The 72,089-nt window shown below is 42.2% G+C and overlaps 1 protein-coding gene across 2 annotated transcripts; it reads right to left on the bottom strand.

Moving 5' to 3' along the window:
* Positions 1 to 15,895: 15,895 nt before the first annotated feature.
* SLC38A2 (solute carrier family 38 member 2) lies at positions 15,896 to 30,091 on the bottom strand. 2 transcript variants are annotated; one of them, XM_082742313.1, is made up of 16 exons: positions 29,721 to 30,091; positions 28,356 to 28,554; positions 27,938 to 28,019; positions 27,675 to 27,790; positions 24,731 to 24,804; positions 24,546 to 24,638; positions 24,336 to 24,417; positions 22,843 to 22,925; positions 22,324 to 22,382; positions 22,065 to 22,232; positions 21,582 to 21,661; positions 21,366 to 21,466; positions 20,693 to 20,817; positions 20,165 to 20,309; positions 19,954 to 20,051; positions 15,896 to 18,908 (listed from the first exon to the last, which is right to left on the bottom strand). In XM_082742313.1, the coding sequence occupies exons 2-16, from the start codon at positions 28,469 to 28,471 to the stop codon at positions 18,810 to 18,812; spliced, it is 1,521 nt and encodes a 506-aa protein (XP_082598439.1). In that variant the 5' UTR covers positions 28,472 to 28,554; positions 29,721 to 30,091; the 3' UTR covers positions 15,896 to 18,809. The 2 variants fall into 2 exon arrangements, with proteins under 2 accessions (XP_082598439.1, XP_082598440.1); XM_082742314.1 differs by lacking the exon at positions 27,675 to 27,790 and having other exon boundaries at positions 29,721 to 30,061.
* Between the last annotated feature and the right edge of the window lie 41,998 nt (positions 30,092 to 72,089).

Below are 72,089 nucleotides of genomic sequence, written 5' to 3' on the forward strand. Positions count from 1 at the left end.
TGATACAAGGCCCGAGGCCCAACACCAGTGAGAGGCGAGGCGTGTTAACACTCCACTGAGAAGAAGCTCCAACAGGACGGGGGTAGGATTCTCTTGCTCATGCTGTATGGTGATGAGTGACTACTCAGCATGGTATAGCCGGCTCACGTTACAATGTGGAGGGGATCATTGCTTTATTATGAGATGATAACAATATGGGGATTTGTAGTGGATTTTCTAAATGAAAGAATGAGTTTTCAATTAAATTGAGAAAATAGGCAAGCAGAAAAAAACTCATTTCACATGAACTTATCCTGTAATCACGAACTGGGCCTGAGTGAGCATATGGCCTCTTAGAACAAGGGTAAAATAGTCTTTCGAGACTTCGTTATATGCATTGGTTTCCCAAAAAGACCTAAAGATCAGATATTCAAAAGGGATACTTTAAAAATAACATTAATATTTAAATTGGAAAGCCTTTTTCTCACTTTTTATTTGCCTTTTGGATGAAGCCTTTACCTGTGTGCAGACACATGTATTCGTGTGTGTGTGTGTGTGTGTGTGTGTGTGTGTGTGTGTATTCTTAGTTTGCCTACTTATATTTTTTTTCCATAGGAAAAAAAAAAGAAAATGCAATTGCCAGATAACCTTAGTGAATGTACCCCTTCATTTTTAATCAGGGAATGGGTGTTTTGGGGGGTCCATGTCACCCTCCCTTTTACCTCTACTCTCTTCTTTACTCAGGCTTCTAGAGAATGTGAGGGCATAACTGATGGTAAAGTGTCTTTCTCTCAGAAGGCATGCTGAAAACAAAAGCACATGTCAATAAGCTGTGCAAATGTATACTGAGATTGAAAACATATGTCCAAAGACTTGTATGTGAGTATTCATAGCAGCATTGTTCGTAACAGCCAAAATGTTGACACAACCCAAATGTCAATCCCTTGATGAAGAGACAGAATGTGGTGTATCCATACAATAGAATCTGTGTGTGTGTGTGTGTGTGTGTGTGTGTATTTAGTTTATTCAACTCTGTTGTATTCACTGAGTTGTGTACTTTAAAAGGGTCCATTTTATAGTATGTAGATTGTATCTCAATAGAGCTCTTTATTTTTTAATTTTTTTAATGCTATACATTCTTATCTTATTTTATTTATTTATTGTTTTAAGTAGGCTCCACACCCAGTGTGGAGCTTGAACTTACAACCCTGAGATCAAGATCAGAGCTGAAGTCAAGAGTTGGATGCTTAACCAACTAAGCCACCCAGGCTCGCCCTTTTTAAAGTTGTTTAAATAAAAAGGAAAGAAAGGCATAACTCGATTGTCACAGACGTGTTGTGACACCTATGTATAACTTCACTATAGCAGAATTATAGCATTTTTCATAAATAACCTTAAGGTTATTTACATAAAGCCAATTTATTCTGGGAAAAAAAAAGTCAGAATTTTCCAGGAAAAGCAGGCAACATTAATAGTATATTTGCTCCAACCCACTTGGAGGATTATGGAAATATTCACATTCATCAGCTGAAGCTTTTGAGGCAATGTTTGTTTTCTGAACGTTTCCTGCTTCCTGGAGAGGTGAAAGAATTCTTCTTAAGAGTAATGCCAAAACAGCCTTATGCATTTGACGTGAAGAATTAAAGAGAATGACTAATGAAGTTCTAGGTGAAGCCTTTGCCTTCTACTTCTACTTTTGTTCTCTACTAGTATGTGTGAGTCTTGTTTTCCTATACCCCGTTTATTTATGCAATGAATTTCTTCCAGAAATGGAAAACCCAGCAAGCAATGATAAAGTCCCCTCCAAAAACAAAGTGGAGTTTTTGATTGCTTTTCTATTTGATCTTCTTTAAGGATTAAAATGAACAATGTCATCAGTATGCTAAAGTAAGGAAGTACATTCAAGTAAAATTACAGGCTTTAAATTACGCTATGTTTTTAATCTGATAGGTAAGATAACTGATATTTTGGGGCTAGGGATCGTTCCTTAATTATTAACAAAAAAATTAACAGAAAAAAAGTACATCATGTGATTAGATACAGAGCTTATTTGGATCATGCATTTAATTACGCTTTTCGAAAAAAATAAGTTCTAATCTATAAAACAGATTAGAAATAAAAGCACAAATGCTCTTAGCCTACCAACCAGTTTTATTGTTAGTTATTATCAGAAATTATCTATAATATTCAGTGAGTCAATCCACGGCTGGCTCCTTTAAGAACATAGTCTTCAAAATAAAGCCAAAATAAATTAAATGAGAAATAGAGACCCAATGAGTCATTCGCAACCTCCTTAAAATCAAATGAGATGTTTCTTCTCTGGACCCAAACAGCTTTCTTTTCAGCTGATGTCACTCAAGAATTCCACACCCAGCAGTGCCTGAGGGCTGTAGTGGAAGTGCAGTGATACCCTGGTTTCCAGGACAGCTTCCTGTACTAGAGACGTCTGAACCCAGGACTGCCCCCCTAATGAGTCTTTATGACATGTTTTTAAACTTCTGAAGTTACTTCTCATGGCCCTACTCTTGATATGACCCATCCAATGACCAGACCCCCATGACATCCCGTCAGGAACTAGGGACCACTGCACTCACTTCTGATACCCTGGGACTCATGGCATAACCCTTAATTTTTCTCCAGGGCCTCTCCTATCTCTTGCATTTGCCCAAGATTATCTTCCACTTTGTTTCTCAACACATCTATGCTTGTTAGTCTCCATTGGCTCCACCCTCAACTTCAATCCATTATCTGTTTTTTTCCACCCCGAACCGTGCTTCTCTAGAGGTTGACCTTCACTGAAGCAGCACGTGGGCTTTTGGCTTTTTGGAGTCTGGTTGGGCTTGGCCAATGGGAGGCACCAGAAGTCAGATTGGAGGGTGAAGGTAGAGAGACTGAGATATTTATTCTTATGGTCTTTCTCCTCAACTCTTATCCCTTGCCTCTTTGTGATCCTGGCAATAGCTTCATCCCTCTACATTCTGAACCCCCCTTCCACCTCTGCAGCTCTCACAAGACTACCTTTCCCTCCCTCTGCCTTCTCAGACCAAGTGGCGATAATGGTTTCCTGCCAGTACTTGTCCCAGATGCTTCATCTTCCCTCGTTCGTTCCTTTAATCCTGCCTGCTTCTGTTTCTCATTGGGACAGTGGCTGATATCCTATCTCTTTCCCTGAGTATCTTCCTGATTTCTAACTCTGAGGCTTCTTGCTGCAACTCCTGCTAACCACTTCTGAACACACTCCTTATTCTCTAGGAATAACCACAGTGACGACGGGGAGTGGAGAAGGATGGCATACTTACAGTTCCTTTCCTTCTGTTTTATTCTCCAGATAGTATTGACAGATGACAGCTACCTGTGACACAGTACAAGGCTTTCCTCCAGAGTATTAGTCTTAGAGGGACCGAGACAGAAAGAGGCTCAGCGGGCAGTCTGGCTATGCCCCAGTGACATTTTTAGAGACAGCCTGGGACCCAAGTCACCCTGAACCATTTAGGACTTTGGCTATTATTATTTCTAAACCCCATAGCTTTTGAGTGAGGGTTTGTGTTATACAGACCAGCTAGCTTGATTTTTCCAGGAAAGGAACAATCTTCAGAAAGCTAAGATAGTTTTTAGGGTCAAGGCAGGGTCTGACAAGAAGCTTTAATTATTTCATTATATAAAATACAGATCTTTCACTGCCAAAAGTTTGTAATGAGTTGAATGTCTTCTCTTAGCTCAATAAGCTACAAACCACTAAAAAAAACCGTTTATTAGGCAAAATCAGATGTATTGACCCATTGCTGTGGGGGAGACCACACACTAGAGAAACTGCCGGGTATCTCACCCAACAAGGGGAAAGATAGAGTTAGGACTGATAGAATTCTGGAAGAGTAGAGTTTAGGTAAAAAAAAAAAAAAAAAAAAAAAAAATTTAAGATTTTATTTATTTATTTGACAGGCAGAGATCACAAGTAGGCAGAGAGGCAGGCAGAGAGAGAGAGAGGAGGAAGCAGACTCCCTGGGGAGCAGAGAGCCCAATGCGGGGCTCAACCCCAGGACCCTGAGATCATGACCCAAGCCAAAGGCAGAGGCTTTATCCACTGAGCCACCCAGGTGCCCCGAGTTTAAGTAAAATTTAAATAAATCAGTGTTTTGATAGGTTCCAAGCAAAGCCAAGCTGGGTGGAGTGGTTAACATCATATCTGGATTGCAAAGGAGACTGAGGGCCTTGTTTCCTTGGGGTGGCAGGGGGTGGGCGGGGGGAGGACCCAACAAGATAGATGTGGAATGTGTATGCTCAAATCCCTTATCTGAAGGTCTGCACCTGGGCTGTAAATCCAGATTGCTTTTCTGTGTCCAAGGAATTTACCTCCCAGGCAAGTGGGTGGCTTCATTCTTACTGACATCATTTCATACAATTTAAATCAAAGTATTTCAAATTTTGATAGTCTCTGATTTTAGACAATGGATTCTCAGTGAGTGAGAAAGCAGTAGTCACTTAAGCAGCCGTGGGGTGGGGGGTGGATGACAGTTTACAGCTGCAGGGTGTCCTTGGGGGAAATATTGTTTCCTGTTAACTCTGCAGCTGTCTTTATCTGTGCCTTTTATTCCAATCTGATGAATGGCAGGATGGATTTTTACCGTCCGAGCTATTTTTACTTTCTCATTGCCTTGATGAACTGCGTTGGACATGTAGCATAAGCAAGAAATAAACTTTTGCAAGATTAAGCTGCCGACATTCTGAAATTTTAGTTTAGTGTAGTTTAGTTTAGTTTTGTTGTACCAGAGCATAACCTAGCCTATTCTGGATGTCAGAGACATTTCTATTTTAATTACATTTCCATAAAATGAGGTATTGGCTTAGGGGCTGGTAGCAGGTGGTAGAAAACTATTACTGGAAGATGAAAGGATGTATATCCATATTCTGCAGGAGTAAAACATTTGGTACAGCTGTCATCTAAAGTAATTTGTGTGGCACATCGAATTTTTAATAATCTTTGGTTTAAGAAGAAGAGGTTGGAAAATAGGATGTTTATATCCTGTGTTGCTTGCTGATGATGAAATTTCCCATGGTATTAGAAGAAATAGATAAGCTTGGGAAAGAATTGGTCCATTTGCACGCAGGAAAGGGAATAGAGCGTTCACAAATTTGGGAATTTATAAGGTTGCAAAAGGCAACCGTTTCTGAACCTCAGACCATAAAAGGTAGCATTGAGAATTGCTTGGTTAAGGGGTGCTTGGGTGGCTCAGTCAGTTAAACATTTGCCTTTGGCTCAGGTCTTGATCTCAGGGGCCTGGGACTGAGTCCCGCCTTGGGTTGCTGGCTCAGCAGAGAGTCTGCTTGTCCCTTTGCCTCTGCCTCTCCCCCTGCTTGGACTCTCTTCTCTCTCTTTGTCTCTCTCAAATAAATGAATAAAATCTTTTTTAAAAATGACAGAGAAAAATGCTCGGTTAACAAAGTCTGATTAAAACTCAAACCTGTAGCAAGGATCAAATCAATTACAGCCATTGGACATATTGTTAAAATCTCCGTATTGGTTAGGGCGGCACTTGCTCTATCTTTTCAGTTGGACAGACTATCTCAGGGTAAATGTGGCTGTCCCACCAAAGACAGGCCCAAGGAAACTGCAACTGAGAGAAAGAGACAACAAGAGAAGGGGGCAGGGCACAATAAAGCAAAGAAATGTAGAAAATTCAAGAAGTATGATGAAAGAGACATGAAAACATACGCCTTGTTCAAAACTTGCAAGCAAGTGTTTATAGCAGTATTATTCATAAGATCCCAAATGTGGAAACGACCCCAAAGTGTATCATTTCATGGATGAATCAACTGTAGTATATTCACACAAAGACTATTATCCATCAATGAGAAGAAACCAAGTACAGATATACGTTACAACATGGATGAACCTTGAAAGTGTTATGCTAAGGGGAAGAAGCCAGTCACGGTAACCAATGGTCCACTTCTCTGTTACCCTCACCAGTGTGAGTTCTTTAAGGACACTGTGTATCTTTACACTGTGTATTCCCAGCTCCTACAAACAGTAACTAATCAATAAAGGGTGATGACAGCAACTGTAACTTACCGAAGGTTTACCGTATCTCTGTGCTAGGGTAAAGTCATTACCCACCGTATTTCATTCAATCCTGACAAGTCATGTGTAGGTCTCTTTAACACACTTATTGGGAGAATGAGTCTCCCCAAGTCTTCCAGGTGTCTGGGATCTTTGTCTCTTCAGCATGTCGGTCAATATAGTGGGAGCCCTTATCAGAAACACCTTCCCCGAGATTTCTGCATGTTTCTCAGGGCTTGGTTTTTTTTCATAGTCTCTTCTTGCTTTTATGTTTTTATTCCTCTTGAATTCCTGATCTCACTTGGATCTTTTCTACTGCCCGTGTCATCTCTCATCTTCCTACCAAACATGGACCGTGCGTCACCACACTCATTAGCATGATGTAGTTGGGGGAAGCAGATTGTTTCCCGAAGTCTTTTTTTTTAAAAGATTTATTTGTGTATTTATCTGACACAGAAAGAGAGATCACAAGTAGGCAGAGAGGCAGGCAGAGAGAGAGGGGGGAAGCAGGCTCCCCACTGAGTGGAGAGCCCGATGCTGGGCTCGATCCTAGGACCCGGAGACCATGACCTGAGCCGAAGGCAGAGACTTAACCCACTGAACCACCCAGGCGCCCCAAGTTCCCCAAAGTCTTGAGAAAAACCAAGTAGCATGTTGCACTGCGGCCCAGCATACACTCTATCGATGCCAGATATCTCTGAAAGATTACACAAGAAACTGCTAATTGTAGATGCCTAAGGAGAAGGGAAGCAGAGGGTTGGGGGCTCAGGAGTGAAAGATGGGCTTTTCATACCACAGGCTTATGCCATCTTTTCAAGAAAACAAACCCAAAAAATGCAATTTATAAAATTGTTTTTTAAATCATTACTTGTCTCTTTAAAGTCCCTTGGCCATTCTCGTCCTCAAAACACAACTCTTGACTGCTTCTTGTAGTACCTCAGCCTTCTCCTTCTTCCCTATTCCCCATACTCTCAAACCTTATTCTCTGCTTTCCCACCTCTTTTTCGGTTCTCCATTAACTGGACCCTTTTTTCAGTTTTCCAGACTAGGCCCAGAAGGAGAAAAAAGGGAGAGTTTTATCTTTCGTGACCAAAGAGGCTATCTGTGTTTCCCTTGCGTCACGCGTCTAGGATAGGAAGCTGCCCTCTGTTCTTATTGTAAGTCACACCGACTAAGATGGCTATGCTTTTTTCAAAATGAAAAAAGCAAATGTTGCTGAAGATGAGAGAAATGGGAACCCTCGGGCATTGCTCATTGGAATGTAAAATGGTGCAGCCCCTGTGCAAAACAGTTTGGCAGCTTCTCAAAAAGTTAAACATAGCATTATCATATAACCCAGCAAAAGAACTGAAAGCAGGAACTTGAACAAATATTTTTATGTCCATGTTCATAGCACAATAGCCAAAAATGTGGAAACAACCAGTGTTCATCAGCAAATGAATGAAAAAGCCCAATGTGGTAAATACATACAATAGAATATTATTTAACCATAAAAAGGAATGAAATATTGTTCTATGCTGTAACATAGATGGACCTAGAAACATTAGGCTTAGCAAAATGAACCAGGCACAGAGGGACAAATATTATATGCTCCTGTTATATGCGGTACTTAGAATTCACAGACTTATAGAAACAGAAAGTGGAAGAATACAGATTACTGGGGGCTGAGGGGAGGGGCTAGGGAGAGTTGTTTATTGGGTATGGAGTTTTTCTTGGGGATAATGGAGAAGTTTTTGGGTATGGACAGGAGTGATGGTCATGTGTTCAGTGCCACTGAATTGCATGCTTATGAATAGTTAAAATGGTAAATATTAGATTACATGGATTTTACCATAATAACCTCCCTTCTCATTACCATTCTTTCTCTACCTGCTATGTACTGTTTCCCCCATCACAGAGATGCAAACTCAGGCTGAAGAAAATAGCATTCTCAAGGTCACACATCTAGGAAGCACGGGTTTGGGATTCAGATCCATGTATGCATTCAAGCCTTCTCTTAATTGTATACTGCACTAAACCATTCTGTTATTTACTGTCCCACTTTATCATAACAATATTAAATTGCAATTAACTGTTAGTCTGTTCCTCTGGTTTGATTGTGAACTTCTTTTTTTTTTTTTTTAAGATTTTATTTATTTATTTGACAGAGATCACGAATAGGCAGAGAGGCAGGCAGAGAGAGAGAGAGAGGAAGCAGGCTCCCTGCTGAGCCGAGAGCCTGACTCGGGGCTTGATCTCAAAACCCTGAGATCACGACCTGAGCTGAAGGCAGAAGCTTAACCCACTGAGCCACCCAGGCACCCTAATTGTAAACTTCTTAAAGGAAGGAAAAAGTTTCTCCGTCTTTGAATGCTTAATGATTATCTCGGGGCCTGACACATGGAGTCTTCTGGAAGCTGAAGGCATTGCCAACAGTTAGACCCAGCTAGGTCTTGGTCTGACATGGGCCTGTAATGGATTCCAACTCCGCAACTATTAATGTAGCACTTATTCTGAGTACTGTTAGATGCTGGGGTGTAGGGACAAGGAGCACAGTCTCCCACTTCAGGGAACTTCAGTCTAGTGGGCCAGGTGTAGACAGTGAGACAGTTTCAGAGAACCATTAGACACTTGCTCAGAGAGTGCCCACGGTACCACGGAGGAGATGGTGCTTGATCTGAGTCTTGATGAAAAGAGGAAACGAGCAGGAAACGGGCAGAAGACAAAGCCTATATGAAGGCGTGGAGTGTATAAGGGTGGGTGGGTTCTGGGAATGATTCTTTGTGGTTGGGATATGGAGGGAGGGGCAGGCGCTATGCTCTGATACAAAGCTGGGGAGGTGGGAGAAGTCCCGAGTCGTGAAGGGCCACAAAGATTTGGGGCTTCATGCTGATGGATTATTTTCAAAAGACAAATGATATGATCACATCTGTGCTGTGGAAAAAGTCTGAGTGCAGTGTGGGGAATGGGTTGGAGAGAGGCAATGCTGGAGTCCCAGGGCAGATTCCAGAAATGCCAATGGCTTGAAGCCATCTGAGAAGGGTTGCAAGCCAGGGGTTATAGGAAGGGCCCTGTCACTCAAGGGATGTAGCACAGATGCCAGAAACAGGGACTGACAGCCAAGCCTGGAAGTGTAAGGAAGCTGCCGTCAGAGAAGGCAGAAGTCAAAGACGGAGTCCAGGAAGCAGGTTGAGTCAGGAAGCAGAAAGTGAGTGCCAGCCTGGGGCATGGGTTCCAAAACTGGGATCTCAGGGAACCGGAGGATCCTTCAACATCCCAGAGGAAACGTCAAAGCCACAATGCATGTCCCCTTTTTATGAAAGGCAGGATGAAAGGAGCCAAGCATCTGGGGCCCGAGAGCTATTCTTATGTATGTCTCTCTGCCCAGTCCCCTCTCCCTACTCTGTGCACGGTGTAATCTTTTTCTCCTCACATTAAACTACATTGAGACTTTGAACAATCATGATTTCAATGATTATTCAGCATTCCAGATGAACTTGTCACTTTGATAGAGCCCTTGGGACACAGAGACCAAAAATTGGTAGTGGGGTGGAAACTGCTATCGTCCTTGTAGCCTGGGTTGAGAGACACTGAGGAAGCCAGGCTGCTGTGGACTGTGTAGGCCTCTCATCATATCCAGCAAGCTCAAGAAAGGATAAATGGGGAAAACAAACAAACAAACAAACACCAAAACATCAATATTTATTGATTACTAATTTGTTTAAAACATGACATTTCCAGGGGCACCTAGGTGGCTCAGTGGGTTAAGCCTCTACCTTTGGCTCAAGTCATGATCTCAGGATCCTGGGATCAAGTCCCACATCAGGCTCTCTGCTCAGCAAGGAGCCTACTTTCCCCCGCCTCAGCCTCAATGACTACTTGTGATCTCTCTCTCTGTGTCAAATAAATAAATAAAATCTTTTAAAGCAAACAAACAAACAAACAAACAAAACATGAAATTTCCATTTGCCAGAGCAGAACATTGAGGAAAAAGTTGGCAATTTCATGTGGTTCGGACTGTGTAAAAGTCCCCTTGTGGGCCTCTGAGGTACATAACTGACTTAATCAGTCACATTCACCATTGGTCCAAGGAGGCCCCTTTTGGTTTGTCAGTTTTCCCACGCTCCCCCGAAACACCAGAGAACTAGAGCCCTGATGAGCTTCCATGAAACCTGCGTGTTTTCCCCTCCCTCCCTTTTCAAAACCCTCCCGCAGCAACTGCTGTCTTGAATGTTGTGTATGTCCTTCCTTTGCTTCTTTCTCTCATTGTATCCAGCATAGAAGTATGAAATCGGGATACTCCAGTTGTCGTTGTTTTGAAGTTTATGAAAAGCACATAAGGCTCTAAGTATGTGATATTCTGAGACTTGCTTTTTTCTTCAAGGTATTACTAAAATGAACTGTAGTTCACCAATTCTCAGTGTTTATAGTATTCCATTGTCTGATATACAGTGAAAAACACTTTCTGGGTTACTTCACTCCATCTCCAAAACAACCCCCAAATGGGCAGTTCTTATTCATCCTTACTTTGAGAGTAAGTTAATTAATGGTAAGACATCAAGACTGAGGCTTGAGTCTCAACTCCATCACTTTCTGGGCAAGTCGCTTAACCTTGAAAGGTTGAGATTGATCTACAAGCCTCAGTTTCCTCTTCAATAAAATTTGGATTAAAAAAAAAGCTCCTGCCTTAGGGTACTATAATGATTATCCTTAGTGTGACCCGGCAGGTGGTAAGCACGAAATGATGTGAGTTATGTTAGGTTTTATTACAAAGCGTACCCACTGGGGCATAGGCAGATTGAGGAACTTGCCAGCGATCAGATAGCTAGTAATGGCAAACCAGAACTCGAACCTGTCTTTGCACAACACAATGACAAGATCATGTTTTTCCCCAAGACCTTATCAGTGTATTATGAGGTGTGTGTGTGTGTGTGTGTGTGTTGTGCTTGTTTAAAATGCAATTCACTAGGCTTTCTGTCACAAGCAAGAAGAAATTTCTCTTGCTTCATTGCCTTCAATACAGGCAGTAAGTACTAAACATTTCTTTTTGGAACAGTTTATGAGAGAAGAATGTTTTCAAATTTATGAGGCTCTCATGCAGTTAGAGAAGAGATTTTCATATTCCACATATTTCCTTCTTTGGATCTTTCTATTTAGGGATCAGTTTAAAAATACAATCCCTCTATCTGGAGCAAAAGGGTTGTGAACTCTGAGTTCCACATCTCTTGAGACTTTCAGTCACTTTCAAGGAGAAATACAAAGAAAATGAAAGGAAATAAAAAAGAAATATAGCTTATTTTTGGCTTGGAAAACAGCATGATTCTGTGTTAGGCTGCAGTCCGTTGGAGACACTGGAAGAAAATCTGTCATTTACCAAAACTTCAGGGGTGCTTTTCCTCTCAAGAAAATAAACAGTTGCTTACTGGAATTGCATCCTTAAAATAGACATCTTCAATATACTTGGTTTCTTTTACTGCCTGTTGACCAGATGCCTCACTTTTAAAAATTGTATCAATGTGGGATTTTGCCACATTTCCAGGAAGAATGTGTATAACTTTGGAAGTTTAAAGCTATACACCGAGGACCTGGGAATAATTCCAGAAACCCCTGAGAAACAACAGATGATTCACGGGATTCATTTGTGATCACTTGTCCTTTTAAAGCTAAAGACCACCGGAACTAGATCTAACCAGAGTTGAATTTTTCTTCAAGATTTCCTCCCCTCCATCTTTGAAAAGACGATGGCTTCTTTCAGCAAACTGAAGTCACTTGTTGGCAATGGTATCATCTTTGACTGGGGGCAGGAAACAGATTATTCAATATCTATACCGATTCTCTACTTAGATTGCTTTACCTACTTTACCTTAGGAATAGATGCCTGGAAGGACCTGAATATTTCCTCGGCCACATATTCATAGTCATGGAGACTTGACCTCTTTGTGACTCTAGTGTCAATCTGAAGGTTGTTGGGTTGTACTGAGGTCAAGATGATTGGGTTACAGGGGTGTCTGGGTAGCTCATTCCTTAAGCACCTGCCTTCTGCTGAGGTCATGATCTCAGAGTCCTGGGATCAAGCCCCGTATCGGGCTCCTTGCTCAGTGGGCAGCCTGCTTCTCCTTCTCCCACTCCTCCTGCTTCTGTTCCCTCTCTTGCTGTGGCTCTCTCTGTCAAATAAGTAAATAAAATACTTTTTAAAAAAAAAAAAGATGATTGGGTTACAGACAGGATGCTAGGACACCACCACCTTATCAATAAGGAGAAAAAGAGACTGTTTGAAAAAGGTGACTCAGCAGCTGATCTTCAGGCTGGCAGGATTCTTGGCATCTTGGGGTCTCAATCTCCTGAAAGAATTGAGAGCCATGTTTTCATGCCATGTTCCATAGGTCTCTAGATTATGGTAGGACCTCACGGGCCATTGTGGAGAGATGAATCAAGTGGAAGGAGGTTGGAAGCTGGATCTCTTAGTCTGTAGACCTCACCCCTCCCCATTTCAGCCAGCATAGATTTGCTTTTATTCTCATTTATAGAATGGACTCTACATCAGATATTTTTAATATAATCAGATGAGAAAGTTGAACTTGCCATAACTCCTTTCAGGGAAATTAAGTAGTCAAGAAGAATACTAAGGTAAGTCCAGTAAATTTGTGTTCAGTAAAATGCTATCTCAGGAAAGTGAGTCCTGATGACTTAAGAACTTCTGTTTATCTGGGAAAGATAGACCGGTTTGAACACAGAGTAGAATTACCCATGGGAATGGAAAACAGGCTGTGTATGTTGTGGGAGGAAGGGCAGATAGAATCTCTAGTTCACAGGCATAGCCAGAGGGACTTGGTAGAAGAAATATGTCAAATCAGGTTTTACAAAGTGGTGCACAGTGGGATGCGTAAGGTAAAAAAAAAAAAATTTTCTTTTCTTTGGTACCTAACCCTCTCAACACCCCATGCCCCAAACAATATTTTGTAAAACTTGTTCAGTAAGGCTTCGAGGCTTTCATGGTGGATAGATTCTTCCTGGAGAAGGCAAGAGATACCAATGTTTGCAAACTGATGGTGTAGAGAAAATACAGATACCATGCACATGTTTCGTTTGGTGATTTCATCAGAAGGGCTCCCAAGACTCAAAAGCAGATGATACTCACTTGCTCAGATTTATTACAGCAAGGGATACAGAGCAAAAGGGAGAGGGAAAAGACGCAGCAGAGGAATCCGGCGAGGTCCGGCACAGGGTTCCAAGAACTTCCTTGACCGAGGCCACACAGGAATTAGTGCTCTTTCTCTAACAGTGAACTATAGGGATGCGTGGGGAATGTCTCTGCCCGGGGAAACCAAAATGAGTTCCAAGTCCAAGGCTTTGGTGGGGGACTGGTTACGAAGGCACATTCTGCTTGGCAACCGGTCTTGGCAACCAAAACTCAGGACCCCAACAACGAAACCAGGTGCACATCATTAATCTTGGCATCTGTGTGGAACAACCTGAAAAGCCAGTATAGCATGGGCCGTTGCTTCGAGTGTATGCAAGAAAACCATCAATCACTAACGTAAGAACAACCTTCTGAGGCCCACATTCCCAGGAATTGGCCAAGGAACATTCATGGTTACCTTGAGGACATAAGGAGTAAGCAACCAGAATAACTAGACCCGGGGCGTGAATGTTCCCCCTTAGGGTACCTGGAGCACAACCAGGTCTGGCCAGCATTTCAAATGGATTTTACCGCCGCTGCTGCAGCAGCACCGCTTATATGGAGTAGAGGTTAAGGATGGCTTCTGCCACCTGGAGGCAGATCCCAGGCTAGGCAAGGAAGCCTTGCTGTCGGACAGAGGCTTCCGGTTGAATCTGAATAAACTCTCTTTTAAGTCAGAGTGTTGAATTTCATGGTACTCGCTGTATTTATTTTACAAGCATTTAGTAAATTTTTTCTTAAAAGTTTAATTCTCACCCCAGCTATGCTATAAGAAATACAGGGGATATTTATTTACTCAACAATTATTTGGAGTACTTAATGTGCTGTTTGCTGGACTGTTGTGAATGTTGGAGATGAATTAATAAAATGACAGTTGTCTGCTCTTATGAAGCTTACAACTCACGTGGGGAAAATCAGAAATGTAATTGAAGGAAGATCTAATCCACTGACTTGGGGCAAAGTTATAAAAGAAGACAGATGTTCTACCTACAAGTCTAGAAAAAGGAAATCCAGAGGAAATGAGTTTATTGGTATCACGAGGCTGTTTTATCAGACAGCTTTCTGCATGTCTTTCTAACTAGGGTTAGGGTTACCAACCCTCCCGGTTTGCATGGATTAAGGGGTTCCCCAGGTTGCAGTACTCCCAGTAGCTAAAGCTACGACCGTTGGTGACCCTATTTCCGGCTCATGACCATGTCACTCCTCCTCTGAGAACTCTTCTCCCCACCACGGGGCTGGGTCTTGGCAGCTATGAATTTTTGTGCTGTGTCATCCTGCCCACTGGGCTGTATTGGAGATCAGGACCCATTATTAGCCAATGCGTGTCTTGAGAAGTTGGCTGAAGAAATTGCTCATTATCTAACTGCCGAGCTCTATAGTAGGTTTCTGTCCGTAATTCTGGCTTGTAGGTTTCTGTCCTTAAGGTCTCTTGGACAAATCCAGCATTTGACCCTTGGGAAGGCTGTTTATCTTCTAATTCTCTGAGGAACCTGATCTCCTGCTAAGTTCTCTTTTCCCCTGCACCATTTTTGCTTAAGCTAATTTAAATAGATTTTCTTTACTCTCACCAGAAGCTTATCTAAGCCAATTGTCCAGGAAAAGAGTATTCTCCAAGTCAGGACAGACTACTCTAGTTCTTCAGTTAGAACATTCCTAGAATATTCCTCAGGTTTACTGGAAATATCTTTTGGTATTTCCCTGGTTAGAGAACTGCATTTTCACCCCTTGATATAGATATATTTGAAATAAATATATTTATTTCAGATTAATCGGCATTCTGCTTCATTTTGATATCATTTCTTTAGAGTGGCTAATTCAAAGTGTATGGATTCTGTTACAACTGGAGTCTGACACAGAACCCCACCCTCTTTTCCTTGGGCATGTTAATTGTATGCAGTAGGCATTCAATTAAAACTTCTCAGAGGAGCAACAACCCGCTAAGCCTTTTCTTCTTCAGTTCAGGTGTGTCACAAATTCTGCTCTATTTTCTAACCACAAATAACTGTCTTGACCATTGCTACCGGATTATTCTCTTGCAGAAAATTTCACTTGCCTTTGCAACCACTCCCAATCATACCTGCTACTCTGAGGTATCTTCCTTTTTGTTTCAGCCCTAGATCTCTCACTGCATATGCCCTTAAGCTTCCAAGGCTCAGTAGGCCATTCCCGACCACTACCCTGTGTGTCTTAGCAAGCCCCCTCATAGCTAGCTTTATCTAGTACCCAGTCAGATAAACCTCAGCTTGCCTACGATGGCTCTGCAACAAGGCTTCCTCTTCTTCTCTGGACTGGAGCACCTCAGCTGAATTCCCCAGACTTCTAGACCTTTCTCAGTGCCCTTTACTTTCACCTGTGCCTCTGCATCACCTGGGTAGGACTTCGGTGAGGGGGAAATAAAACTCTGGGCTGCCTTCCAGACCAGTGGAATTAAGACTACCACAGGCACATGTTCCAGAAAGCTCCATTTTTAAATAGCTCCCGGATGATTCTGATGCACTACTGGCACACCTACGGTAGGCCCAACCCTAGGTCCTTGAGGTGCCCTTTACCGTTTTCTTTGTATTCCTTCTCACATGTTGCAAACTTTAGGAAAACTTTTTTCTCACCATGCCCTTCATTAGAATTTCCCTCATAGGGGGCCTAATAAGCTCTGATGTGTCACCAGACACATTATCCCCCGACCTCAAAGAAAACACTGCTACTCAGGATTAAGCATGGATTTATTTTAGTTCAGTTAAAACATACATTGTTTCATTGAAACGGTGTAGCACTCTTTGCCAACAAGTCCTATTGGAACCGCTGGCCTCTAACAGTACGGTGGGGGTATTTACACTATATACAGAAAGCTAACACACCCAGGTTTCTCTTTCATTACATTAGATCACATTTGATTTCATTACACTAGATCACATTTTGAAACTACTGCATTTTGAAAATTAGACCTTATTTAAATTTTAAATAAGAGATCTGAATTTGCACCAAGTTTTCATGAAAAAATGTGATGTTCATCCAGTCTGTTTATTGCAAATACAATTTAAACAATATTTTAAATTCTTAGTGTTTACATAATTTGTCAATTTGTTTATATTGAAATCTCTGTACAGGTACTTTTTGGGACAATTCTTATAGATACATGTGAGTTCATCAAAATGCAGTTAAGAAACTTACAGGAATATATACACTTGAACCCAAGACCCAAACCTGACATTATATACATTATATATTACAAATACATATGGACAGACAATGTATGTACAGATTATCATAAATATTGAAAAATAGGTTAGCTTTAATGGATTAATGCTGTTCTATAAATAACATTACAGTCATAACTGAAACATCCACGGAAGACAGTAATGCAAAATGAGGTGACAAGACAGTGGTTTTAATACTGAAGACTGCTCATTAATGGGAATTCACTGTTTTAGGAACCTCAAGGCAGACAAGATAGCTCCAAGAAAACCATGCAATGGAATTTACCCTAGGCAGTTTGTTTTGAAACTCCAACAGCCAAAAGAGGATTGAACGAGCCTCCCCACGTCAATTTGCTGTGAGAAGAAAATTCCTTTTTTCTGTTCCTTCCTGGTTGCCACGGTAGTTTCTCCCACATGAAAAGGATGTAAACTGTAGAAAACAATTCTACTTGGTACTTCCTGGCAGGTCTCAGATACAAAATCAGCAATTCTTCCAGGAACTCAAGCAGAAGTACCAATTCTTGGTCTGAACTAGAGGTGAGGTTCTGGATCTGAAGGGAGTGAGTGCTAAAACCCAATTAAATGAAAGCAGCGCCATAGAATCCATCTTCTCACTGCCTTTCTGGATGGTCCCCAATCATGTTATTTTTGTAGGAACACAAATGGACCATTGGTTTCACCCAATGTAGCACTACAAGACGTCTTCCAGTTCCACAAGGGTCTTCACAGACATATCCTGTCTGTAATTTAGTCACATATAATACAAGAATGTGTAACAAAAACCATGTCTGCCATGTTTCTGGCCCCTACCTACAACTAAAAATGCTGAGTTTAAGAGGAAACCTTAGAGCCAGAGGCCAATTGATGATTCCATTATTTGCTTCCCTCAACCACTAATGGAATTATGTGTATTAGATATTAGACATGATGCCTGATGAGCAAAGTACCACATTATTTAATATATTCACCATACACCATAACGTACAATAAATGTGCTCTTAAAGCCACGTGATTTTTTCACTTCTAACTGGCAATGAAATGGAAAGATGAACATGCAGTTGGACCAACTACTTACACTCAGGATGCACTGTTTTCCCTAGCTAACCATCTGTTGGATGTAAACAAATAATTCTGTGTTGTACAAGAATGAGATGACAATCCAGTGCAAAGGAGTTTTAAAACTTACTGCATGAGATAACCCAGTGGCCTGTCTGAAAAGAACTTATACCAAATACCGGTGTAACCTGTGAATTAGACCTCTACTGTAGACAAAACAAGAACACAACTAAGCCATACATTATCAAGTAATTCCCACTTCCAGCAGTAGATGAACATTGCAAAAAGTTGTACTCTCTGGATAGAATAGTTTTGGCCTATAGCCATCAAATGCCCATTTCCCACTGCTGGAAGCAATGTCAAAAAAAGGGCTGGCCCAAAACAAAAACAAAAACAAAAAACCCCCCCAGAGCTGTCAATACAGCTCTGGAGACAGATGCAACTGAATAAACCCTGTTTTACCCAATTGCACTATTTGGTACCTCAAAATTAGTTATTTTACTTCCCACTGCTTTGTATCTTCCATTCTAATAGATTGAAGCCATAAGTGTATTTCAGTCTGAATGAAATAAATTAATTGGGGCCAGAGAAGAAAAGTGATGAACGAGTTCATCTGATTTGGTATAGCAATATAATCCATCAGTTATTCTTTAATGGTGAAGTCTGAATGGAAAAAACTACGCTCCTATTCATGGTACAATTTGTCATTACATCATTTTCTCTAAAAATTTTTTTGGGTTAAAAAAAGTATTTGGCTTATTATGCCTACAATAAGGCAAATCATTTTACCATACTAATATTTGTTTTTAAACACCAATGGTTTTTTCTTATGGAATTTGTTGACAATTGTTTTTGGATAAAGTTTAAAAAGAAAGCAACTTTTTTTAAAAGTAAAATAGTGCTTCTGAGGTCTTAAAATATTTTTGGTACAAAAAAATAATAGTGTTTTTCTCAATGGTTATTTCAATACTTTGCTGTAAATTAATAAGAATTGTTTCTCACATCGAATGGTTCCATTAGGCACATTCAAGTAAAATCATAAAATATCCAAGTTAAACAATGACACAGCCAACCATGTGGCTTGATAAAGTTAAAGAGTTCGTCCATTCTCTGGAATGGAATAAAATTGTCACTTCCATTAACCCGAGACTCGTGGTTTGGTTGTTCATATCCATTTCTATCATACAGAATAGTTTCTTTAAAAAGAAAAAAAAAAAGTTCACTTATTCTGCACTCAGAAGAACCAGCGAGGAATCTGCACTTCAAAAGGAAGTGAAACTGAAAACATTAGGTGAAATTTCATAGTAAGTTGAGAGTTGACTCAACACTGGCATCAAGTGGACTAGCGGGGTTTCAGCGGCACCAGTTAATGGCCACCTCCGTGGGCATCGTGTACCCAATCCAGAACAATCAAGGCCATGCTTCCGGTCATCACGACTATGCCACTTAACAGGAAGAACACAGCCTGCAACAAGCATAAAGAGAAACTCATCAGCCAGCAGAAGACATACCCGTGAACATTCCTTCCTACTTTTAAAAATGGGCTTGAAATCACTGAAATGATGTATTTACAGGGCTACACTTTTACCTTGCTCAGATAACTGTCTTAAGTTATCAAGAGCTTACCTACAGTACAAAATAACTCGGTTTTTGAAATCTTCCCCAAATTTGCTTTCTCATTCCTTTGTTTCAGACAGAAATGTAAATACTTTTCTTTACGGAATGAACTACTTCACGTCGTAAGCAGAACGGGACTAGTTTTTTGTTTGCTTCTCACATTTCTTAAAACTTCAAAAATTTTAAGTCACAATATCAAACCGAAGTCATCCTAAAACACAGCCTGGTGAAAGCCAGAGTTTTTCTAAGAGACATGAGTAAGTTTACTCCTCATTCTACCCCCTTCAGTTACTGCCACTATGTATTCTGAATAAAACAAGAATACAGCTGAATTATATAGAATTATAAACAATTCTAGTGTTTTAATCAGACTAGAACTGTAGCAGGGTGAGGACTGAAAGGCAGTCTTTTTGCTAAATAACCTCCCCCCCCCCCGGACCTTCTGTAGTTAACATGATCATGTTCTTTGTAAAATCAGCTGTATTACACTTTAAAGTTCATTTTATTATTTTAAAGTATAGGTATAGCCCTCCTCCCCCTGGCTCCTTGCTTTGAAGACAGTTTGAAGGCCCATGTAAGTGTCGAAGTGGGCAGCGAGACAAATACCAGCTCCACTAATGCGGGACGCTGACTGAGCACCTCCACACTGCACATACACTCTTTATCTGTGCTCCTACCTCTGAAATATCTCAACTGCTTTCTTGTAATTAACTTAGGCCTATATTCGAAGGCAAACTGTCTTCCACCTTTCCTGCCCCAACCTTCCATCTGTGAAGATCACCATTAAAGAAATATACACTAGAAACTTAGAAGTAGAACCAAGGGACTAAAATCAGGTAATTCTAGTTTTAGAAGATCACGACTGTTTCTGTAAGTCTGAACAGCTCACTCACCCCAATCTTTTGTACAGATTTCATAGGTTCTTTCTTCACTAACTTGATATAAAAGGCAGATGGCAGAATAAAGATCAACATAGCAGCTGCAGATGCCCCTGAAAAAGAACACAGACCACTTCTTGAGAATTCAGTGAATCACTGGTCATTCCTTTTTTAAACTTTAAAATCGCTGATGTGATAAAGGACTCTGACACTTTCTAAAACTTACCGATGAAACCAAAGATATCTCTAATTGTTGGGACAAAGATGACAAGCAAATTGGTAAATGCCAGGATAGACACGGTTATGATACTATGACGCCACCAACTGAAATCTTTTGCTGCACACAGCAGGTGAGTTACAGAACTCCGGATCTGCAAAAGCAAACAAAGAGAGAGATGAAAATTCCAGCTTTAAATTAATGGGGGAAAAAAAATCCCCAAATAACAGGGGCTGTATCTTTAAAAAAAACTTAAAAACCCCAACTTTCTAAATACTTAAATTGTGCCCCTTCTTCTACTGCTGTTTCCTTAACATCTGAACATTAAAAGATCACTTTAGGTCTTCAATTACGGAAAATATACTCAGAATGTTTTAAAAACCTACAAAGTATTTTAAATAATCCCTTCAAAACCACCATCAACTTGGTATTGCTCTAAAAGCGTTTCCCTTCTTACAGAAGAAGAAAATCTCACAAGTCTTTACATGTTTAAAACCTCATTCCTGGTGAGTGGAAGGAGGGCAGGTGACCACTTACTGGGAAGATGACTACTGGTACCGTCAGGGTGACAGCCACTAGCACAGCCAAACGAACAATGAGAAGAAGAATATCAGTTCCCATGACTGTAGAGTAGGTATGAAGCAATTCTGATTCAACATGTTCTATGGGGAAAGACAAAGGAAAAAAAGCTTCAAGTGAGCGGTTTCCTCTAGAGATTAGGTGGGAAATCTAACTTACAGCAAATACGCAGCAAAGTTATTAGCTACTCACAAAACGGGTATAAACTATGAGGCTAAGAAGATTAATTTGGAATTAGGATTAATGCAATTAAAATAACATTGAAGGAAAATTTTCCTAAATACCAAGTAGAGATTTAGCCACATGACCCCCATCAAAAACAACAGGAGCTACATAGCTAAATCCCATGGTCTGGCTTACAGTTTGTGTTGTAGAATGTGAAGATGACTGGAAAAGGAGATAGCATAAACCCAGATGGAAGCGTACCGTAAGAATGCCACCAAATGGCTAAGATATGACCCTGGGCTTTAGAAATTACTGATTAAAGACTATAGGAAATTCTCAGCTCTAAATTCAGTTTCTCATTCCAAGTAGGAAATACACCGAAACATGGAATTTAAGTGATAGATTATACATGTGCAAGTATCAATTTTACTTCATGAAGTGTTTCTGAAAGCTAAACATTATTTACCATAAAATGTCAGGTATCCAAAGAGGGCAGCAAGCAGGTACATAAGAAACATGGCGAAAAATGAAATCTTGGACACATTCATCATTCTTCTACGGCTGCGGCTATGTAAATTCAAAGAAAAATACAGATATATACTTGAGCAGTAGTTATAAGCAGTAATCAAATGTTCTTCTAACTTTCCCAATGAATTTACATAAAAAGAGGAAGAGCACTCACCCTTTGAGTTCTTCGTAAATGGGAAGGATAGCAGGATGACAGACAAATGAAAAGGTCAAAATTGGAACCGCATAGACAGTCTGTAAAAAACGTGAAACATTTACTTAAAATCCTCATGTAACACATTTGGGTCATCACAGGTCTGCAGTTTGTATTTTTAGAGTAATGAATTTTAGCATCAAACCCTTAAAGTTTTCCTTCTTCTAATCTCTCACTAAGTGTGATCAATATCCTAACCTCAGAAGGTGTCAATTATTAACATCATAGGATTATTTCATTTCAGTTCTCCATCCATTTTAAGATATAATCTAACATTTTCTTCTCAGTCTTTAATAATTCAGTAACCAGCTACTCATGTTTTCTAAAGAGTAGCTATACTACCCCTCCTCCTTTTGCCTTGGGAGTTATTTTTAAATTTCCAGGGGCTAGTATCCCTCTCTTCTTCCCTAAAATCTTAAGAAAAGAAAAACTACATTTAGTCACCTGTGAGTTGAAGATAAAATAACGTGGTCTGCAAGAATCATCGTCCGTCATATTAAATACCATCTCAGGTGTAAAAGCCGTCGGCTGGGTTAAGGTGCTGTTTAGGGTCTCATTAATTATCAAGCCAACTTCCACAGGGCAAGGAATCTGAAATTTCTTGCAAATCACCTGAAAACGAATTATTTTTGCATTTGTTAAACTGAATAACCTGACTGGGCTCATAAACCAATCTCTAGCTTTAAAAAAGAGATATACCTACCACAATCAGGAAGAACATCATACACAATAAGGAAAGGCCACTGGTATATCCCAAATATCCTGTAGGACACAGAAATTATTGCTTCAATATAACACATTTCAGGCAAAAAGATTTTCTCAACTTTTAGGCAGTAACTCAATTCTGTCTGAAAGTCTTTAGTAATGAATACAATATTAAATTTCTAATTCTTAGGTACTAAGGTATAGAATTACTTAACAAAGCTTGCTAATAACTAAAATAATAGAAACTTTCATTTTATGTTATTACTATTTATAAAGCACAAATATTATCAAGTGTCAAAATATCCCAGCCCATCCTGGTAGCCACTGTTAGGATTTTGAAAAGGCCCAGCCCATCTGGTAGCCACTGTTAGGATTTTGAAAAGGCCTACACATGTGTACGTGGCAGCTCCCAAAGTCCTGTTTTGGGGAGCTTTTTAGCTTTCAGTTTCTATTAAGAGATAGCCAACTAGCTAGTGATAGGCTCATTTCAGTTCTCTTTAGAGATGGGTTTACTCACCTAAATTTCTCAGCAGGGACAAAGGAAGAATGAGCACCAGCGACACCAGCAAAACCAAATAGTCACCGTTCAGATACCACAATCTGAATTAAAGAAAAGAAACACAAGGTGAAAACCAATCATGAAAATTCCCAAGATACTATACACCTCTTCTTACTGGACTCATTTCATAGAGACACTATAAAAATAAACACAAAAAACGGCAGGTCTGGAAAAAGCACTGCTTATTCACAAAAAGCCTACAGAGGCATAAACTTCTAGCTGTGTGCTAGCTCAATATTCACTCAGGTTAGAAATGGGGTATGAACAGTGTAACTTTTGTCCCACTGTTTGCTCTGGGAAGGCTGCCAGCTGATTCATAACATAAAATGCTTCTTAAAGGCTTGATACTAATGTAGGGAACAAAGCAGCATTGTTAAGTCAGTAATCTTATCTTTCAGCATTTTTAGAAGAATTGTATACCAACTCGGTTATAGCTTTGGCTTACAATTTTTAATGCGAGAAACAAGGAAATTTAAAACAAGTTTCTTTTAGACACTTATTAGCAAGTGGAATTATTAAACACTTCAACAAGGAAATCTTCTCATACTTAGGTAGAACACATAGGCAAAGACAAACAACAAAACCCAATCCCCCCAAACCAGAATTTATTCCAGATAGTCAAGAGTTATGTTGTGACACCTTGACCCACCTTGACTCCAAAAACAGTCAAAAGGTCTCTTCTGAACTTAGAGAAAATATTACCCATGTCTCCTATAAGAGTTTTAACAATGTCTTTTCCTTCCTAATTAATCAACCATACCCTCTCTTAAATCACTATTTTCAAATTCTAATTGTCCTGTGAATTCCACTACACTTACTTACTTCAGCAACAAAGACCCCACAGAAAACTAATGTTTAAAGATCAGCTTATTAAATTTCTAAAGCCAAAGAGATAACCACACTTCTCTATTTTGAGATAACCGGCTGTAAGTAAGTGGGGAAGTAAATTGCCCTTCCCCATGTTTACTCTAGATAAAAACCTGTTAGTCCACTGGGAGGAATAACTGTGCTACAAGGATAAGGTTTCTACAACGTGGCCATACATTTTCTGGTCTTATGCATTTGAACAGATTAAGTTTTAAGAATTTCAAATTTATGAAAAATCAGACAGGACTGATTTGTAATGTAATTCAAAGCTTCAACCTGACTTAGGTTAGATTTTGTGTTTCTCTGCTACAATTTCTTAGAGAACAAATACCAAAAGAAAGTTAAGAAAACCTGCTTTCACACACAGGTTAGAGAAATTATTATCCAGAATTACAGCATGAGCTTCAGTCTTTGGTCTTTCATTCTTACGACTTCAAATCAGTCTATGAGGGACTTCTTGGTCAATTTTAAGAGGAACATTTACAAAAAATAATTGCTAAGTATTTTGTATTCAACTTTGATAAAATGTATCTAATCATGTTAGACTATAATTTTTCTTATGAGTAACCTTACTTAGCACCTACCCAGTTGTATCTTCAATGTTCATTAATGCCTGGATCACCAAAGGTAACTCATATTTCACTATGAAGAGGTAGCTTGACATAGCTGGAGGAAAACAAAATTATACCATTACAAGTGCAAAATGTGGCATGTGACACCAAAAGTAACGTGTCACCACTCTGCTACACAAAGAGTAAAAAGTCTACCCAAATGACCTTTTAAAAAATTCTCACCTCCAATGTTCTGCATTGTAATTGATCCAGAGGCTGCAAGCTTTCCAACTAATCCAAATGCTTTATGTCCCAACTGTTCGTATAATAAAGACCCTAAAATAGAAGAACACAGAAGCATGAAGGAACGAACGAAGAAAATCCTAACAGGCATAACTGTTTTAGAAGTATCAAGAGTGCTACCATACCTCCTTCATTGGCAGTCTTCAGAAGGAGATGAACAGAATACAGGGAAAATATTGACACAAATGTCAGGAGGATTCTGATGAGAGAAGGAAAAGGCACAGGGTTATACATAAGCACAGCTATATGTAAAGGCAATTCTTATGCTTGTTATCAAAACATTATGTCCTAATATTTCTGTGCTAGATAGATAGATAGAAAGCCCCTAAGAACTGGTGCTCACCATCCTGGCTAGTGTCAACATTTTCCCTTAACCTGGTATTAAAAACCTGCATCGTGTCTCAGGTGTTAGCTCCAAGGTACTGGTTAAGAGCAAGGGTTTACCCGCTGCACCAAGCATGTCGGGAAACCCAGGAAAGCTGAACTTTAAGGTGGTGGAGTTATGAGACCTAGAATTTGGTTCTGGCACCAAAATATTTAACTGTATTCTTGCCACTTCTCTGCATTTTAAGGTTCCTTTTATCTGTAAAATGATGCCTGTCAGTAAAAATGTAGCACATGAGGCACTTGTGAAATCCAACTGAGACAGGTTCAGGAAAGACCCTGAGACCACTTGGACTATGTAAATAAGAAGAGGAATGGGACTAGGAAGGGAGTGAGATACCAACATTGGAAGCATCGGGCACAGCTTTAGAACAATTAGGCAAAAGTTAAAGAAGTAAGCACTGGGATGATGTACTGTATTGCACGCCATGGTGTGGAATACAGGCCCAGTATTATGATGAAATTAAACAATGCCTGTGCTAGAACAAGTAGCCCATCAGTCTGACTGGGGTTGCTCTTGGCTCCACTGGGTGGAACAACAACAAAAAAAAGACTAGGGGAAACTAGAGGTTCCCCAGTGTCACTTAGTGTTCCTTTAAAGATACAAGTTCTCTCTCATTGCAGATTTACTTTCCTCCCCTCCTGGGAAAGCTAAGGAAAATGTGGATTTTTTTTCTATTAAAAACAACAACAACAACAACAAAAAAACCTCAGGAAAACCCATTGAAAACTTTGCAAACAAGACCATTACTTTTCCTGAAGTCTGTAAAGGAAAACCAAATCCGGTACCATATAAGATCTGGCAAAGAAATTGAGGTCTGTTAGTTATAACACAGGTGGTGGCATTGAACTGCCATTCCAATGTCAAAAGCTTTACGGGGCCTAGTGAGAGGTGGAAAAATGACACCATTGGCCTTACCAAAAACAATGTTTGAAGTATGCAGACAAATTCAGTCTTCCTTTCTTACACTGAAATTACAATGAGGGATGAATGGACTTTATAACCTTTGAGAGGTCACTTTCAAGCTTAAGGCTGAGTCTGCCTAATAAGGTTAGCTAGAGTTGTTTAACCACACTGTGATAGCCACATGGCTTCTGGCCCATTTACCTCTACATCCTCTAAATGCACATTATAAAATACTGATGGGATTAAAAACTCACTTGTTTAACCATTTATTAAAAGGGTTAATCAAACACATAGACCTTATTAAAGTATAATTTCAAAGGCACAAGGGTAACATCAGAATTTTGTTTTCACTTATGAAACAGGTGCCATTTTCTCTCATGTTAACTAGAACCACACTAGCAGCATTAAAGATCGCCCAGTTTTTACAGTTAAGAGTCAGGAAGGATTTTGGAGTATTTAACAATGAGGCCATTCAAGTTCTCCAATAAAAAATTCAACACTCTCTGGTCCTTCCTATGTAAATTCCTTCACCTTAGTAGGAGGTCTCAAAAAGCTTCATGCTAATGAAGCAAGCTGCTAGCTTCCAATGCTCAAATGCCAGGCTTAACTTCGGTACAGGAAGTAGAACTTTGCAAAGGTCTTTTCTTTTCATGAGCATTCTATTCTGTTGGAGAAAATAACTTGAGTAGATGGCACCCATGTGTCACGAGGGGACAATTCCCTGCTCCCTGTAAGATGTGGTTTCTTCATCAGCACAATAAATCACACTATCTTCCACAGAAATTGCCTTAGCAGGAGCCCAAGGGTACTTAAAGTTAACAGCTATGATACAAATATCATGGAAGATGTACATTCATATCTGCATGTGTTTTTGTTGTGTACCTTCTTCTCCCTGGAAAACAGGGTTTCTACTTTTCTTATTAAATTATGAGAATCATGACCCCACACCAGTTAAGAACCACTGCACTAAAGTGTTCTACTGCTCCAAAATCCTATTCTAGGCATTTATGCTAGAGAGCACAGGAATAAATCATTTTAACGGGGCAACTAGGGAAAAGAACATTTAAAAGCAAGTACTTATTAAAATATTTATTTTTTTGCTATGGCATGTGGCAATCACACAGACCTGGAAGAAATAAATATTAGAATAAAACAGAACCAAAAAAAAAAACAAAAAACAAAAAAACAAAAAACAAAAAAAAAAAACACAACAAAACAAAACAAAACAAAAACAAACCCAACATATGGGTTTCTTTTTAGTGTCCAGAAAATTATGACTCACTTTTCTTAGAACAAGCATGTTCCAGGTTAAGCAAATACCACCACACCCTATATATTCTAAAAAGTCTGTCTGCCTTATGAAAAGGTTCTTGGGAAGACTATGTCAATTTATAAACTGAGTTGGAAGTACCATGCTTATTAGTATTTTTTTGCTAAACATTCTGCCAGAACAAAATTTCTAACAACTATGGATTTATCAATGGTTCTTTTTAGATATACAAACCCTGTTACCACTTAAACTATTCCCACTGACTTAATGACTTTTGATTTAATTACTAGTTTCCAGTGTTGTCCTATTTCTTCCTAACTGGCTTTCTGGAGATCATGCAGTTTACATATTACAACAAGGAGGCTTTTGGGTTTCTCATCTTAAATTTCACACAAATGATTTTAAAGTTAAGTATTTCAACTGTAAATTCTGTCTCTGGAGCCGAGAGTTTTATGTTTTATCATATTAACTGCCCTGCATGGCAGACTCACTACTTACACATACTTACATAAAAAGAGCAATTCCAGTATTAGCCATGGCATAAGAAAGCCCAAGGATTCCACTGCCCACAATCGCATTGCTCAGATTAAATACTGACATTCCAAAGGAAGTAGTACCTGGATGCTACATAGAGGGAAAACGATAACCAAACATATAACAATAATTAAATGGAGAAAACCAGCTTTGGGCAAGTTAGATTGAAATCTAAAAGTACAACTATTCTTTCACTCCATAAAGCCAAAGACACACAAATTATTATGTTCAACTTACAAAGTCTGTTTCATACTTCTTCTTCCCCAGATTTGATTCAAGTAAAAAGTTCTGGTTTTCAGGATCTACATCTGCATAATGGCTGTGAGAAGGGGGGGGGAAAGGAATTCTCAGTCTTTTCGAAACAGACAACGGAATGCTTTAACACAAACAGCCCTTTAGTTGTCACGCACCTTCCCGCACCTTCCCTGAAATGCGTAAGCGTTAAGTAGGAGTCGACTTTCACCAGAGATACTGTCAATGCGACAATCGATGCTCGTTTCAGAGACTATACTTGCTCCAGATGCTACGGTAAGTTACAGCAACCGAAGCAGAATTCCAGGTCAAGAACCCTTAAGCCCCGCAAGCCGATCAAAAAACAAAACAAAACAAACAAAAAACCCCACAACAACCCCAAAACACACACAACTTCTCCCACCTTTTCAGAGCAGCTTGCTTGGTGGGGTAGGAGTAGTTGAAATCGCTGTTGGAACTGTAGCTGCTGCTGTCCTCATCCGGGGAAATATTGAACCTTCCCATTTCGGTTTTCTTCATGCTGGCACCGGGAGGAAGAGAGGGTGCAGCGGTGAACACTGGGCTCCTTTTGTCCTTGGCGGTGCACCGGCCCGCGCGGCTGCCTGCGAAGAAGGTAGAGGCGGCGCGTCAGGACTGCAGCGCTCGCCCGCCCGCCCGCCAGCCCGCCGTGGTCACGTGACGCCGCCGGGAGGCGCAGCGCGGCTGATTCATCCCCGGCCAGGCGAGTGGAAAAGTACCAGCCGAGCGCGAGGGGCGGGGGCGCGCCGAGGGGCGGAAAAGTACAGACAGCGGAGCCGCGGAGAACAAAGATGGTCCCACCGCGGCGATGCGCCCGCCACGGCCCGCGCCCTCCGGACCCCAAAGCCCCTCTCCAGAGGACTTTAGTACTGCACGCTCTCAATTATCCCAAATCGGAGGGGAGGGGTGCACGGGGGCTCTGCTTCGGCTTTTCTCCAGCCTCTCTGGTCGTGCACAGGCATGCAGGGCACACATCCCACCCAGACATTGGTTAGGTGTGCGTGCAGCCCAGGCGCACGGCTCCCAGTTTCTAGCATTTGCAACAACAATGCGCGTAATCCATCTTTTCATGCCCGGAGTCCCAAGATGGGGAAATGCCTCTGCAGCAGAGAGCGAACTCAAACGGGGCAGAAAGAGCTGACATGGGTCCTCTCCCGAGAACAGGAGAAAGCCCGTTCCCCGGCGACAAGAGGCGCCGGGGGTTTGTTTACACGCGCACGCCCGTGCCCTCGAGCACACTCGTCTACAGGCATTTGGCTCGCGAGCGCTTTCGCCCGGCCGGCCCCTCCTATGCCCGGAAAAGAAACTGATGCAATATCGATCTCCGATTATCAAATCTTCCGGGGCCGTCTTCCCCAATCGTGGCCTGTGTATACGAGAAGCCCGAACCTTCCTCCGCTGCCCCCATATACCAGATCCCCCTCGATCTCATTTTTTTATTAATGCAAATCAGTCACAAGACTTGCCGCAGCGGAGCCGCGGGCCGGGGTGGTTCCCCTCCCCCTAACGGGAGGATGCAGCTCAGCTCCCGGAGGGCACGCGGCCCCCGCGCCGCGCCCCTCCCCCGCCCGAGAAAGGCGGCGACCCTCGTACCGGCCGGGACCGAAGGCGGGTCCCGCCGACCCGACACGCCAGCGCCGGAGGAAACAGACCCCGCAGCTACCTTCCCGCCGCGGCCCCTCCCGAGAGCCCCTCCCCCACTCCCGCCCGGGCCCCGCGCCCTCCGCACAGACGCCCCCGCCCGCGTTACCTCGGTGGTCTCCGCTCCTGTATCCCGGAAACGTCACGCAAACGCCTTCGGTGGTTTTTTCTCCGCTAAACAAAAATCGTAAAACAAAAATAAAAACAAAAAACCAGCAATAGGCAGGAAAAATAATTTTAATAAAAAAAGGAAATGGCAAGTCGCTGCCGCCCCAATCGTCCGGCGTCCGCCGTCTCGAGGGAAAGGCGCGAGGCTGCGGGAACGCGTGGTCCGGCTGCGGGCGGTGCTGTCGAGAAAGCTCTCCGGGACGGCGGCGCCGCGCTGCTCTGGTGCTGCCTGCCCGGCAGCGGGTTATAGCGGCCGCCCAGGAGAACGCGTCAGGGGGCGGGGCCACGGCCTCCCGGGTGCCTTCTCTTTGTGTATCAACACTACCTGGGCTCCGCCCCCGGCCCGCCCGGGCCCGCAGACTCCGCCCCCTGTCCCCCTCCCCCCTTTTCCCTCCCTCCCGCGGCCCACTCGGGCGGCCGGCCCCGCCCGCTGGCGCCCCCACCCTTCGGAAGAGCCAAACCCCGCTCTCTCCTGCCTCGGTCAGCCCCGAAAGACCCCCGTGCTTCCCTTGGCCAGTTCATTTCAACCTCGATAGGTGCCCAACACATGCGGTTGTCCTTACGGAGCCTTCTCCTCAATCCCTTCCGTCCGAGTTACCAGCAGTCTTTGCTGTCTCCTCAAGGCTTTTTGGGGACACATCCCGCCCACCCAACCCTTTCCTGCCTGTTATTTTTGTGATTTACTTGGGGTTTTTCTCTCGCAAACTTGGACTAGTGCGGCAACGTGGTCTCCATGGTCGGTTCCGTTCTCGTTCTTTCTTCTCCATCTAGACCTGCTTTCACTCTAAGAAACTACTAGCCTGATTGGGTCCGTTGGCAGCTGTATTTGGGTCTATCCTTTCTGTACGAGCGTGGAAAACCCTACTGGGGGAAATGTTGCATCTCGACCAGGAAGCCAGACCCCTTGCAAGGGGATCCCTGTTAGGCCTCTGGTTGGGGGACCGGCTCTTTTGAGGAGGCGCAGGAGTCCCCAGTTTTCCTTTTGCAGACGCATCTCACTCATTCCACCACCCCCGACCCAATCTGAGAGCTTTCTCGCCCTCCTCGCCTTCCTTCCCCTGTATTTACAAAGGCGCAGGCTCCCCTGGAATGCTGGTCTGGGAGGCTTTCTCCCGAGCCGGTCCTTCCCTTCCAATGGTGATATGGTCTTGCTGAGCCAGGCAACTAGGGGGCCCCTTTGCTGCGGAATCCTCCGTGCTGCGGAAAGGCACGAGTCCGTCCCTTCGCTGGAAACAAAGGCCCCTTAGGAGAAATGCTTGTTGAATGAATGAATAAACAAACGAGTTTGACCTCCTGCTCTCTTCCTTTTGGGGACGTGGGAGAGATTGGGCAGGGCATAGAGGAAAGGGCTGGGTGTGATCACAATTTTTGCTTTCAATGTTTTCCTGAGGAAATCTGTACAGCTGTCTGTTTCCGTGGCACGTGAGGCTGCGGGTGTCCTGGGCCTGCACCAGCGTTCATGATTGACAAGGAGGACCCGCTTTCCCCTTTGCACTCCTCTGTGCCCAACCCCTTCTGCTAGTCAGACCAGTCTCACCTCAACAATACTCTTTCTTGCTTTAGTGCCCAACTTTCCCCTGACCATCCCTCAAGTCTTAGTCACTGAACCTCGGGCCGGGCCCCTCTTTTTTGCGCGAACTGTTTTTTAAGCAGTGTGGTGCTGGGCTTTTTTAAACCTGTGCTGTCTTGTACTCAAAATTGTCCCAGGTTGTTTGCAGTCTGGTCTCCCCAGGGAGAGAGTGAACTTCCCCAAGTCAGGATTGGCATTTGACATACAATCCGGGCGGAAAACACTTACCTTTTTTCTGCATTGTCTCCTTAATAACACCAATCAACTCTTGTCGGGAGGGCATTCTTAGCGGTGGGTTGGAAGGACTCCCTGGAAGTTTCTTTATATCAGGTTTCAACTGATAAAAATCAGAAGGTCTTAAACCACCGTTTCATCCAGGTGGGTCCCCTTGCCCAGTCAGAGGGGCTACGGAAGCCCTCAGGGTGGGTGGTTTTGGTTGGCAAGGGGCACCCTCACAGCTGGATCTCTTGTCCTTTGGACTTTTGGTGGTTTGTAGGGCAACACATGCTTAAGAGAACCTGTAAAATTCAGGGTGTGTGTGTGTGTTTGTTTGTGTGTGTGTGTGTGTGTGTGTGTGTCAGTGTGTTGAAGGGAGGACTGTAATCTTGTTCTGACCTCCGTATTAGAACCTGAACAGTAACTGGTGAAAAAGATGGCAGAGGTATTGAAACATCTGTTTTTCTTTTGCCAGTTTTTCAAAGGCCAATCTGAGGCACATCTGTTAACTCAAGTGGCTTCCAACTGAGGCCTGATAAGCTCTGGGCTAAAATGCATGGGACACAGTGCCTTTACCCAATTTCTGGGAGTCAGTGCTGCTCAATGCTTGTTGGTTAGAAGTGCTAAAATTTTGCTTCATTTCCAAACTACTGTTTTTAGAGGAATGTTTTTCAAACTGCAGAATGGAACCCAGTGGTGGATAGAGACGAATTCAGTGGATTACTATGAGCTTTTTTCCTTGAGTGCCAGAGAACAAAATAGAATAAAAGATACCACTATGCTATGATATAGTTATGCTCAATACTATTCTATAAAACTTTAATTTTGATTTATACATATGCATATATTCTGAGTTGTGATGTAAAAATGTATTTCTTACTGTGGGTTGGGATCAAAGAATTTTGAAAGCTACTGAAAGCAAACCCATGCCAAGACAGAAAAATAATCACAAATATTCATTTGTCAACTTGGATTTTCAGAAATGCAGTCAATGTGGATTGTTAGAACTTTCTAGCAAAGGTAGTTTTCTTCTGTCAAATTATCGAACATTATCACCTAATAAAATACAGGGGTTTTGTTTCCTGGGGGCACAAGGAGTTGACTTTCCTAAAGGGTTATTAAACAACTTGGTCTTTAGGATGTTCTTCAAAATTCTATTTATCCAGCATTTTACTTTGCCTGAAGTAGGCTTAAATACTAAATATGCTTCTTTCTAGCCTCCCTTTCCAACCAAATAGTCTGGTTTGCTTCCTTCCTTCCTTGGTTTTTTTTTTTTTTTTTTAATTGGGGGGTGGGTACAGAGGAAGAGGGAGAGAATCTCAAGCCGACTCCCTGTAGAGCAGGCAGCCCCCGATGCAGGGCTCGATCTCACAACCCTGAGATCATAACCTTGTGATCACGACCTGGGCAGAAATCGAGAGTCAAAGGCTTAACTGACTGAGCCACCCAGGCACCCCTAAATAGTTCTGTTCTCAGGTTGGCTTTCATGGCTTTCTTCAAGCTGGCCTTACTTAGCCTCTATTTCTGTCCCTATCCTTTAGTATTCCTGTGGTAGACAGCTGCCTGCCATTACTGAATACCTAAACTTTATCTTTCCTTTGATGCTCAGCTTAAATACCACAACTTTCATTAATTTTTCTTTATTAGATGCTGCCATTTGAGACTGATCTCATTCTACTTTGAACTTAGTGCTTTGTCAGTATCCTTTTGTGGCACTTCTTTTGGTGTTGTCTGTGTAACCGATTTTATGTTAGTATCTTTTCAGGGTAGAATTTGACTAATCATACCCAGCCTAGTAGCTTGTAAAAAGAAGGTACTTTCTGAGTAGATAGATGAATTGAATAAGTTTTTTCTCTATAACACCTATGTCTACCTGAATTATACTTATTTATTTATTTGTTTGTTTATTGTTTATCTCCCTCACTAGAATGTAAGCTTTGTGAAGGCTGGAATTTAATCCTGTGAAAATTAATAAAAGGAAAACTCACCAATGTGGATTTGGGATGCTAGAATGGGAGGCTGGTAGGGGGTGCTAGTACCACTCACCATCAATTAGGAAAAGAATTGTTGATTATAGACCCAACAGAAGAATCCTCAAGTGGAAAGAATCATCAGTTACAGGCCCCAACATGAGAAGATGTACATTGCATCTTCTTTCAGATATTAACTACCCCTGTAAATCAGTGGATGAGAAACTGTCATCACTCGAACTCTTGCTTCTCTCCAATAGACTTTTTTTTTTTTTTAAGATTTTATTTATTTATTTGACAGAAAGAGAGATCATAAGTAGGCAGAGAGTAAGGCAGAGAAAGGAGGAAATAGGCTCCCTGCAGAGCAGAGAGCCCGATGCGGGGCTCGATCCCAAGACCCTGAGATCATGACCTGAGCTAAAGGCAAAGGCTTTAACCCACTGAGCCACCCAGCTGCCCTCTCCAATAGACTTTTGCTCAAAACAACCCCTCCCAACTTTCTCCTTCTTCTCCATAAAATAAGGTTCCCCTCATTTGTTTGTTGGACTTGCCTGTGGTTTTGCCCTAGCTTGCCTGACCCAGATTGTAATTGTCTGCCATTCCAAAATAAACCCACTTTTGCTAGTAAAATGACTGGCAGTTGTAATTTTACAGTTAGCTGCTTTGATCGCTGTTGGCTCCAGAACCTCGAACAGTGCCTGACAATACATTTTTGTTAAGTGAATAAACGCAGGAATAAAGAATTTTGAGCTTCTCTAGGACCAGGAGAAAACATACTATCTAGTGTAGCTAAAGAGCATCTATCTGATCCCCTACTGGCCAAAGCAGAACTCTTGATTTCCCTAGCAAAACTGTTCCTCTCTTAATTTTTACAAGTTAGAAAAGTAACACCACCGGGGCACCTGGGTGGCTCAGTCAGTTGGGTGTCTGCCTTCGGCTCAGGTCACGATCCCAGAGTCCCAGGATGGAGTCCCACATGGGGCTCCCTGCTCAGCAGGGAGTCTGCTTCTCCTTCTGCCCCTGACTCCCCTCTCATACTTTCTCTCTCACTCCCTGTCTCTCTCGAATTTAAAAAAAAAAAAAAGGAAAATAACACCACCATTCATAAGGAAGCTTACGCCCCTGACCATGATCATCTTGAGCCATTCTTTTCCTCAAATATCCAATACATCAGCAAATCTTGAGGGCTCTGCCTCCAAACAGATTCAGAATCCTGCCACTTCTGACCATCTCCACTGCTCCAGTCCTAGTCCAAGGGACTGTCACCTCTCTCCTAGATCACTGCAAAAGCCACAGTCTAACTCATCTCTGAGCTTCCATCCTCCACCTAGCTGTCAGAAAAACGTCAGAACAGAAATCAAATCCCTTGCTTAAAAGAATAAATTATTTCCCTTCCTTTGAGCCCTCCAGTGACTGTTCATGACACCCAGAATAAAATCCATATTCCTCACTCACCAAGCCAGTACCAGGTTGTGCCCTTGCCTGCCTCGGTGGTGCCCTTGCCAGCCTCCTAGGCATCATCTCCTAGTACTTTTTTTTTTCTCCACATACTAGCCAAGTTGATTTTATTTCTCTCCCTAAAACACTCCAAGTTATTCCCTTTTCAGGGCTCTGTAGGTGCTCTTTCTTCCACCTAGAAATCTCTTTACCTAGATCTTTGTATGGTGGTTTCTTATCACTTCGGTCTCAGTTTAAATGTTGCTTCCTCAAAAACAAAACAAAACATTCTGGAAAAATTCTTTGACATTCTGGAAAAATTTGTCCCTTGCGTGCATTCTCCATTTCACCACTGTCCTATGTTTTTTATTGCATTGATTTCATGGTATAAAAACATATTGTTTAATCACTTATTGGTTTGCTTATCACCTCCCCCCTTCCTGCCTCTCTGCCAGACCCCTTTGTGGAATAACTCCAAAAGGAAAAGTCCTTTGTTTTGAGAAACCACTGAATCTTCAGTGCCTACCACAGCACCTGATATATAGAAAGAGTTCTATGAATTAGTGAATTAGTTTAGTTAACACAGAACATAAATAATACACTGAATAAATGTCTGTTGCAATGGCTTGATGGTGGAAAAGGACAAGTTTTTCTTGAATCCAGTCTTCTGTACGCTTTGAGTGTGACAACTGATCCCAAGACTTGCTTTCTAATGGCTTCATTGATATGACCTTTTGCGGTGTACACAGCCTGACATTCTTGTCCGGACAGTGTTACTCAAAATTCAACTATGGACACTGGCATTAGGAAGAAACAGAGAAATTCCAACCTTCCCCAACCACAGCTGTCCCTTTATTCCAATGACTTACATATTTCTCAGCATTTGTCTCTCCCAGGTTCCTCAAAAATTCCTTTTCCTACTCTTTTTTTTCCCCTCTTACCATTTTGTGTATTTTATTCTTGACATTATGTTTAGTAGGAGCTCAACAAATGAAATGCTGTATTTTATCTTTGTAAGACCGCTCTCGGGCCCAAAGCAGTAATATTAACCGTCTGAGTACTCTGGTGACTCTAGAATGTTTTTCTGGTGCCGAAGGATACTCCATTAAGTAGCCATTGCCGTGTAATAAATCATCTCACAACTTAGTGGCTGAAACTTCAAAGTTTCAGTCTAGGAAGCAGATATTCAAAAGCAGTTCAGTTGTGTGTTTTGGCTTGGAGTCTCTTATGTGGTTGCAGTCAGCTGAGGGCTAGGTCTGTAGTTATCTGATGGCCTGCCTGGCAAGCCCGGGTTAAGCGTAGGAGAAGACTACACAAGGGTATGAATGCCAGGAGTTGAGGCTCTTTGGGGGCGATCCTGAAGGCCAGCCACCACAGAGAGGTTGTCAGCAGCAGAAAACATTTTATTGCAAGAAACACCGTGTGCCATTAAAAGTGGTTTGAATAATAAGGACTCATATACTCATATACTAGCTCATGTAATAGGAAGTCCATAGATAGGACAGTCATAGGGCTAATTCTTGGCCTTGATAATCTCCTCAAAGATTAAGAGCTCACCATCTCTTCCCTCTGACATCCTTGGCATGCTGGAGATGTTTCCTGTCAGGGTCACGTGTTGGCTGCAGTGGTTTCAGGCGTCATATGCAGACACGGCCACATCCACAAAGAAAGGAATCAATTTTATTATAAGAGATAACATTTCCTGGAAGTACTACTTTATACATCTCAGGACCTACTGGACAGAATGAGGTAACATAGTCAAACACAAAAATCCAAGATGCATATTGTGAAGCCATATGTTTGGAGGCATTACCATTCTGTCAGTACACACCTCATTTCTCAGTCAGAAAAAGAAAATCGTGGTGTCCATAGAAGCTCAACTTTAAACATAAAAGAAAAAATATTGAGGTAATTTTATAGATATTTTAGTATCAACATACTCAGTTCTGTTGGGGCTACAGAACTTTCCAGAGTAGCAGTACGCTGTTTTTCTGGTCTCTTCCCCAAGTAAAGAGGGAAGGAATGGCTTGAATAAATGACCTTTTTGTGGTATTTATCCATTGGCCTTTTCATGTGACCTGAGGATGGTCTATTTTGCTAGGTGTGATGCATAATAATGAATGTGAACGAAAACAGTGTCAGAAGGATGAAGGATTTATTGACCATAGTTTTTTCACTGGGTAAACTGACACCTGCTAATTAGCAATAAGTGGCTTGGAAAGTGAAATGTGAAAGCAAAATCACAGACGTGAATTCTCACGTACAGGCTGCCAGGTTATTCAGAATGTGCCAAGTTTTCACTAAGAATACCAAATTAAGCTGGAAGACAACATGTGTATATACTTAGTAAAAAAATGATTTATGTTTTAGCCAATAGTATAGGATGCTCCATTCTTTCGAAAATCAAAATTTTCACTCTTAAAATTTTGCAAAATAAGGTGATTTAAAATACCTTTATTTTTATGCTTGCTAGTGGTCTGTTTTCTCGTCCAAAGAGAAATGACAGTAACTGCATGATGTGTTCTACTCAAACCACTCTTAGGCCAAGCCCACGATGGGCTTACATTCCCGGTCTTCCGTCAGTTTCTGGATCTTTCTTTGCCCAGGGCTACGATACTCAAATAAGGGTTTATTAAAATTAACATACCTGTAATTCTCGTTCTTAGATGGAAAACATTTTCATATCTGAGCTCAGTTCTGGAATCCTTACTCAGGTAAAACTCCCAGTTTTAGCTGAAATCTTTGGCAGCTGATTAGACGCCAGAGTCCAGTTCCAAGTAACCTTTTTTTGGGACATCTGGCGATAATGCCACTTCTCCATCCCCATTCCTCTTCAGGGACATCCACCCAGAGGGGCAGTCCAGGACCAACCAGTTGCCGAAACTGTTAAATTTATTTGTTTTCTTGAGGTGAACCACGCGCATAACACACCCCTTTTGAGTGAAATAATGTCATTGTGTAGCCATTTGTCACCCCTGGGTGGATGAGGTCAACAAACTCCCCAAAGTTGCTGTCTCAGGAATAAATTTCATTCGTGGTTGGAAGAACGAAGTGAAGAATGTTATGGGATAGGGAAAATAACTTGTTTATTTGCCTGCTGGTTAAGTGGGGGTAAGCAAAATAAAATTGGGCCGAACATGGGCTCTGCTGGGGCGACGACGCAGTGCGTTAATTGAGTGAAAGACCAGACGCTGATCTGAACCGTGTCCTCCCTTTGTCTTTCACTCTACCCGAGGGGGGGGCGTGACAGGCGGATCTGGGGCGGCGGGACTTGAGGGGGCTTGCGGCGCCCCAGAGGCGAAGGCGGAGGCGCCAGGACGCCGCTCCTCGCTTCTCAGGATGCCAGCGGGCTACACACAAGGTCGGGGGCAAGGCCGCGCGGCGGCTCGGAGCCCCAAGGAGGGGCGCGAAGGAAGCGAGGGCTGCCAACCTGAGGGCGAGCCGCGCGGGCGGCGCCAGCCTGGAGGCTGCAGCGGGCGGGGCGTGCGCAGCGCGGCTCCCGAGGGAGAAAGGAACCTCCGCAGTGGCGGGGCAGGGCCGCGGCCGGAAGACGGGGGCAGGGGGGGGCAGTGAGGGGGGAAGGCGACGGCGGGGGGAGGCGGCGGGCGGGGCCTCCGGCGCGCAGCCCCAGTAGGTCTCCGGGAATTTTCCACTAAGGCGCGGAGCGCCAGAGCCGCCAAGGTGCAGCCCGCCTCTGCGCACCCGGGGCCCACGTGACGGTGACTCACCAGGCACCGCCTCCCCGAGCCCCGGGCGGGGAAGCGGCGGGCAGAGGAGCAAGGGAGGGTAGGGAGAGGAGGAGGAGGAGGTGGGAGAAGAGAAGGGAGGGGGTCGAGGACGGCGGGGAGGAGGAGGAAGAGGAATGGGCTGGGGGAGGCGCACAGGGGAGGAGGAAGGGAGGATGCTGGAGGTGCGGAGGCCCCGCGGCGCTGGGAGGGGGCCCCTACGACGCCCCCTCCCGGGTGGCCGGGACCTGCTGGACGGCTGCCGAGCGCCCGCCTGCCACGCGGAAACCTAGACAGCCCTCCAACGGCTGGGGCTGATCCCGGGGTGCTTGGAGGAAAGCCGCAGAGGGGAGGGGGGGCTGGACGTCCCGCGGGGTTTTCGCGAACGCGCCAGGCCGCGGAGGGATGCCCCGCTTGGGAGATTGCGCTGTGGGAAACTGTCACGCCCTGTTGGCATCTGTCGGTGCCTGTGTACGTGGCTCTTGACGTGGAGAGCCGTGGCGGTGGAAGGCGCGCACCGGAGGGAGGGACGGACAGACGGCAAGACGGAAGGAAGGGTGCGGCCTTGGCCCATCCTCTGTTCCCCGGGAGACTCACAGGCCCTGGTATTGGTCCGATTAAACCCCCGGACCCACGAGGCAACCGTTGAGGCTGCAGAGAACGTGGGATTTGTGCAGCTGGTTCCAGATGGTTCCCCCGTTAAGACTTGGAAATCGGCATTCCAAAGATTCCCACTTATCCTTCTGCTGGGTTGAGTAGACATTACACAGACACTCCTCCCATATCGCTGCTCTTGGAGGAAGCATTTATTATACAGAAGTATTTCAACTGTTTCATCTCTCGTGTCCTTTTAGGTTCTTTCTAGTAATTGTGACCTCTTCCTTTTCCTCAAGTCATTCCATCAAAGACTTGGAAGCAAATTAAAAAGAAAAAATACTAACCTGAATTACAAAGTTAAGATCTTTGTTTACCAACTGCATTGCCTGTGAAGGCATTGTGCTCTGCTCAGGGTTCCTCACATTCTCTTCTGGGGCCCTCTCATTTCTACCTGCAGGCAAAAGCGCAGACTAGAAAAAGCTGCTGAACCTGCCGGCTGCCATTTCTACACTGGTTTTAACTTTTGCACCAGAACTATGTATATTGTCTTCTCATAGCTTTCCGCAATTAGAATTACTGTAACTAAAAAAGAATAGCCAGTCTTTGCGCACTGCTTGGGATCGGTGCTGTTTTAAGTTCTTTATAAATATGTGAATATTTAATTGACATGGGGGTTGCCTAGGTCCCATTATACACCTTAGCTCAGTCCTTATAGATAAGGAAATTGAGGCATGCTTGAATAAGTTAGCTCGCTCAAGGCGACCCAGTTTGTAAGTGGAGAAACTGGAATCTGAAGCCAGACAGTCGGAGATAAAGCTCATGCTGTGGTCATTATGCTATGGAAATTTCCTATTAAACATAACTGTATTGAAATATTACATTTACATTTTGGTGGAGTCCCCCCCCCCTTTATTTAGCCTTCCTGAGGTTTATTTTGAAGAAATATCTAAATTTAGTTTGGGCAGGAAACCACAGCAATTTAAAAAAGAAACTTATGAAGAAATCATGCATTCCTAGGCAGTATTATTACTTTTTTTCATACATGGAAGACTTCAAATATTTGACCTAAGAACTTATTTTCCTCAGGAGAAGTGTTTGTCTTCAAATACCTTTAGCCCCTAGTAAGTGGTGGGACCTCCAGGAAAATAAGGATGAGGCTCCTCAACTGTCAGTGTTGGATAAATATATAATTGAAACGTACTCAAGAAGTGAACAGCCTTGAAATGGTCAATGGCATAATGTAAAGTGAAAAGGAAATTTTGGAAAGAAACATAAATACTGGATACATTCAGTACGATACTGTGGATTCCTTCCTTTCTCCTTCCCTCCCTTCCATCCTTCCTTACTTCTTTCTTTCTGGAACCTTCTTTTCTGCCCTCAAAACCTTCACTGACCTTTCAGGATCGGCTTCGAAGCCTCTTCTGTATGCTCTTGTGCCACCCAGAGTCTACTGTGGTGGCATTTATAACCACAGTGTATTCTCATTGCTTGTTCACCTAGCTCTGCCTCTCAGGAGATCCACCAGTTTCCTGAAGGGCAGACATTCTGTCTGGCTCAACAGTGTATCTCCAGAGCCCAGCACAGTTGTTTGTCCTAAAATGGGAATTCAGCAGTACTGGTTAAAAGGTAAATTGTCAGTCTCCTAAGGATCTACCAAATTGGGATTTAACACAAACCAGGACAGCAGTGTGACCATGGGGAACATAATCTCTGTCCATTCTTGGTCCATACTGAACTCTCCAGCCTCCCTTCTTTCTTACATTTCTTTGTTTGTTTTCTTCTTTCCTTCCTCCCTTCTTTCCTTCCTATGTAGCTGCCTATCTATCGATCTGCTTTTCCAGGGGATATTAACTACCCTGGACAAGGGAGATACCTTGTTTGAATGAGTACATCTGCTGCTGCCCCATTTGTTATTTTGCACATCATTGTTTTCTGAAGTGTACTAAATAAGAACAAAACAACTGAAAAATTTTGTGTCTGGTTAGCCAATTTTATTTCAGTACCTAATTAAAGTTCAGAGGTTTAATAACCACAGGCTTAATCCTGATCTCACAATTTGGGATCCTTAGAATGATAGAATCATAGGATTTTGTTATTGCTGAAAGGGGACCTTACTACTGCTCTGTCCAATGCATAGCTACTACCCACACAAAGCTATTTAAACTTAAATTAATTAAAATTAAGTAACATTAAAATACAAGGTCCTCATAGCATTAGCTATATTTTAAGTCCTCAGTAGCTACATTGACTAGTGCTTATCCTATTGGATAGCACTGAAATAGACATTTTCATTATTGTGGAACATTCTAATGGCCAGAACTGATAAGTTACAAAAAAAAAAAAAAAAAGAATGGTGTTATTGGCTTAAACATATCACTATTGGTAAAAATTATTTCAGATTGCTTAGTTCTTTTACATGCAAAGATCATTGCATTTATATTTCAGATGTCTGTTATTTCATTTAGGATAAAATTTCCTAACAGTTGTGTTTAAATTAATACAAATTTAAACATATTCAGAAATACTGATGGTTCAAAAGTATTCCTCTTTGTTTCCTTTAAAGTAGATATTCACCTTTCCTGTGCGCTCTCTCGCTCTGAAATAAATCTTTTTTTTTTTTTTTTAAAAAGGGGGCTGCTTTCGTGGTTCAGTCTGCCAAGCAGCTGAGTCTTGATTTTGGCTCAGGTCATGATCTCAGGGTTCTGGAATCGAGCACCACATCGAGTACCACACTCAGTGGGGAGTCTGCTTGGGATTCTCTCCCTCCCTCTGCCCCATCATCCCGGCTCACTCACACACACTCTCTCAAATAAATAAATCTTTTAAAAAAATAAAGTGACTGCTCACCCCCAACTTATACTTTGTGAATCCTATTTTTTTTTTTTCTGTGTAAAAGTCCTCTAATCAGCTTGAGTCATGAAACAAGTTTGACATTCATTAGATTCAGTGGTACATTTTAAGCTCCCATGATTGAGAAACTAAAACTACTCAGTAATGTTGGTAAAGGACAAATGCCAGATAGTTTTGAAATGACCAAATATATATTTAATGACATCACACATGCGATACAGATAGTTGTCCATTTACAAGCACTCTATTCAGAAGCAGCCCCAATGTAAAGCATCCTGGCATGCATTTTTAAAACTCCTCTTTAGAACGGGTAACCAAGGTAGCCAGTGTGCAAACAAATTAGTAAATTAAAAAAAAAAAAAGGTAAATCTCAAAATTCTTAAAGAATGCATAGGTTGAGTTGTGGAGGCAATGCAAAGCTGTGAAAAGCCCTGGGAAATTTAGTAGAGTTATTTCCACAGTGGAGCAGATTTGCTTAAGTGCTAACCCCCTGACAAAAATAGTCCAGTTCCACCTTTCCCCACAGGCCCCACCCCTCATCACTCGACCAATCCCACTCCCACAGGGTTTATGAAATCCTCCGTTTCGTTTGTGCTCCAGTTTAATTTCTGTCCGAAGCTTTGTGATCTTGGCAAGTTTGCCAGCTTCCCTGAGCCTCAGTTTCCTGGACTCTGAAGTAGGAATAATAAAATGCTGATTGTCAAAAATTAAAGGAAAATCTATGTGAAAATACAGATTGGAAAATATAAAAACAAGACATTATGATGACTTGTATTAATAAAGCTCAAAGCCATCCCCCCTCCCCCAAGGTTAAATGGTTGTCATTCCCCTGCATATGATGGGAATCAGGTCCATCAGGATGTTTAAACCAGCTGATGGCTTGATGTTTCTTGGGGAAGGGAGGGTGTTCTGGGAGAGGGAAGAGAGATTTTAAAAAGGAGGGAAGGCAGCTATCCAGAAGGAGTCTGGGTAAATACTATGTTTTCATTTAATCTTTTAAAAAAATTTAAAAAGATTTTATTTACTTGAGAGAGAGAGAGTGAGAGTGTGTGTACAAGCAGGCAGAAGGAGAAGCAGACTCCCCACTGAGTGCGGAGTCCAGTGTGGAGCTCAAATCCAGAACCCTGAGTTCATGGCCGCTGCCGAAGGCAGCTCCCAACCACATTTACTTTTAAAGAATGAATGTAATTGCTGGCATTTTCTCTCTACTTCCTTCTTCTGTTTCATTGATTATTCTTAAGGCTAAAGTTTCTCCTTTACGTTTTAATTCATCTGACATAGCATGTTTTTTAAAATGTAGCGCTGCTTGCTTTGATTTTCCAGGTATCTTTTGCTGATGGGGCTTCTGTGAAGGGCAAAATCAAAGGTACAGCTGGCTCTGCAGCACAGGGGTAGGAAAGCAGTGGTTGTGATGGGGGGAGCGGGGCAGCTACACCTGTGGCTCTGGCAGAAGCAATGCCAGTCACAGCTACTTGCTGGCTTAAGGCAGCAGCAGCCGTAGTGAGACCAGAGCAGACTAGACCACACAAAAGCAAACAAAAGGGAGAGAGCGAGCGAAATGGGGGAATGGAGGTGGTGAAGAAGAAGGGACGGACAGCAAAAAGAGTGATGCATAACATCAGTAGTTCTAAGTACAATGCATGTAACAACTCATGTAAACCTCATGACCATCCTATGAAGCAAGCTGTATTATTATAACACCCCTTTGAGAGATGAAGAAATTGAGATACAGAGATGTTGAGCAACTGTCCCCAATGTCACACAGCTCCTAAGTGGTACAAGTGGGATCTGAACTCAGCCATTCTCACTCTGGAGTTTGTGATCTTGACCACTGCACTAGCAGTTCTCAAACTTTCTGGTCTTAGGACTCTCCCTTGCACTTTTAAAAATTATTGAGGGCGGCAAAGGGTTTGTTCAAATGGGTTGTATTTATTGATATTTGCCATATTAGAAACTTAAACATATTTAAGTCATTAAAAAATAAGAAACCAATAATGTGCTAACATACATAATATTTTAAAGTGAAAATAGCTCTATTTCTCAAAAGAAAAACATTTGGGGAGAAGGATGGCATTGTGTTACCGGGTGCCATCATTTTACAGTTTTGCAAATTTCTGCACTGTACTATATCCCTTTCGGTGTGTCGGTGGTTAAGAAAGGGGAAGGAAATGAGAGCGACTGAAGGGTATAAACGATGGGAACTCAAGGTCTGTCTCAATCAGCAGCCCATGTGAACTGTCTGAGGAAGAAATGTTAACTAAAGACTTGTCTGAATGGGACAGAGCAACACCTGGATTTTCATGTTGTTTTTACTCTTCAGTAGGTTGTTTGGAATCTCTCTTGCTATCTCACCTCTGTATCTACACACACACACACACACATGTATGTTTGAGCTTCAGTTAAAAAAAAAGTTTGAATCTAAGATTCTGAGTTGGAAGGGATTTGAACTTCATCGGATTAAGTTCATGAAGGGATGCAGCTGAGGCTGGGCAGGAAAATAATATCACTGGCTGAACCACTTACTGGTTAGTGGGAAAACTGGGAGGTAGAACTCAGGTCCCCAGTCTTCTCATTCCACATCTGAGTGCCATGTCATGGGAATTAATACATCTAATTATGCAGCCATTAGATTAGTCTGTTTCCACTGGAAACCTTGTGAATTGACAGCCATGAAATCTATGCTACATTCACATGCTTCATCAATGACATTGTGAAAAATTGCTCATCTCCTCTGAAAATTGCCTCTCCCCAAATATCTTGGTCCGATATTTTGTTAGGACTCGTTACAACTTCTTTGTTATTGTCTTTTGTTTCCCACGTAGTGCTGAAGAGAGTATGGGCTTGGTGCTGGACAGAGGGTAAGAACAGGAGAACCAGCAGTTCTGAGACATCTGGGAACAGGGATTGGCCAGTCCCTGTTATCTGCAAGATCTTCTCTTCTTAAGGATGAGTATATTTTGGTCCATAGGTTTCCAAGACAAGCACATTCCAGCTGACATGATCCCTGGACAAGCTGTTCTGGAATTTGAACTTGCTACTGAAAGGGGGTTAAGTCCAGGACACACACACTCATTCAGTGGGGGGTGAGCCATAGCTGGCTATGTTAGTACCTCATTATACAACAGTTTCAGGATAAAGTGATTCCAGATGTGCTCTCAGCAAGTACCTAGTACTTATGTTTTTAATCCATCAGGCTAAAATGCACCTTTCTGAATTTTGGAGGAAGCAGAAGTTAATTAACTAGTCATTCCTAGTTACTTTGTAAAGTTGATTCTCAACTGGCCATAGTCTACCGTATGCTTTAAGCTAGCTGATTATAACCATATAAAACATAGATATTTACATAGTATACATGTATTCACATATATACATATCTGACAAGGATTAGAAGTTCATTTTGAGGATGAGTTTGATGATTGTTAAGTTCTTCTCTCCATCTAAGTAGTATTTCAGTTTCCTCCTTCTGATCGATGAAGCTGTATGTGATTCTGAAGACCAAACTTCAGGGGAAGTCCTGGTTAAATACTGACTCCCCGCCCTTGGCCTTTTTAAACACAATTGGCATTTTTCACCTCATAAACTTTGTAACCTGAATTTACAAAGAAGAATGGAAAAGATGCTGAATATCTTCTCTGACAAGTCAGATTATGGTTAAGAATGTGGGATTTTTGCATCACTTGGTTCTGGAAAGTGGGGAGCTGAGGGTGAGCATTTTACTTCACTTTAAAGTATTTCAGATTAGGGGCACCTGGGTGGCTCAGTTGGCTGAGCGGCTGGTTTCTGCTCAAGTTGTGATCTCAGGGTCATGAGATCGAGTCCCACTTCAGGCTCTGTGCTCAGTGTGGAGTCTGCTTGAGACTCTCTCTCTTCTGCCCCCCCGCCAAAATAAATAAATAAATCTTTAAAAATAATTTCAGATTTGTCTATAGAAAGTAAGTGGGGTTTTGTTGTTGTTATTAAATACAAACCAAATCTGATCTTTGCTTATTGTAGTTGAGAATGATGCATTCTAATATGCTCTGTTGATAAGATATTAAACATATTTTTAAAAAATATATTTTGTATTTAGCCAGGTGTTATATCTGGCTTTAATGACCATAGCATTTTTTTTTTTTTTTGTTTTTGTTTTTGTTTAAGACTTTAACCAAGGACATTATTCACTGGCTGGAAATATTGGCAAACATTTTTTCAGAAGCATATGTTTTGTTGCAACTAGAGTAGCAACCATAGCGGGCAATCTAGATACGCGAATGGATTCTGGCTCTAGAGTTCCTAGCTTGATTCCTGGGTCTGCTTTGGCTAGCTCTGGGCTTCTGTGTTCACAAATGTAAAGAATCAATGACGACTGGTGAGGGTTTTAAGAGTCCATACTTGTAAAGAAAGCCCACAGAACCATGGCTAACACATTTTAAACACTATGCAAGTGTTCGTTTAAACAAATAAAAAATTCTCAAACTGTTTGAGATTTTGCCACATCATAGATGCTAATAGCGAGTGCCGGCAGAAGCAGCGGCACATCACTAGTTAAAGTTAAAAGAAACATGGTCCTTAGGGTTAATCTCCTGTTGTGAAGACACCTCTTCTAGGTGCTTCCATCCAACTGGGGCTAAAGCTGGATGACAAGAAGGTGAGGAAAGTGTAGCAGAACGTCGGGCCCTTGCCTAAAGCCTCAGGCTGAGACTTTGCTAGATAATGATTTGTTTAATGTTATTTCCAGTGACACCAAGACCCTTATTGTCACCCGTCAGTGGGTGATGGATGGACACAGTCGGTGTGTGGATTGTCAAGCATTTGTAGTTTAATCATATGAAGGGCTTACTCCGGATGAAATGGAAAATTTGGGGTTTTCCCTAAGTCATTTAGGGAGCCACTGCTGAGTCAACCAGGCACGGCCCACTGGACTCTGTGACAGCTCGGTGACAGCTCTGTGCTATTGCAGCCCTTGGGAAGCACGGGGCCATTCTTGAGGAGTCAGCTCCTCTTCCTGCTGGCTGATAGAGCCCCTCCCAGAGAGTAGAGCCCCAAGAGGGGAGGACAGGCCAGGTCGCAGCCCCCAGTGCCTCCTCCATGTCCTCAAACTGCACAGTGAATGCAGTCGTCCCAAAGGCAGATTTTTGCATATCACTTCCTGTGCTTCTGTTGCAAGTCCCTGCTGTTCATTCGGTTCCGTCTTAGTCTACTTAAATAGCTGCAGTTGGGGAAGAGATGGTGTAGTGGTTTTTGTCATCAAATCCAAGGGACAACTGCTTATCATTACTTCGGATAATCCACAAGCATCTTGCTGACAGTCCATGGCTGTTTTCTATCAGAGATTTGATTAAGGCACTCAATTTAGGGTTAGGGTACCACTGGACCTTTTAGGACTCTGAAAACAAAGAGAAAGACACACTGGAGTATTAGCCCCTTTTAGTCGTAAATCATAATTCTGCAATGCCATTGGTTCTTTTTTTCTGCATGCGCTTATGATTTAAGATAACGCGTTTTCTTTTATTTCCGATGGTCTGCAAGCTATAACTGAAGGATTGAAAGCTTGGAAAAGACCCGGGGTATACCGCTCCGTCTATTGACATAGAATCCCATTAGGCGTGGCCTCACAAGACTTATGAGTTTTTGCCTCTCCTGTTTCTCATCAAATATTTCTTTTCAGTATTATCCACGGTCAAATTCCTCATTGGAGATGTAATAGCTTAAAATCCCATTAAAGGTTGCACTTCGACAAGCCATAGCAGAAAGGCTTGATTCTTTGACATTACCTCCCCAGATTCTTTTTTTTTTTTTAATTTTATTTATTTATTTGAGACAGAGATCACAAGTAGGCAGAGAGGTAGAGAGAGGGTGAAGCTGGCTTCCTGCTGAGCAGAGATCCCAATGTGGGGCTCAATCCCAGGACCCTGAGATCATGACCCAAGCCAAGGGCAGAGGTTTAACCTACTGAGCCACCCAGGTGCCCCACCTCCCCAGATTCTTTTATTACAGTTTCAGTGGTCCTGAATTTTGGAAGGTGTGGATTATCCCCCCACAAAGACAGTTCCACCTGTAAGAAGTTTTATTGTTCCAATTGTATTTACTTTCATTCTTAGGGAAACTTGAAATAACTTCTATTGTTCTAATCTTATTCCCTCTCATTTAGAAAGACTTCATTTCCATTCCCAGCTCCTGCCTTCGATTTTTCTCATTCTAAAATGAGTAGGAACTCTGCTTTTTTAGATCATTCATGGCATAAGCAGAGCTTTGGAATCAGGTGTTTTGATGATCACACGCGTGATCACACGCGTGCAACACATTACACTTACTAAAGTACTTTTTGAATGCATTATTACATTTAATCAACCTGAACTTTTGAGATGAATTTTATGATTTTCTCCATTTTTACAAACTGGAAAACTAAAGCTCAGAGATCTACATACTGTGCTAGCCAGAGTATGATGAGAACCGGGCTTTTCACTTTTTATTGACTGATATGAGAGATTTTCCCCCCATATTTTTTATAGGATTAGCCAACAGTACAATCTTAAGACATGTTTTGCTCACTTGATTATGTGTAGCACAGTTGAATGTGGAAAATACCTACATTGGTAGCTAGCCTGTGACTTTGTCCCTACTTATTTACAGAATCTTTTGAATGGTTTAAAATTCTGAGGGTTTTCAACTCACACTAGACAAAAGGACAATGTATAGTTCTTTGGCAAAATTTACAGTGTTAACATATATGTAGCTTCTCAAAGTAATCAGTCAGAGAACCTTGCATTTCTGTTTTGTTGTGTTTATCATATGTCCCAGCTAATTTGACATTTTCATTTTTTAAAACTTTTCTTCAGGGTGTATTGCCCCTCCGGTTAATTTTGAGCTGCTTTTAAGAATATCCAGGGCTGGGGCACCTGGGTGGCTCAGTGGGTTAAGCCTCTGCCTTCAGCCAAGGTCATGATCCCAGGGTCCTGGGATCGAGCCCCGCGTCGGTCTCTCTGTTCAGCAGGGAGCCTGCTTCCCCTCCTCTCTCTCTACCTGCCTCTCTGCCTACTTGTGATCTCTGTCTGTCAAATAAATAAATAAAATCTTTAAAAAAAAAAAAAAAAAGAATATCCAGGGCCTAGGGGCGTCTAGGTGGTTCAGTTGGTTAAGCACCTGCCTTTGGCTCAGATCATGATCTCAGGGTCCTGGGATCTGTTCAGTAAGGGAGTTAGCTTGTCCCTCTCCTTCTGCCCCTCCCACTGCTTGTGCTCTCTTGCTCTCTCTCTCAAATAAATAAATGAAATCTTAAAAAAAAAAAGAATATCCAGGGCCTAGCATATAATAGGCAATAAATGCATTTCAAATGACCAAATTGTTCATCATATGGGCATAGGGCTATTTGTAAATTATATCTCTAAAATGCAAATAATTATGTTTATTGATCAAAAAAATTTTTTTTTAATTTTTTTTTTTTTTAAGTAATCTCTACACCTAATGTGGGGCTCAAAGTCACAACCCTAAGATTAAGAGTTGCATGTTCTTCTGACTGAACTAGCCAGGTGCTCCATGTTGTGTTTATTGTTCTAAACTAGAAGATTTTAACATAGTCTAAAGTGTTGTAGGAAGGATAAAGGACTTTGACATCTGAGTATTTCTGGGCTTGACTCTTCAATCTATAACTTACTGCTAGTTGCTGTACCTTTCTTAGGCAACAACTTCTCTGGTCTTCAACCTCCTCACCTGTAAATTTGGGATTATATTATCTACCTTGCAAGAGTGTTGTAAAGATAATCTGGAAAGGCATATGCAAAGTATCCAGCATTCTGTCTGATGCATAAATTGTGCTCAAAGTTCATGCCCAACATTTAAGGAAGACAGAGATAACTGTAGTAGTTCTAAGTTTATTATACATTATTATAGTTCAAAAAAGATACTTCTGAATGCTGTTATGGAGTAAATATGTGAGAGGAATGTAAAGATCCCTATAACATTTTCTTTGTTCTGCAAGATTCCTACATTTGCTATTGAGGGAATGACAACCTGAAGTTTCCAAAGGTACAAAGACTAATTTAAATCTTGTCCTAGAAATGGGATGAATGCTGAGAACTCTGAGGGTCAGGCCACATGGGGGGGGGCATGTAGATGAAGTGGAATGTTTTTCAATCTCACCTCCCATACTGGTGCGAGGGTTTCCTCCTCTTCAAGAATCAGGGAAGCTCTTGCCAGTTACTGACACTGATCCAGAAATAACAATGAGCCACTGATTGTTTGGGTAGTACCATTCAAAGTAGAGCAAGATGGCCGAAAGAGTCTCTTTCTGAGGGAAGACCCAAAGTCTGCCAATATCCATAATCAACCAAAGTCATTCAGCAATTATTGTTCAATATGATTCGGAGTACGGCATCTTTAGAATTTGTGTCTGCAGCTTATTTAGCAGCCAAGCTACCACTGATTAGGTTGTATTTTACATGACTGACCTTTGTTTGTAAAAGTCAGTTACATAATCCATAGCATAAAATATTCAGGATAACAATAGCGGTTGGGCAAAGTTTTCTAGATTTTACATGGAAGAGCAAAGGGCCCAAAATAGTTAAGATAATTTTGAAGAAGAACAAGGTGCAGAATTTTACTTTATTAAGACTTATTATGAAGCTATAGTAACCAAGACAGAATAATAATGAAAACGTTTAGAAACAGATCTACACATATGTGAAAACATGAAATATATGAGAGAGGTCAGATTGGGAAAATTTTGATGGTTCAGTAATGGATTTTGGTACAATAAGAAAAAAAGGAGAATTAGATTCTTATACCATATACACAAATGAATTATAGATATCTTACAGACATAAATGTGAAAAGCACGGGGGCGCCTGGGTGGCTCAGTGGATTGGGCTGCTGCCTTCGGCTCAGGTCATGATCTCAGTGTCCTGGGATCGAGTCCCGCATCGGGCTCTCTGCTCAGCGGGGAGCCTGCTTCCCCTTCTCTCTCTGCCTAGCTCTCTGCCTACTTGTGATCTCTCTCTGTCAAATAAATAAATAAAATCTTTTAAAAAAATGTGAAAAGCACGATTTTTAAAAAGCTAAAGAAAACATAGGATTTTTAAAAACAATGTACAAAAATGTAAAGAAAAACATGGACAAATAATCTTGATTATGTTAAAATTAGAAACTTTGGTGATTAGAAGATGCTTAAACAAGTTAAAGGCCAGTGAACAAGTAAGAAAGAGATTTAGGGAGACCTGGGTGGTTCAGTCGGTTAAGCATCTGATTTTGGCTCAGGTCATGATCCTGGAGTCTCAGGATCAAGCCCCACATTGGACTCCCTGCTCAGCAAGGAGTTTGCTTCTTCCTCTGCCCCTTGCCCTGCTCATGCACTCTCTCTCTCAAATAATTAAATAAAATATTAAAAAAAGAAAGATTTAAACATATAAAAGTATCCATACAGAGACTATATGAAGAATCCCTATAAATCAATAAAGGAAAGGCAGCCCAACAGAAAAATGGGTAAAGGAAATGAACAGGCAGTGCACAGAAAAGAAAACTCAAATAGCCAACAGTCATGAGAACATAGTAATCAGGGCAATGTGAAGTTTAAACTGTCAGAAGACAGGATTTTGCATCCACCAGAGACCAAGTGTTGGTGAGGATATAGAATGACCAGAAATCTTATGCATCGCTCATGGGAGAATTTCCTTGGCACTTCCACTTGGGAGAACAATTTGACAAAATCTAATACTGTGGGTGAGCCTGCCTTACTACCTGTACCTCCCTGCTGGGTTTAATCTCTGGAGACTTCTAATCTCTGGCGACTTTCAGCCACACTCCTAGTGCAAAGCAGGAGCTCAGTAAATATGATCTTTAAAAAAGGAAAGAAGGGAGGGAGGCAGGAAGAAGCAAACTCATTGGCCTCATTTCTGCTTTGTTCTGAATGTTGTGGGACTGCTTCCTCCTTGCCAGGGTGATCCCAAACCACCTTACAGGTTTGTCAAATGCCTGCAATCTTGAGAATCTCACCAGATTAGCCTCTACATCTTCCAGATGGTAAGGAGATAGCGATTTTCATGACTGATGAATTAAATACATTCCATAAATGCATTTTCTTACAGAATTCCCGGTGGTGTAAATGTTAAGCTCTAACTGCTTATGTAAAATGAATCTATCTAATGTATAAAATGAGATGTGCTGATATGTTACTGATAGCATAAAATATTAGTTATTAGTGGGTTCTTACAATTCTAATGGCAAAGAAAGGTGAGACCTGATGCCCTGAAAAGATAAAAACGTCCTTTTTAGGTATATGAATCATCAAAAAATATTCCACTGATTTATGAAGAAACGGGTGTTCTCTTTAAATAGTAAATATTCATATGCACTAAGCCAATCCTTTTATAACTATATTCCTAAGTGCATAGAAAACATGGCAGCTCTTCCCATAGCTGGAAGAATGTGTGGTTACCCTGGCAACAGCATCTTAGTTCCTGCTTCAAAGTACCACCTGGTGATTTCAAGTCTAACAGCTGTGCAGCATCTACATTTCCATTGAGGAAATAAAATGCATTCATGCATCATCTCATGGAGCATTTAAGAAGAAACAAGCTTACAAATTTGGGGAAGGAGGGAAAGAAATAACACTACATAGTAGCAGGACCAATTGCAGTTTAAAAGGCCTAATGGCTGTATTGGAAACTTGCCCACAGCAGCCATGACCACCATGGTAGGGCTGTGGGATCCTGAGGCAGATTTTCCATCAGAACACCAACAATCCCATAAACCCAGTAGCCCAAACACATTTTCTTATCCCTTACCCAAAATATGTACTTTTCTTTTTAAAAAGATTTATTCACCTATTTTAGAGAGAGAGAGAAAACAGGGAGGGGTAGAGGGAGTGGGAGAAAGAAATTCTGAGCTCCTTGCTGAGCTCAGAGCCTAACTTGGGGCTCAATCTCATGACGCTGAGATCAAGACCTGAGCAAAACTAAGATTTGGGCACTCAACCGACTGCGCCACCTGGGGGCCCCAACATATGTACTTTTTTTTTTTTTTTAAAGATTTTATTTATTTATTTGACAGACAGAGATCACAAGTAGGCAGAGAGGCAGGTAGAGAGAGAGGAGGATGCAGGCTCCCTGCTGAGCAGAGAGCCCGACGTGGGGCTCGATCCCAGAACCCCAGGACCATGACCTAAGCCGAAGGCAGAGGCTTTAACCCACTGAGCCACCAAGGCACCCCCGCAAAGTATGTACTTTTAAGTGGAATTGGCACTCTCTGCCCTCAGAGGCATTTAAACTAAACAGCTGGGTGCCCATCACTATAAGAAGTAGAGGTGGGGCACCTGGGTGGCACAGTGGGTTGAGTGTTGGACTCCTGATTTGGGCTCAGGTCCTGACCCCAGGGTGATGGATCCAGCCCTGCTTTGGGCTCAGCCCTCCGCACAGATCAGATTCTCTTTCACCCTCCCTGCTCCTCCTCCCTAACCTCCCTCTCTCTCTCTAAGTAATTAAATAAATCTTGAAAAAAAAAAAGTAGAAGAGAATAGTATTCTCAGTTTCATGTTTGTTTCTCAATACTCCCAATTTTACCCAAAGTATTGGGATTTTTCTGAGGTCTAGTCATATTAAAAAAGCCAAATCCTACAGTGATTTCCAACAAAATAAGTTTTGTGGGACTTTCTGGATTAGGTGGTTGAGTACTGGAGGGAAAGAATAGCATTGCTGGGCTGCGGGGCACATTTGGCTAGGGAATAATTTTCTGTCCTCTCAAAAAAAAAAAGTCTACAAACACATAATTTAAGGTGTTTTTTTCTTTTCCCTTTTCTGATTATTATGATTCTACACACATGTTATGGAAAATTTAGAAATTAAAAAAAAGTATATAGGAACAACAACAAAAATCACTGAAGATACTAACATTGTTCATAATTTCTCTGGCTTTTTTAATGCATTTTTTTTTTTCACTTTTGTTCTATATTTTAGAAGGGGTACTCTGGTGATCCAGCAACACAATGATTTTCTGTAGTACCCATTATGAGTATTGTTTCAAAGGAATGCTTTGATTCTGATACGGCATTTTGAAGTTTTCTTAAATTTTTCTCTTGCTCTAGTGGCTTCATTGTCTTTTTTCCTTCCATCTTTGTCTATTCATTCTCGAATTTTCTTCCTCTTATATTACAGTGATTGTGTCTTTGTACACCTCTGTTCAGGACACCCACAGGACATCAACATTTTCTTGGGTACTGTAGAACCTTTTCAAAGGTATCACGTTACTTGTGTCCTGTTTCACACTCTCACAGGGAGAAATTTACTGAACCCAACGTAAACAGGGTTCCCAGAACACCCCTAGGACTGGCCACTTCTATTCTGACTTCTCCTCTCTGAACTTAGCATTGAAGGCTGGCATCTGTTCTGTTTCCAGGGCTTAGGAGTCCTTCACCGGAGCACTCCAGAAACATCTGAATTCCGAACTCTGTGCAGACACTGTTGTGGGTGCCGGGGCTAGGGTGGTGAATAAAACAAGCTTATGTAAAAAGAAGTAAACCTATATTTGTATAATGTAGATTATAATATTAAGTTTTGGGTAAGGGAGATAGGAGGCTAGGGGGCAGTTCTTTTATCTAGGGACTCAGGGAAAGACTTGAGGACTGAAAGGGTGCTATTTGAGCTGATGAAATTCAGGAAATGAGTTCTTTGGTTATCTGCGAGAACATTGCCGGAAAAGTAGTCAAAGAGGGCCTTCTGAGCTCTTCTAAAGCTTTTGGTTTTTCTTTCATGGGAGAGGGATCGCCATTCTAGGGTTTGGAGCAGAGTAAAGTCCCAGAAGCCCAGAACCAAGAGCAAGCATGTCCGGTGCTGGATGGGGTGCATGAGGGGAGGCTGAGAACGGACCGTTGTGTGTGGCATCATGGTGGGGGGGGTCACTGGTGACCGCTCACAAGTTATTCCAGTGAAGGAACGAGGGGGAGAGCTGTTTGGAGTGGATTCCAGAAGGCGTTGGGGGAGCTGGACTACTCTTTGAGGGGTTTTACTCTGAAAAGGAAGAGAAATGGAATGGTACCTGGAGGAGGATGTGGGACCAGGAAAGCTTAAAAACATTTTTTTTAAAAGATTTTATTTATTTATTCGACAGAGATCACAAGTAGGCAGAGAGGCAGACAGAGAGAGAGAGAGAGGAGAAAGCAGGTTCCCCACCAAGGAGAGGGCCTGATGCGGGGCTCGATCCCAGGACCCTGGGATCATGACCCAAGCCTAAGGCAGAGGCTTTAACCCTCTAAGCCACCCAGGCACCCCTTAAAAACATTTTTTAATGGAAGACATTATCACAACATTTGTGTGTTAGGGACGATCCGATAGAGAACAACCACTCAGTGAAGTGGGCGCAGGGGGACGACTGCTGGAGCGATGTCTTGGGTGAGGAGGGACAGGTCCAGATTACATGGGGCAGGAGCACCAATGTGCACTTGGCACCAGGAGGGAGACTGGGCTGTGGACACAGGGGGACCATGGCAGGTGGGAGGATAGACATTCGCTCAGGAGGGCTCAGTGGGACTTCGCGGGCGGTTAGCATATTTGACAGATGAAGGAGCCATCAGCGGTAGGTCGGGTGAACCATGGGCACCGGCGCTCTTCGTGAAAGGCCAGACTCTTCCTCTCCCTTCGTGGGCACACACCTGCAGGCACTTTTCCCAGGGCTGACCTTATCCTCACCACTTTGTGTTGGTGAGGCAAGCACGACATTCATGATCATTGTGCCGTTTTAAAGAACTTGGGCTCAGGGGGTGCCTAGGCAGCTCAGTCAGTTAGGAGTCAGTCCGACTCTTAATTTCCATTCAGGTCATGGTCTCGGGGTCATGAGATGGAGCCCGGCATGGAGCTCCACACTGGGCATGGAGCCTGCTGATGATCTTTTCTTTGTCTCCCTCTGCCCCTCTCCCCACACATGCATGCGTGTGCTCTCTCTCTTTCTGTAAAAACAAGCAAACAAACAAACAAAAACCAAACTTGGGCTCAGAGCAGTTTAGCCAATAACATAAGGAACCGCACTGATAAACAATAGAGCAGGGAATTGAATCCAGACATTCTGACTGTTTCTGGGTTCTTCTACACTGTTATCAGGGTGGACCTGGGGCAACAGGAAGGGAAATTTTACTTCCCAAGATTGAGATGCAATGCCTTTTTCCTGCTCTTGTCTACAGAGGAGCCCACCACAGGGATGATTGTGTGAATGTACGATCCATTCAGGAGCATGGGGGTACCTTCAGAAGATTGGGGGGGGCATGTCCAGATGCAGGCAATGTACAGACAGCCTTGTTGCCTCGTTCACTGGAGCTGAGGCTTAAAGCACACGGGAGCCCGTGCTGCTCACCACTGCCTTTGACGGGTGGCATTTGGGCTGCGCCTTCCTACTTGTTCATCCTTCAATTGCCTTTTGGTTAACATTCCACTGTTTCTTTTTGCTCTTTAGGTCTAGGGAGAAGCAGAGTTTTGTGCTCATTCAATTGCCCTGAACCAGAAGATAACAGATTTTTTTTTTTTTTTTTTTAAGATTTATTTATTTGACAGAGAGAAATCACAAGTAGACAGAGAGGCAGCCAGAGAGAGAGAGAGAGGGAAGCAAGCTCCCTGCTGAGCAGAGAGCCCGATGCGGGACTCGATCCCAGGACCCTGAGATCATGACCTGAGCCGAAGGCAGCGGCTTAATCCACTGAGCCACCCAGGCGCCCCAGATAACAGATTTTTGAATGTGGAAGGAATCATTCCAGGACCTCTGGTTTAATCCTCTCCTTAGGCACCCCATTTTCTTTATCCGCTATGTTGGTATCTCAGGCACCACCTCACATCTACTTCTAGAACTTTCTATCCTTAGCACAGGAACACATGCACACACACACACCTATCGGCTTTGTTTTCTTTTGGAAGAAGAGCTAAGAAAAAAGATGTGAGAGTTCAGCTCAGTCCCAGCTATGTCAAGCGCTATCATTGCAATCACTTTGTGGGGCCCTGGAGGTAAGGCTTTAACATGCACTGGGCAGTCACCCCATGTACCATGCATTTCCCTCAAAATCTGCGACTGTGTTAGGTGAGCTGTACATTCCAAGTGGCAGGAGTTTTCTATTATACATATATAAGGCGTACTAAATCTTTGTAAGCTATCGTGTAATGTCATGGCTAATCAATTCAAACTCATAGTTATAAGGAAGTGTTCTTATTTAAATAGTTCAGGGATACAGATGAATGAAAATGTTGTTTCAAGAACTAAAACTTAACACATGTAACCAAGGAGTATATTCAGATGGTACTTAAACATGCCTTAAAAATGAAAGTTTAGGTTAAAAATATTTAGAAAAAAATAAAGTTTAGAGCATATATGTATAAACTTTATTATTTATATACATAAATATATTATTATAGTAGACATAAAATATAATAATATTATATATATATATAATATTTTCAAATGCTCCTAGCGTCAGAAGCATACCCACTTGAAAATGTCTTGGAATAAAAGATGTTTCATTCTGTGCCCTCACCGAAAGTTTTACAGGAGTTCTCCCATTGGTTTGCTGCCTTTTGCAATCTCTTGCCCTGAAGGTACCCTTCCTTTGTGAGAAAGTTCAGGCCTAGAGAATCATGAAGGAGAATCAATCATTTCGAAGAGAATGAGATGATAGCTTTATTAACATCTCCATATATGTTGATCGTGTGTATGTGTTGAGGGTGGAGCGGAGGATTCAGCAAAGCTGGAATTAGTCATATGAATTATGGACTTGTTTGGACACTGGGCCACTCCTGCCCCAATCAGTGCCAGTAAATCCTGCAGACAGCTCCAACACCACCACTCTGTTTCTATCCCACTCATATAAAATTCCATGCCAAGGTACAAACCACAATCCTCCCTTTCTTTGGTTTTTCATGCAAAAACTATTTTAGAATAAATTTAAATGTCAAACCTTCAAGATCTCTGAACAGAGGGGACTTCAGCTCACTCTATTTCCGACACAGCTCATATTTTTAAAAAATTCTGATGAAAGTCCTGAACTTTTAGAGGTCTATATTTTCTATCGATTTAAGCTCCAGAGAGAAACAAAATTGCTATGTTGGAGCAATAGGATAAAAGAAGAAACAGTGAGAAAAGCATAAATGTCAACGGCAGCATTTTCATGCCTGGGAGAGGTCCCAGGGCCCTGTGTGTGCACAACATGGCAAGAGCTGCTTCGTGCAGAATGTAAACAAGCACGGTCCCCACACCATTTACAATATTCAGCATTGACCTACGCAGACATGGACCCCGAATGCTAGGCCAGACAGACACCCATGAACGTACACATGGCACACACTGCAGGAAGGCCTCGGTGCCTCTCCCCGCCCCCCAACTATTTTATTATAAACACATTTCAGATTCAACACACATTCTGTGTTTATAGTCTGAGCAATAGAAAACACATTTTTAATCAGTCCTAGACAGCAGGAGAAACTTTCTGCAGGAGTTCTAGGAGGTTTAGTCTTCATTTAACAGATGTTTGTTGATAGTAGAAGGCAGGAAGTTAGAGGACAAGTCTCTAGCTTCAAAGAGCTTACAATACGGTTGAGATTTTTAGGGGAGCTTAGTCATCAGGGAATTTAAGAGAACTTTTGTATTGTTACAAAAGTATATGAGACAGGTATAAAAAGTATGAGACAGGTATAAAAAGGAATATAGGAATATAAAAAGACAGTTGTAAAGAAGAAAGAGAAGGTCAGAGTTTTGACTTCAGAATTACAAACTAAAAAAGAATGTCCTGGCAATCTGGAAAAGTCTTGAGGTAGAAGCCACTGAACCAAGAACAATTGTATGCTTTATCTAATCCAGTGTTTCCCAAACTGTGGAATGGGACTCCAGTGGACTCCCATGAGAATGTGATAAAAGTTATGGGCTGAAAAACAGCCATCTACCCTCCAACTTGAACATAAAATGTAAGAGATTGGAGCCTGAGGCCACGGACTTTACATTTTAAATCTAATACAGTTGCATTTACCATGGTTAATGAATTGTCACCATTTACGCCCATTCTTGTCTCCTCCAGTCGAAGATAAGCATTTCTAGGCCAGGGCAGCATTATGTTTTAGCTTTCTTTCATTCCAACCCCTCTCTATGACCCAATGCTTAGGTGTTAGGTTAATACAGCATCTTCCAAATGTCAGTCATTTGAATAACTTCAATTTCGCCATTTGAATGGGCTATTTACCACCTTTGTTACTACCTCCTACCAACAGTCGCAAAATAATGAATTTTGGTAAGAAATAATATCACATTTCAGAATGAGAGAGACTGTTGTTTTCATTCTATTTGTTTTCAGTCCAGCTTACACTAAAGAGAGAGCTCCAGTTTACTTCTGGTCTATCTCTTGTGCCTCTCTGACCTTTGGGAGTCTTCCTTTGGGACTAATATAGAGGCTACTGTATGCTGCAGTATCTGACTCGAAGTGAATAATATTACTTTATTCTTTATTTTTTCACTGAGTTTCATTTTATGAAAAAAAGCGATACTAATTTTCTATCTATGGAAGTGATAAAAATTTTCTTTTAACATAAACTTAAGCTAAAAAAAAAGTGTATTTAAGGAAAAGCAGTAAATCAATGATCTATTGCCATTTAACAAGCTACCCCAAACATAGTGGCTTAAGAAACCATGATATTAGGATTCTATGGGTCTGCTAGGCTTATATGGCCAATTTTCCTCCTCCACGTGATGTCTGCTGGGGTCATTCCTTCATCCTGACAGCTTGGATGGCGCTGGAGGGTCCAACATGCCTTCTCTCATGTTTGCCAGCCCAACTGGAGCAGCTGGAATGGCTCAAGCTGACTGAGCCTCTCTCTCTCTCCACGTGGCCTCTCACCACTTAGTAGTCCGGCCGGGGCTTTCTTACATTGCAAAGGGTTCTCCAGAGATCATAACGGGAAGCTGCAAAGTCTCTTCAGGCCTAGACCTGGAAGTCAAAAAGTGTTACTCCTGTTGCATCTCATCGGTTAAAACAAGTAACAGGACGAGTCGAGACCCAAAGGGCAGAGAAATAGTCTTTACATCTTTTGGGGAGGTTAGTGGCACACCTGTGCAGAGGTGGAAAGAATCTTTTGCAATAGTTTTGCAAATAACCTACCACAAGTGATAAGTAAGTAAGAAAGAGGACAAATTCTAGGAGATACGGCAAAAAGTAGTGAGAGTGTTATTCAAGTGACTAGTATTTGGGAATGCTGTATTCATCTAATACCTAAATATTGTCTTAGATAGTCAGTCCCTTACCTTTTTTAGTACCATGTATATCTCAAACACACTGCTCCACACAAAGGGATTGAAAGAAGATAAAACATGATACAAACATACCCTCCAATGCTGTGCACTCTAGTGAGGAAGACAGGTGTGTTAAAGTAGAGAGTTATAACAAAAAGCCATGATGCTTGTTATAGTAAAGGGTTTAAAATGTAGAGTCCAGACATTTTACATAGAAGTTTAAGAACATGTGGATTTTCTTGAGGGGGGACTTTATCAGATTCTCAAGGAAGTGTGAGACCCGAAAAGCCCTAGAAAGCACTGACCGAATCAAGAGACACACGGGTGTGATGTTCAGGGATGACAGCTGCCAGTCACAGTGGTGAGGAAAAGGCATTGCAGAGGCCGTGACACTTTCTGGTGGGAAGGAGCCATGACTGAGGAGGAAAAGCTGACTTGAGTTGGAAGCCCATTACATGTATGAGGGGATGGAGCAGGTGACTTGCGCAAAGGGGAAGCAGGAGAAAAATGGTGGAAGAGGATAGGAATGTGAGGAGTTGGAGAAAGAAGAGAGAGAGAGATCGATTCCAGGATGACTGAATTTTCTAGCTAGGGAGAATGGTAGATGGTAGAAAATAAATGAGGAAAAGTAGGTTTTCTGGGAACTCTTCCCAGAATTCAGCTTTTTCCAAGTTGTAATTGAGGTGCCCATATGATAAACCAACGAATAATTGGAAGCACAGATCTGGACATTTTCTACCTTGTGCCAGGCACCTTTAGAAGAATTGGGTATAAAACAGTGAATATCCTAAGAGAGGTGATGCTCATGTTCCCAAGGAGCTTCTATTCCAGGAGGGCTGGGGGTCAGGCAGAAGATAGGCAGAGAGACAATTAGGACGTAAAAAAGATCGCAAGAATTTTATCTAATGTTAAATGTCAAGAATAAAATAAATCCAATTAATGGAATCGAGAGGATTGGGGCAGCTACTTTATCTAGGGTAATATGGTAATTGAAGGCAGCTTTTCAAAATACAATCCAAAACTGGGAGGGAGCCTACTCTTTTTAACTTAATAAGGTAGGGAAATGATACTCACAGGAGACTGACTTTTGCAATGTAAGGTGGTCTCACTCAGAGACCAGATCGTTGTGGACTCCTTCCCAACCACCTCCACCCACAGACATCTGAATCTTCCCTACGTAGCCATGGAATCATGGGGAGTAGATAATGAATATAACTGGAAACCTGCTCTGATGGTCAGGACACCAGAGAAGTGGAGACCACAGGGAGAGAGGAACTCTAGGGAAGAGGGAGAGAATGCATAGAAGAGTGGTAAGGGGTGGGAGTCACTCACTAGCTGTTGCTGGGGTGTCATTTGAGGCTCCCAAAAGTAAGGAAGTGGGTCCCACTCCCATGGTTAGCACCTAGGAATGAGTTAATCTAGCAATGCCACTCTCAATTCCTTGCACAATTTGATGTTGTACAGGATGGATTATGTCACTGTATGAGATGGATTGCGTCACTTGCTCTTGAGTGAAGAGCCCATTGTACAGTCTTTTGGATTTTGGATGTGTTGATTTGAGGTGATGGTTGGACAAGATCCTCTCTCACCATCTAAAAGCAGTTTGTCTGAACCCCTTGAGTGGGGACAATGGATTCAGAACAGAGTTTCTTCTAGATCAATCCACCACCAGGAGACATTGTCTTCTGACCCTTGTACCCCATCCACATCAAAGTGAGGATATATTAAATTTTGAAATAAAATTTCATAGCATAATATTATTATTTTACTATTATTATTATTATTATTATTTTGTTACTCATTTCTGAACACATCTTCCCTCCTCCAGTGAAGAATGTGTACAATGGCTAAGTAAATCAGTCCTTGTCAGTGACTCTGACCTTGTCTTCTTTGGCTGGTGCCAGGATCCCTCTAGATTTAAGGTGAAACAAGAATAAATTAGGTTAAGACATGTGTTGAAATTATAGGATCCCATAAAATGAAATTTTTAGTGATCAGAATGTATTATTTTAGAGCTTATAAAAATTTCAAATACTGGATGAACAAAAAAGAATTCTTTTAAAAGATTTTATTTATTTATTTGACAGAGAGAAAGATCACAAGTTGGCAGGGAGGCAGGCAGAGAAAGAGGGGAAAGCAGGCTCCCTGTTGAGCAGAGAGCCCAACATGGGACTCGATCCCAGGACCCTGAGATCATGACCTGAACTGAAGGCAGAGGCTTAACCCACTGAGCTACCCAGGTGCCCCTGAACAAAAAAGAATTTAAGTGATTGGATCTATTATTATAAAACCCCAGTCTTTGAGTATTACTAGAAATTTGGGGCAGAAGAAACAAGTAATGTGCCAGTGTATTTGTCACAGTCCTAGACTTCATTCAGAGCGAAGGGGCTTGGGTTTAGGAATGATTTGAGACCACTCTTTTTCTGCCATTTGCTGTTATCACCCTGATTCAATTCCATAAACTAGGGCATTGTTCAGGATACAAAATGTAGTCAGGGAAAAGTTGATCCAATGAACACAGGCAATATATAGGACGAAAATCCTAAAAAGTACCCATGACAGAAAAGCTGGGAAAAATTTGGGCTTGGTGTCATGGAGCTGCTCTCTTCCTTCATTCTATTTTTTGTGACCTTGACTACTTCCATCATGATGTAAACCCCTGGAATCAAATCACTGACATGTTTATGACTCTCTAGTCACGTTTGGTAGTTATTAATACGAGAGAGGTGGCAGGGACACTTTCAACAGATGGTGCCTCCTGTCAAGAGAAAAGGAAAGCCTTCCGGTAAAGGTCCCAGAGCCTGGCTGTAGGCTTTGTTCTCAGTCAGACTCTTAAAGTGGGGCGGGGAGGTGGGGGGTCTGAACTATTCGCCCTCAACCTAATCTAAAAGAGGGAACGATAGCGGCACCGAGATCCCTTGTGTGGGTGGCAGAGAATACTACCATTACCCCTGCTACTCGCTGCTACTCCCGCCGGTAAGGGTACTAGATAGAGGTTAGAGCAATGACTTGGTACTTACTGTGTTCTAAGGACGGTTGTAAGCACATTCCCTACATTAGCCAACTTAATTGTCACAGCAGCAGTAGACACCACAACTACCCTCTTTTTGCAGATGGGGAAACTGAGGCCCAGAGAGGTCCCACCTCTGAGAAGCGGAGGAGCTGGGATAGGAGTGGGTGCCAACAGGTGAACGAGACTGAGAGCTAAAGCAAGGAACAGAGGGTTTTCTGTAAGGGTTAGAAATGTCACTTGGAAAAAAGCTGTTCCGTCTTTGAAGCTGCTGCTAACACTGAGGAGAGGGAGTGATTTCAGTTTCCCAGTCCTGGGCTCCACTTGGCCATGAGAAGGGCCAAGAACCAGGACAGAGGGTGGGAGGGGGGCTGCTGCCTAGACCCTTCTATTCTACAGCCATGCACCCCGGAATCTTACAATGGAGTTGGAAGGACAGCTGAGGAAACCCTAAACTTCTCTGGGGCCCTGAAATGTCATAAGCACTTAAAGTTGGGTTACAGGGACCCCCACCCCTTTTTTGGGGTCCTAAGTAAGCAGACTTTTTCAGTTAGCTGAACAGGCATCTGGGGCCCATTTTATTTGTGTCTTTTTTTCCCCCCAAACCTCCTGTCCCTGACAGACAGGAACAACAAGAATAAAAGCTAGGATAAAAGGGAGGAGATCCTACCAGCTTTTATGGAGATGTATGTGAACAGGAAGGAGACCTTCGGGCAGAATTTATTTATAGCTCTATGGGGTGTTTGGATTTGTGGTTATGGGTATGAGCACTCAGGAGCTGTGACGTTTAAATTCCTTTAATGTTCTTAGAAGGTGCCCGGGAGGATTCATTATTTTAGTTTTCATATTGATGCTGTTGGGAAAAGATAAACAATTTAGAACAAATTATTTCTTCACAGAAATTCTTCCTGGTGCCTCTTCAGGTGTGGTTAACTTGGGCATTCGCTGGTGTGCCATGCTTTGGATGTGGAATCATCACTCTTACTGAGACCCTTTGTTGTGGACGGAGGTTCCACTCAGGCATTTTGGACAGAAGGCACCTTCCCTTACTGCCATGTTTTACCCTAGCCCCTCATTACTGTGTTCAAGAAACCACTCCTCTCTCTACCCCTAATTATGCCCCTGGGTACTTTATGGAAGTGTGACGTTTTTCTCTTGACAGACGGTATTATAGTATAGAACTGTCCTTGTCACTCTTTATTGTGTGTTTTTTTTTTTAAAGATTTTATTTATTTATTTGACAAACAGAGATCAGAAGTAGGCAGAGAGGCAGAGAGAGAGAGGAGGAAGCAGGCACCCTGTGGAGCAGAGACCCAATGTGGGGCTCGATCCCAGGACCCTGGGATCATGACCTGAGCCGAAGGCAGAGGCTTTAACCCACTGAGCCACCCAGGCGCCCCTCTTTATTGTTTTTAATTACTATGAAATCTCTTACGAGAGGTCTAGAGCTTCATCCACATATGTTGATGGCACTACTCTATCAGTCCCAAAATGGTCAAGGTCATAGACAATGTGCCAGAGGAAGGAAGACAGTGAATACACTATTATAAATAGATACGGGCCTTGAAAATGACCCTTTCAGACATGGGGATATTAGTTGGCAACGGGAAGGAAGTGATGAAATGCAATAATTTTATTTTACTTAGGGAAGTCTCTAGGTGTATGCCAAATGTTTGCTATGTTTCATCTGACTGGCATGTTAGCACGTCAGACGTCTAAACATTTATTATAGTTATTTCATGATCATGAAAGTGAATTGAAAGATAAGGATGGAACAGAAGTACAGTTTGGACAGTCAAAAGTTAGCATATGATAGGTTATTTTAACTTAGGAAATTTAAGAAAAATCTGTCAGAGCAGTGTACGTTACATTTTGCCATTCTGAGCTTCTTAAAAACATAAGCACTGGGGACCCTGTTGGGTAGTAAGTTGAAATACTAGTATGGGGGGCCTGGGTGGCTCAGTGGGTTAAAGCCTCTGCCTTTGGCTCAGGTCATGATCGAAGGGTCCTGGGATAGAGCCCTGCATCGGGCTTCCTGCTCAGCAGGGAGCCTGCTTCCTCCTCTCTCTCTGCCTCTCTGCCTACTTGTGATATCTGTCTGTCACATAAATAAAAAAATAAAAAAATAAATAAATAAAATCTTAAAAAAATAAAAAGAAAAGAAATACTAGTACCAGATCTCATTTCTTTGCCTCTTGATCTCTCATTCATCCACAGTAGATGTATTTCAACAATGCAACATCTAACAGGTCTATTGGTTTTGTTTCTTGGTGCTTGAAAATGTCCCCAAGGCATCAGTTTGGACTTGGCAGTCTCGAGGCTGATGGTCTGGGCTTAACAGACTTCTGAACTCTCAGCATCTGGAAAGAGAGAGAAGCAACAAAACAGTATCACCGCCTACAGCAATAGCACCAAAAATAATGACAATAGCATTAATTGGTGTCCATGCACTTTAATGTTAACCCCTTCAACACCCTGTTTAGACAGGTATTATCACAGCAGTATAAGGGATCAAGGGTTCAGGCAGTGAGGTTAGACCTTGGGGAAGTTCATTAACCCCTCTCAGAATGGCAATTTCTTCATCTGTAAAGGAGGAAGTATTATTATTACTTGAAACAATGATTAATACAGCCTCAGAGTTTTTCTCTGAAGAGTGCATGAGTGACACATGTAAGCACTTAGCACACTGTCTATATTATTGTTGCTAATTACCATCATCATTGTCCCTGTTCCCATTTTTCAGATGGGGGAAGCATGAGCACAGAGATTCAAAAGGTTGGCAAATGGGAGGCAGGAATCAAACAGGGGGGCACTGGGCTCCCAAACCCTTCCCAAGTCCCTGCTGGTCACCGACAGCTCCCCACCCCATCACATTACAGAATGGCGCCTTTTGGGAAAGGAAGCCACTGGAGTGCGGGAGTGCAATGTAGCCTTTGGCCAGGAATCTAACTCTGACTTTGGGAAGACCTGAGAGGACGTGGGGAAAAGCAGTTATTTATAGTCAGGGCCTCCGGGGCCTCAGAAGCTGCCTCTGACGGGTGCCCTTTTCCCCGCTGCATTCCTGTCTTCTCCCAGGGGTGTTGCCCTTTCCAGGAGTGCTAGTTGCCCAACACTGGAAAACGTTGATCAGGTTACTCAGGCCCACTCTCTGTGAACTCGCTGAATCCCCTGGATAACGAAGGGGAATAACCTACCTGTAGGATATCTCGCCTCCACCCCCCTTACGTTGTGTAGACCTAGGCGCTTTGCTTTTCTGCGCCGTGCCACTCAATTTAAGCAGCTTTATTTGTAGCATCTCATAGCAAAAACAATGCTCATCTTGTATAAGCGTCACCACAGTGGGAACATAACATCAGAAGAAGTTGCCCTGGTTTTCTATCTAGGTAGTTCCTTTTCTGGTAAGACGTAAGCATTTGTACAGGGCAATGCCTCACCCCTTGCAAAAATGTGGGAGGAGAGGTGCTTTTTGAGGTTGAAGATTTCTTTGTATGACAACCAACAAGTCTTTGTTTTGCACTCTTGTCTGTTTAAGTGTTTTTGGAAAAATTTTTTTCTGCAATAGTCTGGTAGGGATTGGTGAATTCACGTTCCCCTCTGTATTTTCATCTCTGGGATTCTCTTTGGTGTTAGACTTAGTTGTTTGTGTGTTTATTCCCCCTGATGGGACACAGGCTTCTCGCAGACAAGAACAAGGCTTTCTTCTCTTCCCTTGCACCTGGTACAGCGCGTTGCTCAATAAACATCGGCGCGCAGAGAGCTAGTGGATCGCTATGTACTAATTTGGGCTAAACCTTCTTGCTGGCCGCTAAGCTGACAAATGAGTGAAAAGGAGAAGGGAGCTTGTAGTCTTGACTCCAGGAGACAAATAATTTTAGCAAGTCAGGTGCCTCTGGCAGTCACTCATTGACACCAGCAAAGGGGAAGAGGTTAAAACGGAAGAGAAAAAAAAGGAGGGGGCAAAAGCCATTTTCCTAGGTAAGTCTCCTGAGTCAAGCAAAACAAATGCAAAAATAAATTGTTGGGACTACATCAAAACAAAAATCTCCTGGACAGCAAAGAGTGAAATATCAGCAAAACTAAGATAACCTACCGAATGGGAGAAGATATTTGCAAGTGACATATTGGATAAAGGGCTAGTATCCAAAATATGTAAAGAACTGATACAACTTAACACCCCATAACCCAATAAACCAGTTAAAAAATGGACAGAGGACATGAACAGACATTTCTCCAAAGAAGACGTACAGATGGCCCATAGACACATGAAAAGATGCTCAACATCTCTCATCATCAGGGAAATTCAAATCAAAACCACAATGAGATATAACCTCACAGCTGTCAGAATGGCTAAAATTAAAAACACAAGAAACGACAGGTGTTGTAAGGATGTGGAGAAAAAGGAACCCTCTTGCACTGTTGGTGGGAACGCAAACTGGTGCGGCCACTGTGGAAAACAGTATGGCGATTCCTCAAAAATTAAAAATAGAACTACCTGTGATCCAGTAATTACACTACTGGGTATTTACTCAAAGAATATAAAAATGTGATTTCAAAAAATGTATGTATCCCTATGTTTATAGCAACATTGTTTACAATAGCCAATTTATGGAAGCAGCCAAGTGTCCACCGAGAGATGAATGGATAATGATGTGGTAATATATATATAATGGAATGTTATTCAACCATAAAAAGAATGAAATTATACTATTTGCAACAACATGGATGAATCTAGAGAATATAATGCTAAACAAAATAAATCAGTCAGAAGAAGACAAACCATATGACTTCACTCACATGCGGAACTTAAGAAACAAAACAAACACACAAAGGAAAAAACAGATTAACAAAAAACAGACTTTCAACTATAGAGAACAAACAGATGGTTACCGGAGCGGAGGTGGATGGGGGGGATGGGTGAATTAGGTGAAGGGGATTTAGAGTACACTTATCATGAGCGCTGGGTGATGTAAGGACTTGTTGAATTACTATATTACACCTGAAACTAACACTGTCTGTGAGCTATACTAGAATTAAAATAAAATTTTATTTAAAAAAATTTTTTTTAAAGATTTTATTTATTTATTTGACAGAGAGATAGAGAGCACAAGTAGGCAGAGCAGCAGGCAGAGAGTGGGGGAAACAGGCTTCCTGCTGAGCAGAGAGCCCGATTCGGGGCTTGATCCCAGGACCCTGAGATCATGACCTGAGCCGAAGGCAGAGGCTTTAACCCACTGAGCCACCCATGTGCCCCTAAAATAAAATTTCAATGAAAGGAAGAGAGGGCAGAAGAAAGGACCTGAAGACACACAAGAGGCTAGGATAGGGAAGATATTTTACATCACCCATTATTTGTCCCAATTCCTAACCTCTGTCTTAAGCCAGTGTGCTCGGCCATTACAAACATCTTTATGCATGTGTTTGTTTGTTTATTAAAAATTGTATTTATTTGAGAGAGAGAGAGAGAACATTAGCAGGGGAGAGGCAGAGGGAGAGGGAGAAGGAGGCTCCCTGGTGAGAAAAGAACAGGACACAGGGCTCCATCCCAGGACCCTGAGATCATGACTGAGCCCAAGGCAGCTGCTTAACCCACTGAGCCACCCAGGTGACCCCGCACTTATTTATTTATTTTTAAAGCTTCATCAAGAGATTAGGTTTTAGTGAACTCTCAAATAAGAAGTCAGGGCTGAAACTAGATGGCAGTGAAAGGTGGGTCATTCTTTTCCTTCCTTCAGCCAGGCTAAGCGTTCTGGTATTAGCAGAGAGATGGAATGGATGGTCTGAACATCTGATCTCCCTGGCCCAGGAACAACTGACAGTGGTGATTGGGAGAGGAAGCGCAGGAGGTAGGATCCACTGTGTAATTAGGGGCAGGTGATGCAACAGGTCACACACCAGTGTGGGGGAGTTACACGTGTTTTGTCCAGAGCTAGGCAGAGCAGACCTCTATGTGGGTAGATCTAAATCTCCTGGGAATTTCAGGGCGTTGGTCTTGCCTGGTCACTACTTGGAAAGAAATGGCCTTCCATTTTCTGTTTTTATAAACTGTTTTTCCTCTTTTACATTCCTCTGATGTCTTCTTGGACTAATAGAAAAAAAGGAGAATAGGAAATAAGGGTGTACTTGGTTGTAGAATGAATAAGCAATTTCCTAAAACCAAGAACCACAGTGTTAGCTTTGGGTTCTTCCAGAAAAAGTCCTCAGCCCTACCTTTGCTATTCCTGATAATCTTGGCAATACTTTTATTTAAATTTAATTTTGTTTTTAACCAATCATCAAGACTTTCATAAGGAGGCTGCTTGGGTTTCTTAAAGCTTACCGTAAACAAAACGCATTTCAGAGTTCTGCAGAATTTAAATGTCAGCTGGTTGAGGGCCATTTGTTTCCTTTGTAGAGACCTCTCTGAAGAGAAAACGAGGTATAGGAGAAGGAAAAAGAATGGGCAATTAGTACAATTAAGAGGAAGATTTTTGTAGGGGTTGCCTGGGTGGTGTAGTTGGTTGACTGTGGATTCTGGCTCAGGGCATGACCTCAGGGTCGTGAGATCAAGCCCTGCATTGGGTTCTGTGCTCAGAGGGGGGGTTTGCTTGAGATTCTCTCTTCCTCTCCCTCTGTCCCCTCATACACTCCCCCTCTCAAAAAAAAAAAAAAAAAAAAAAAAAAGTGAAACACTGATCACGTTGAATAGATTGGGTTCTTGTTTTACCAGAGACTAAAGGAGCTGCTTCTTATCCCAAAGAGGAACACGATTCTGTTGGCTTGTCCTATGTACTCAGGGCGATCGTCAACTTGGGTCCACAGCCAGCACTTTGGAGTCATTCCATTCCCAGGCCCTGGGGACTAGGAACAATGCAGCAGTCCCCTCTTGCTCCCAGAGTGTTCCATCTGGGGCACTTTCTGTCATTTAGTTTCCAATTTGCTTGAAATAGTTTTATTTACATTAAAGTAGGATGTTCTGTGTTGCCAGTGACGGGCTCTGCAGCCTCATCCCCACGGAAAATGCTGTCAGCGCAGAGTTAAGGAATAAAAAGCTAACAGGTGGAGGTCAGATCGAGCCAGCAGCGAGCACAGATGGTGGTGCAAAAAAATCTTACCTTTATGCTGCTTCAGGCCTGCTTTGTCTTTCCATATTCTTGCTAAGGTGGCACAAAGGTGCCAGAAGCATGGCTCTTTTTTATCCACACTCATAAGAGAGGCAACACTAGAATTTCATTTTAATGATCGGGTGTCAGAATTTTTTTTTTTTTCACCTTCTCATGAAATCTGTTTCCCAGTGTACTAAAGGATAACACAGTAGGTACTAGAGATCAGTGAACTAGTCTAGAGGCTCAGTTCAGTTCATGTTTATTGTCTTCCCTTATTATGCTTCAACGCGGGGGTGATAAGGATGAGAAGAACGGAGTTCCTGACTTCACCGAGCTCACAGGTGAGCCAAGAGAGACAAAGGCAATGGAAGCATGGGTTCAGGTGGAGATATTGTCTCTGCTTCATAATACTTTGGAAGAAATGAATCAAGGGCTACAATTCTTGAACAGCACTGACAATTCGTTTTGGCAAGAAGGATGGTGATGGAAAGTCCAAAGGATAAGTAGGAGGGAAGGGGAAATTTTGGGGGGGGTGTTGTGCTAGGGGAGAGTGAAGGGCATTGTTCCCTTCAATTTTTTTTATATTTTTATCTTTGAAATTTTTATTTTATTTTAAGGATTATTTATTTATTTGAGAGAGAGAGAGAGAGCGTGCACACCAGCTGGGGCAGGGGCAGAGGGAGAGGGAGAAGCTGGCTCCCCGCTGAGCAGGGATTCCCTGACTCAAGGTCTGATCCCAGGACCTGAAGATCACAACCAGAGCCTAAGGTAGATGCTTAACTGAATGAGCCACCCTAGGGGCCCCTCTATTATTTTTTTAAGGAAACTCTACACCCGATATGGGGTTTTGAATTCATGACCCTGAAATCAAGAGACATGTGCTCTTCTGACTGAACCCTCCAAGCACCACTCCTTTGATTTTTTATAAATTGAAAAATCTCGGATTTGTAGAAAGAAAAATAGTACAATGAGTACCCATATACCCTTTGCATGGATTTATCAATTGTTAACATTTTGTTGCATCATTTGCACTATTTGTGTGTGTATTTTTCTGAACCGTAAAAGTGGGTTGCAGACCTCTTGACATTCCACATCTCAGTATAATAGGCATGATCACACCCTTGAGATATACACTGATTCCATAATATCATCCAAATGTAAATTTGGAAGAATCCAAATGTAAATTTCCCCACTCTCCTAAGTATGTCTTTTATAGATATTTTCCCCCTTCCCAATTCATGGTTTGATCAGGGATCCCACATTCCATTTAGTTGTTGTGTCTCTTTGTGTCTGTGGATTTATATTTTTGTTTTGCTTTGTTTTGTGATATTGACTCTTTGAAGAATTTAAGATGGTTATCTTGAAGAATGTCCTGTATGTTGGATTTAGCTGATTATTTCTTCATGGGTAGATTCAGGTTAAACATTTTGGCAAGAATCCCAGCAGCATAACAGCTTTGCATCTAGAGTTCATGAACCTTGTAGCTTTATGTGTGTGTATCTACCTGTATTCTACTGGGAAGAGGGTTTTAGTTGTTACAAAATTTCCAAAAACTCTATGAGCCCCTCAAAAGTTAAGAATTGGGGCAGAGGGGCGCCTGGGTGGCTCAGTGGGTTGAGCTGCTGCCTTCGGCTCAGGTC

This window comes from Mustela nivalis (genome assembly GCF_964662115.1).
Source record: "Mustela nivalis genome assembly, chromosome: 7".
NCBI classification, from domain to species: domain Eukaryota; kingdom Metazoa; phylum Chordata; class Mammalia; order Carnivora; family Mustelidae; genus Mustela; species Mustela nivalis.

Excerpts from the sequence above, each read along its gene's own strand:
- SLC38A2 (XM_082742313.1), bottom strand. The coding sequence starts at position 28,471 with ATGAAGAAAACCGAAATGGGAAGGTTCAATATTTCCCCGGATGAGGAC. Across the intron at positions 24,805-27,674 it reads ACTGGAATTGCTCTTTTTAT|AATCCTCCTGACATTTGTGT; the intron begins GTAAGTATGTGT and ends TTCTCTCATCAG. Across the intron at positions 21,467-21,581 it reads ATTTACGAAGAACTCAAAGG|CCGCAGCCGTAGAAGAATGA; the intron begins GTGAGTGCTCTT and ends GAATTTACATAG.